Source organism: Panthera uncia, assembly GCF_023721935.1.
Source record: "Panthera uncia isolate 11264 chromosome A1 unlocalized genomic scaffold, Puncia_PCG_1.0 HiC_scaffold_16, whole genome shotgun sequence".
NCBI lineage: Eukaryota > Metazoa > Chordata > Mammalia > Carnivora > Felidae > Panthera > Panthera uncia.
This window is the reverse complement of record NW_026057576.1, coordinates 42085952-42158040: the sequence shown is the minus strand read 5'-3', so window position 1 is coordinate 42158040 and position 72089 is coordinate 42085952.

The window sequence follows — 72089 nt, the reverse complement described above, 5'->3', positions numbered from 1 at the left end:
AAAGCATCTTTTCTTTATTTTTGCTTTTCTGTGGTTTGAAAATGATATGCCTAGGTGCAGGGTTTTTTTGTTTTGTTTTGTTTTTTTCTTTTTGCATTTTTCCTACTTGGTCTTCTCTGAGCTTTCTGGATCTGTGGTTTGGTCTGACATTAATAGTCCTTGGATATCCTATGCTATTTTTTTCAGTGTTTGTTCTCTTTGCTTTCCAGTTTTAGAGGTTTCTATGAATATACCCTCAAGCTCAGAAGTTCTTTTTTCAACTGTATCTGGTCTTCCAATAGGGCCATCAAAAGCACTATTCATTTTGGTTACAGTGGGTTGTTTTGTTTTGTTTTGCTTTTTATTTCTAGCATTTAAAAAAATTCTTTTAGGACGTCCATCTCTTTGCTTATATTGCCCATCTGGCATTGCATCCTGCTTTTTCAATTAAAGTCCTTAGCTTATTAAGCATAGTTGTTTTAAATTCCTGGTTTGATAATTCCAACATCCTGACCATACCAGGTTCTGATGCTTGCTCTATTTCTTCATATTGTGTTTTTTGCCTTTCAGTATGCATTTTAAGTTTTTCTTTATTGGCAGACATGATGTACTGAGCATAAGGAACTGCTGTAAATAGGTCTTTAGTAATGTGGTGGTGAGATGTGGGGAGGAGAGGTGTTCTGTAAACCTATGATTAGTTCTCAGTCTTTTTAGTGAGTGTCTGTTTCTCAGTTTGTTTTTTATCCCCTCTTCCCACTTAGGTGGGACAGAATGACTAGAGTGGGATGGAGTTGAATATTTCCCTTCCCCAGGTTGCTTAGGCTCTGATACTCAAGCAAGTTAGGCCCTTGTTAGCTAGTTTATCCTGAAGGCAGGCCTTGTCAAGAACAGAGTTCTCTGGTGCATTTACAGGTATTTTCCCCCTTCCGCTGCCTGATGCATGAAGGGATCTCTCTCTTACCTTTGCTGTGAGAATCTGGGGGACTCAGGAAGTAAAACTCATTAAAAGTGTAGAGGATTCCCCTATGACTGTGGCTCCCTGGATTTTTAACTCTCCAAGGTGTTCACACTGAGCCTCCAGCAATTTGCCAATTACAAGGATGCAGGTTCTCTGACCCCAGCACTCTTTTCAATGGAGGTTCTACTCATGGGCCTCTGATGAAGTAAGCAGACTCCCTGCATTTGCCTTTCTTCCTAATTTAAGGGACAGGGTTTCCTTTGAGTCTTTACCTCTCTTATCCAAGAAGAGTTTTTGATTTTTCAGTCTGCTTAGCTTTTTATATTTTGTTAGGATGAACTGGTGACTTCCATGCTCCTTACTTACATGCAGAACCAGAAACTGCCCAGCGAATTTTTTGAAGCTTTTATATGTTTTCTGTTATACTTATTTCTCTAGCACAATGAATAACAGCTTAAATGCACATACTCAACCAAGCTTGTATTAAATTGTATTGTGCTTATTATTTATTTTATTTATTGTTTATCTTATTCACCAAAATGTATCTTTAGTCAGTCTAAATTGGCTTTCTATGAAATTCGAGTGTATGATTTTATAGGATATTTACAAAGCAGAAAATTGTAGTTTGGCAGAGATTCAAACCGTATCTAGCTCTGAGGTAACTGTCACAGCCTGAAAACTCTACTTCATGAATCTGTATAAAGAAAAAAAAAAAAAGGAAATGAACTACTATTATGTTGAATAGGGGTGTTCAATTCATACAGAGCACCATAGATTCCAAACAATGTCTTATTCATGAGATTATGATATCATTCACATAGGCTGAAATATATTTAAGCATAGAATTCTGACCCAAAGACAGTCATAAAAATGTTTTATCACTTCTAGCGACAAATTTCATAGCAGAGGATCCTTAAAACCAAAAGTCCCTCAGTCAGTATAAGTGATAGACTGAAAAGATTCAAATTGACTGAGATTGATCCTAAAATGGATGCCAAGTGTAAATTTAACATCAAAGAATCCCATGTGACAAAGGATCATGCCAAGAAATCACAGATAAGGAATAACTTTTCTTCAAAAGACAAGTTAAAAAAATTAACTCAAGGCTACTTCTTGAGTAACTTACATAACTAAAATGAATTCCAGACCTTTTTTATTGGTTCTTCACTTTAAGCACTAAGCTGGAATCTTAAAAAAAAAAATCTATAATTTGTATTTTTGGAGTCTAGATTATCTCTGAAACTTGCTAATCCTCACAGTAAAAATAGATGGCTTTCCTGGTTTTTTTCCCCCGTTAATATATTTTGAGTCAATTTGATGTTTTGCCCTAAGTTTGTTATTCTAAAATTTTCTGAATGACGAAAAATAACTTATACTAATCTGTTGGAATATTTTTGCTTCATTACTTCCTGGAGTTTCCTGAACATCACTTGAGAAAGTATTTACATTCATTTTAAAAACAATATCTGAATAACAGTCTAAGATTCTTGATGGAATTCCTTAGACATAATCAGTCAAGTTGAAATGATGCAGATTAATTCACTAAAATGACAGGGACTGTGATTTACTAGATTTTGTAGATTAGTAAGCAAGCAAATCCATGCACAATAAAAAATTAAGGGTAGCACAGCATAAATTGATTTTTTTCATTTATCTTGACAACTATAGTTTAAATTATTTATGACGTGCTTCACAGTATGCTAATGAATAGCCTCTAGTATCCTACAAAATAGAATTTTGAAGTTTAGACAAGTAACTAAAATCCTGTGCTAATAAATCTTGTCTGAGAGTACACTGAGATGCGAGGGCTTTGTGAGAAATTGGTTTAAAAAAAAGTAAAGAAAAGAAAGAAAAAGAGCAGAAAACTGCTATATAGGTTGGCTTCCTTAAATAGAATTTATTTTAAAGTGTGATGTGTCCCTCTGGCATATCTGATTTCTTTAACATTTCTGTGTCCCAGAAAAGTCTAGTAAGTTCTCTGAACTGCTATTTGATTTTCTTTGCTATATTCCTCTGACAACTTTGCATGATAGAGATATATAGTGTTAGTGTAAAAGTTATCAGAGGTCTTGCAAATCAAAATTAAAGAATTGATATCTCTTTAAAATTCATTTTGTAAAAAGAGACACTTAGAAATTAGTTGTTATTTAAAATCACAATCTTATGATTTCCACATTATTTCAAGCTATTGGTTAGGATCATACTCATGGTGTGACCCTTCATTTACTCATTTTGCAAGAAAATCTGAGATGTCAAAATGTATTCTCAGTTTTTAGTTGTAAACACATATATACTTCAACACATACAGAGTGCAAGGCTTTGATGTCTCACTGAAGTGAAAATTTAATGAACTAATAAACAATCTGACCAATTTTTGAATTAGAGGTGAAAGACATACAAGCTATTACTTATTTACTTCACTTTTTCTTTGTTTATGCCTATTGAATGATTGATTTTTGGCACTTATTCAGTTTTGTACACTGAGAATGATAGGATTTATTAATATTCAAGACAGTATTTTAGGTGTAATGATACACTTATATTTTATTTGGCATTAACATACTTCTTACCCAAAGTCATTTTTCTCCTTCCTCAACACCCAAACATGTACATACTCTAAAACACACATACACACACACATACACACAAATAGAAAAAAAATCTAAAGAATAAAAATATTTTTTCAATAGCTATGTCTGCAATCCCGTTTTAAATATGAATTAAAGCATCAATTTTTTGTTTCTGTGGCCCATAAAACTTAATTAGTCTACCTATCACATTGAGGACTGAAGTAGACTGGGTAAGTTTACTAGTCTTGTAGGCCTGCCATAGCAAAGTACCACGGACTAGGTGGCTTAAACAACAAGAAATTCATTTCTTATAATTCTGGAGGTGAGAAGTCCAAGGTCAGGATGTTAGTAGGCTTGGTTTCTTTGTCTTGCAGCTCACCACCTTCCCACTGTATCCTCACATGGTCCGTCCTCTGTGCGCACAAGTTTCAGATATTTTCCACATTTCCTCTACTTAAAAGGACCTAAGTCATAGTGGATTAGAGTCCACCTTAAAGACTTCATTTTACCTTAATCACTCCTTTAAAGACCTTATCTTGAGTTGAAATGTCATTTCTTCTATTCTGCTGTAGGCTCAAGTGTCTACTAAAGTTCATGGCACCCCAGACGCTGGTTTTGGTCCTGGCCCTGGCGCAATGCTACTCTGGATGCAAAGCAGCCATTGTGAAGAACGTTGATGATGGTACCTCAGATCATCCCTACAGCCATGCTCGCTCTTGTGACTGAAATGGACTGCTATTCCCACAAAGTGACAGCTGCCATGGACAAGAAGAAAATCGTCAAGAGGTCAAAGATCAATGTTTTGTGAAAGTTTATAACTACAATCACCTCATGCCCACAGGGTACTCTGTGGACATCCCCTTAGACAAAACTGTTATCATCAAAGGTATCTTCAGAGGGGCGCCTGGGTGGCTCAGTTGGTTAAGCGGCCGACTTCGGCTCAGGTCATGATCTCGCGGTCCGTGAGTTCGAGCCCCGCGTCGGGCTCTGTGCTGACAGCTCAGAGCCTGGAGCCTGTTTCAGATTCTGTGTCTCCCTCTCTCTGACCCTTCCCCGTTCATGCTCTGTCTCTCTCTGTCTCAAAAATAAATAAACGTTAAAAAAAAAAAAAAAGGTATCTTCAGAGACCCAACTTTATACATGCTACTTGTCAGTGTTTATTCAGGAATCTCTTTGTAGCTATTGTGAAGGATTTGTCCAGCATTAAAACGGAGTAAAGATAAATAAGCATTGCTTTGTAAGTTCATTACAACCTAAATTAAAAATGAATACAATGGGGAGTGCATTGTTAGTTTCTTTTATTATAAAACCTGAGAAGGAAGGGGATAATGTTGTTCACCTGTGTTCCATTTATCTACAGTTCTGTGACCAGGCACTCACAGAGGAAAGAGAAGGCAAATGGCCCCATCTAATATTTTTGTAAGCATGAGAACTGGACTTCAAGGTGAACAGTATTTGCTAGGGGAGAGTATTTATCTTGGGAATGCTGTTAATAGTATATTACTAGTTTATGATCATTTTGTGTGAACACCCCTGCAATCTATGGATTTATGGCTAACTCCACATCAAATGTCAGGTAAATAGTCAAGTCTCTGTGGTAAAAAAAAAAAAAAAATGGAGAGGTTTCATAGCATGAATGCTGCCTGCTGTATGAGGTGATGTAGGACCTCATTTAGGACCTGATGAACCTACCATTCTGTACCAGGGAACAATAAATGAAGTGTAGAACAGAATGGGACATCTAAGATGTGCCAGACATCTCTGCTTTACCTATGCTTACTTACTCTTTAAAAGTTTGAAATTATTAGTAAAATGTAACTTGGGTAAGATTGCTGATTCCTGTGGGTTGGATCTGGCAAATCAGTCTTTATCTAGTTTTAGCTTAACACACGCATACTCACACACACACACACACACACACACACAACTGCAAGCTTCATATCCATTTAACTTAAATGGATATGGAATCTTCAATTTGCCTTTGGATTCGTCTTGTATTTAATAACAAATTTGACTGAAGTTTGATTTGCATATAAAAGATGATGAGATTTTAAATGCACAGTTCGAAAATTTTTCACAAATGTGTACAAATTTAGAGCAAAATATAAAAAGTTCTGTTACCACAGAAAGTCCCCTTCTTCTTTTTTCCAGTCAAACATTATCCTTTCCTCAACCAATGGCAATTACTGTTCTTACGTTAATCACCATGTATCAGTGTTGCCTCTTATATGAAGGAATGCTAGGTTTTATTCTGACAGATAAATTACCAGAGGATTACTGTGATCTTGTGGAGGCCTGGTTTTGGTTCTACAAAAAAAAAAAAAAAAAAAAAAAAAAAGAAAAATGTAGATATCTGTCCTTTGTCCTACAGAAAAACCTTTAGTCCAGAGCTGACTCCTAAGATAGTCCACTTTGTCTATCTGAAACACCAGATTTTTTTGGTAACAAACTACTCTCTTTTGATGAAATTTTAACGTCAAGGGTTTTTTGTTTATTTTTTCTTTTCCCCAGCAGAGGTTGTAGCTTAAAAAAAAATTACCTCTAAACTGCTATTTTTTTCTGAACCTCTTGGATTTTTGTCACCTGATGGACTGTTAGAGTCCAAAATGGATTTGAAGAAAACGTTTGTGTAGATTTTGGGAATCCACTCTTAGTGACTCCCTTATTTCTAGAACTTCCCATCAACTCCTACTATATCTGATAGGTTCAAAAACTTTGACCATTATTCCTGCATCTCAGTAAGATCATCTGTTTCTATTTTCCTTCTTCCTTTTCTATTTGGCCCTACCTGGGAAGTATTCTTAAGAAAAGATAGCTAAGTTCCTTTATTCTTTCTTACTGTATACTACATAGGGTGGTGTACTGGAACTAGCTCCCACTGTCTTGCAAAAACTGATTGTTGAAAGTTCACAAATCATGTAAGTCTGTTGACATCACACTGTTAGCTTGACATCAGTAATGGTGATTGGTTTGATGAGAGGCAAATGCTACAAATTGTTTTGGTTCCTTCCCTAAGAGCTGTTTGTTACTTACTATTATTTACTAGCTCACTGCTAATTATATGTAATTTAAAATATTTTTTCTTTACACACATAGACATAAAATCTACATTTGCATACCTGCATGTAGATATGCATGTGCATATGCATATATATACACATATAAATTATATAATATATATATTTCAAGGAAAATTTCCATAAAAATAAGGATGTTAGTATCAGTTTCCACACATATATGTGTATATTTACACACATATATGTATACATATACATATGTATATATGTATATATGTATATATGTATACATATACATATATGTATATATGTATACATATATGTGTGTGAATATACACATATATGTGTGTAAATATACATATATATATATGAGTTGAAATGTATGCTTGGCTATAGTCAATTTCTAACATACTGCACAATTATTTGCTTTCAAATCTGCATACGTATTTTACTCTATAAATACATAAATAGTATAAAAATTCATGGGCTGCTTATTACTTAAGGTATTCTGTTTTTATATTCTTATTTTAAATGTTAAAGTCATGATTTATTCATTTTTTCTCTTTTATATAATGAGCAGTCACACTCTTTGCTATCTTTGTACAAATAGTCACTGAGATTCATGCAAAAATAGTCTTGTAAAAGAGTAAACTCCCAATTCGCTATTAAGAATTTGTCTTAATTATAAAAAATAACAATATTTTCTACAAATAACATATTTGGTATCCTTAGTTCTAAGAAATAGTTACTAACACTATATACTTTTTGAAAAGTTTATACATAAAATAGCTTGATCTTTTAAGACCAAGTGGTTGAATATGTAAAACTTTTAGTCAATAATTTTGACTGAAATAATTAACAAATTACTATTGGTTAATATTTGAATATTGAGTATTGGTTAATATTTAAAACACTGTAATCACAAAATCTTTTTATCAGCCATCAGAAACTAATTTATCAAAAATGCTTATTTTCCTACTATTTAAATTGTAAATGAAATAGGCGTCCTTTTGTGTCAACAAGTAGGTATTGTGTTTTCATTTTGTTCTTCTAAGTTAGAAATTGCATACAAAGATAAACTCAAAGATATTTTGATTATTCTTGATCCATTGCACTTAATAAAATAAACCAAAAATGAATATGTTATATTTTTTTAATGTGTTTTTTCATGGACAAATTATTTTAGCTAAAAAATAAAATATTTATATATTTTCCAATGTTTAAATAAAAGTCCATGTAGATGGGCTCTTTTACAGCATGGTGAAAGGAGAAGGAAAAAATCTTGCTTGATAAACCATCTGCTCCTAAATTTTACTTCTGTGTGTTTGTATTTTAATTTCCTATGTAAAGAAGAGTGGAAAAAATATGTCTACCTTCTTGTCCATAAGTCCATCTTTGATATGTAAAACTGTACGGAACCATATATAGTTGGCAGAATTTCTGATCCTGGGAAAAGCACATTTCATTTCTCAAACTCTTATCAATTTATAGATGTGAGTTCAATGTCCTCTAATATGTTTACCAACTGGTCCCAAATTCACAGGTGTTCAGTTTCATCTTTAAAATATTTCTCCCTTGCAATTCATTCCAATTTTCATTGCCCCTAATGGTCTCAATTTCACAGATTTTAGAAATTCACTTTAAAGTTCCAGCTTTTAAATGATGTGCTTGTCAGCATTTAATAGCAAAGTCCATCACTTCCCTGACTTTTTAATTGATGCTTTTAGCAGGTAAGGACTCATTTTGCCCAGTTGATTTCCTGTTTAACACAAACTATTAATTTCCACTGGATTCCAAAAAAGCAATAAATGTTACTCACAAGTGTCATAAGGAATTTTATTTTTCTGGAAAAAGAGTGAAAATGGTCTTTACAGGGTGGATTTTTCATTCAGAATGTCTCACTACACATTGTGCTTTAGTCAAGTTTTCCCTTAGAGGATGGAGTCTGATATGGAAAATGAAAAAAAAAATCCTCAATATTTGTATCTCTGTATAACAAGTAGGGTGTTGCTTAGAAGGGATCTGTTTTTACTTAAACATAAAACAAACTACTGTTACAAATTTTACATAAAGATCCATTTCCATAAGAATTCCTTTGGTTTCTAAAGTTGATAAAATTCACCTCCTGTCTATTGCTTTGCTTTCATGAACATCAAAGTGATAGTTAATAGTGCTGCACAGACAGGGCAAAGAACAAAAATCGGAAGGGGCAACTGTGTTTGGGGACTTGTCAAATCTAAAAAACAAACCGTATATATGCTACAAGTAGAGGTTATTAAAGAGAATTTAGCAAATTTATTAAATGCAGACATACATATATTTAGGAAAGCATGGCATAGATACTAAAACCTTCCATTTCACAGAAATATTTTCATTATTAGCAATCTTAGATTCACATGATGAAACAAGCATATTGGATGAATATAGAAGAATAATCATACAACTGCACTGGTTTAATTATTTTAAAAATTACTAAAATGAATGTCTTGTGGATAGACTGATGCCTGAAGGAATTTTATTAATATTCTGATTTCAGAATAGATAAAACCACAATTATATTAGTAGCAATACATACTTTGTGCATGGAAAGATTTAATAAATATTCTTAACTGTTACAAGTTATTTGTGGAAATCATTGTTTTCTGAATATAGCAAATTTGTTTTCCTGAAAGTTAGAGCACGTGCATGTGACAATGGTGTTTGGAATGACTATATAGAGAAAGAATGGTCATTTGGCAAAATATCCCTGCAGAGGAGATATGCCAGCATTTACAGCTGAATCCAAATGTTCAACAGATGGCAGGCTGAATAAGGTGCAGCTGGAGCTAAAATATATTTTTTTAGAGAAAAAAAGTATATGTTGAAGAGAAGGTGATAATGCAAAAGAGGAATATTAACAAGATATGTTGAAACAACAGTGAAATAAGGTCAGTTTAAGTCATATTATTAATATTTCATGCTGAGAAAAAATAATGGGACCCTGCTGGACTAATTTCAGCTTTAATTTATGACATGACCTTTGGGCCAAAGTATGACATTATAATAAAGATATGTCTTTACTCTAAGCTAGATTTAGTTCTGTAGTAACAGTAATTTGTTTCATCATAAATCCGTATGAATATTTTACTTTAATGCATGCATTCTTATAAACCCAAGCCATCAAGACATACATTTCCATTCAATTATTATGTGATCCTGCTTCATGCAAAATTAGATTCCTATTTTTTTAAAAAAACTGATTTGCTACACACTTTAAATACTACAGCAACTTGCAAATATTATCAGAGGTTATGTAAATTATTTGCTGAAGATTAATACTCTGCTCCCATGTTTGTGTTATGACTTTCATTCCTTAGATGGGATTTCTTGAGAATGATTTTACATTCCCATTCTTCCAATGTTCATATTCCAACCTTTTTGTTGTTGACATTTGTCTCTGCTTTTCCAAAGGAGTAAGGCGACATCTTTAATATAACCATTACTGTAGCAAGTCAAACTGGAAGCACAATTATGATGGCCAACATGATTATGAGTGAAATGGTAAATTGTGTGAACCAGTCTCTGAATATTACCAATCTGTTAGGATTTCATTTCCCTACATTTATTCTGAATTGCCCATAAACATATACATACTAATACTAATTTTTATAATTATGCTCTCAAGTTTAGCAAACCGTAATTTAACAATTTATAGTTAATGGACTATATTAAAAGAAGACAACAAGAAAATCGATTTATTCATTTTTAGAACTAATTTTGCTCTTGTTTCACAGATACATGTGTCATGAAATTCAACATCTATGCAGTTGCAATGACCAAAGCAAAAGATTTTAACAATTGCAAGTTAAGTTGCAGTTAAACATATTGTTAAAGTCATATTGTTAAACCATGAGATCATGACCTGAGCCAAACGAAGAGTCAGATGCGAGCCATCCAGGCACCCCAGTAACATGAAATATTTTATGTTTAACATTCCTTACTACAAAAAGTAAAATGCCTACCTCAACCTCTACAATGTGGCATTTCCATGTTTGTTTGTTGTTTCCCATTTTAAGCCCTATTTTACTGCTGACATCGTAATGCAATATACTATGATACCCTGTTACATCGTATTTTGAATTTCTCTCTCTTTTTTGCTTTCTTAGAAGCAGTCAAGGAAGTTACATCAAGGGACATTACAAAGATATGGTTCTGATCAACTTATCAGCTCTTCTGCATCAAGGTGGTCACTGTTCTCCATTTATTTGACAAGACCTAGTGTACCAAGAAAGGAATAAAATTGTTTAAACTGAGTTCTGAAATTGTGTCTGTCAGAGTTTCATCTATGTTTTAAATCTGAGGTCAGCAAATCTCCTCTGTAAAAGTCCAGATAGTAAATATTTAGGGCTTTACAGGACATGTCATATGTCATAACCACTCAACCCTGCCTTGAAGCAAAAAAGAACCACAGGTAATATATAAAAAACATGAGTGTGGCTCTGTACCAATGCAACTTAATTAAGAAAAAAAGGGTAGTGGGTAGTATTTGGTCAGTGGTCTATCGTTTGCTGACTCCTGCTTTAGGTGCTAAAACTTCCATTCATAATTTATTAGATAATTGACCAAAATTCCTGTTGTAAAATGTGTCCCCATGTTTTCCATTTCATTTTGTTTTTGCTTGCATGAATATAGCAAAGTAATACTGGGGAGAACAAAATCTAATCCATTTATTTATTTCTTCAAATTTTTATAGAGAACATACAGTGAACTAGGCATTCCTTTCCATATTAGGAGAAGGAATGACTCTTGATATCAGCTGACTCTTGATTTCAACTTGGGTCATGGGTCTTGCAGTTCCTGGGATCGAGCTCTGGGTTGGGGTTTTATGCTAACTGCACTGACAGCGTGGAGCCTCCTTGGAGCCCTCTCTCTACCTCTCATTCTCTGCCCTTCCCCTGCTTGTGTGCATCCATGTGCACTCTCTCTCAAAATAAATAAATAAACATTAAAAAAATAAAATATTATCCACTTTTAAGTAGCATACATTCTAACTTGCTCATTCCAAAGGTCTTCTGGTGGAAAATAAAGAGGAGCAGGATCATAGACATTAGTCAATTGTTAGAGATAAAAAAAATGTTTAATTATATATATATATATATATTTAATGTTTATTATTTATTTTTGAGAGGGAGACAAGAGTGTAAGTAGTGGAGTGGCAGAGAAAAAGGGAGACACAGAATCTGAAACAGGTTCTAGGCTCTGAGCTGTCAGCACAAAGCCCAACACAAGCTTGGACCCACCAAGTGAGAGATCATGATTTGAACCAAAGTCAGACGCTCACCTGAGTGAGCCACCAGGCACCTCTAATTATATTTTATTTTAGCAGAAAGCAGTATAGTTTGGTTGTTTGGTTGCTGAAAACATATTCCTAAGTCTGACTTCCTGTATTAAAATCTCAGACATTTGCTAGTTCATAACCTTGGGTAAATTACAAAATGTCCTATAATTTCATTTTTTTATTTTTAAAGTCAGAGATTAATAGTACCTACCATATAGTGTTGCTTTATGGATTAAATACAATAATAAATATAAATTTTTTATCTCAGTTTCTGACACTTTGTAAGCACTAAATAACATAGATATGATAGTCTTAGAAATCTATGGTCATTCAATGCTCTATTATTTTCCAAGAAAGGAATATATCTGGTCACAAAATATTTTATTATGTAAATTAAAACTAACTTTAATTTTTAATAACTACACCTTGAAATATTGTTATTGAAATCTGAATAAAATAGCTACCCTTACTTTGAATCAGACATCAAAAGAATTCAGAATAAGATATAGTTCTTTTATAGTTTAAAAAATACAGCAGAAATAAATTTATATACATAATTTGGGTATCTTTTACTAACTCTCATCAAACTTCAAATACAGATTGTTATTTTACCTATTAAATATATAAAATATTTCCATATAATAATATTGCACAGGATTTGTAATTAGATTAAATTTTGTGAAGTTATATATAGGTTTAAAAAAAAAGAATGACCAATCAGCCACCTATAAAATATGCCTGTATTGGAATCCCACATATATTTTACATGCATGTACACAAGCACACAAGAAAAGTATCTGGCAGATGGACAATAAAAGCTTTCTCTCTTCAAAAATAGAAAAACGTGATGCTGTTTTAAGAGACCACTTATTTGAGGAAGCTATTCTGCATTCTGTAAAATATGTTCTTTTCTAATGTTAACCTTAAAACACTAAAAAAACCCTGTTTTGACCTGAATAGTTGTGTCATATTTTCTTTTTTATACTTTATCATGATATCCTATGTTGCATTTACATGAAGTTTTAAAACTCAAAAATATTTTAATTTAACTAAGTGAATCAGCCAGGTAGAGGTCTGGATCAATTGTCAGTACAATAAAAACTTGGATTGTGAGTAACTTGTTCTGCAAGTGTTCCAGAAGACAAGCAAACATGTCTCAAAAAAGCTAACTTGATAAACACGCAATGTCTTGCAATATGAGAAGTACGTGATGTTGAACATCACATGATCACAATTGAGTCAATGATCCTCTCTCTCTCTCTTTCTCTCTCTGTGTCACTGAGAGATTGTGTGTGATTGTTCTCCAATACTCAGATGCTTGTTCTCAGGCCACAGTGTTTAGCAGAAATCAGTGATTTTTCAGAACGTCAGAAGGTACCCACAACTGGAACTAGTTTATTTCTTGTCACTTCAAAGCACCAATGGACAGTCTGTTGCCTTTCCATACAAGAATAAGCTTAGGAATGCTTTACTTCATTCTAGGTTAGACTGCCTGCAGTCTTAAAACAGCATCACTTTTTTTCTATTTTTGAAGAGAGAAAGCTTTTATTGTCCATCTGCCAGATACTTTTCTTGTGTGCTTGTATACATGCATGTATAATATATGTGGGATTCCAATACAGGTATATTTTATAGGTGGCTGATTAGTCATTCCTTTTTTTTAAATCTATATATAACTTCATAAAATTTATAAACCCTTTCCTCTGCTGCCTTATTGTCACATTCAATACAGTATATGACAAGAGTTTATTAATACTGTACTGTAGTCAACATCCGTGCAATCATATACAATGGCCCCCATGCAGAAAAATGTTGAAAAGAAAAGCGTTAAGAAGAAGGAGATGACAACTTCCACAAGGAGTGGAAGTTAATTAGGAAATCATCAAAAAGTATGAACAGGGTATGCGAGTAGCTGAAACTGCAATATTTTTTTTTTTTATTTTTTTTTATTTAAAAAAAAATTTTTTTTTTTTAACGTTTATTTATTTTTGAGACAGAGAGAGACAGAGCATGAACGGGGAGGGGCAGAGAGAGAGGGAGACACAGAACTGGAAGCAGGCTCCAGGCTCTGAGCCATCAGCCCAGAGCCCGATGCGGGGCTCGAACTCACAGACCGCAAGATCGTGACCTGAGCTGAAGTCGGCGCTTAACCGACTGAGCCACCCAGGGGCCCCAACTGCAATATTTTTTAAGAAGTCTACGTCCACATCTTGTCTGCAGAAGAGGAGGAGAAAAAAGAAGAAGGATCCTTCACTTCAAATGAGATTAGGGAAATGTGGGGAAAAAATGTGAGAAACAGTACAAAATTTTATAGAAAAGCACCACCTGAATAACTCTAGTAGTGTGAGCAATGAATCTGTTTAATGACAATCCAATGTCACATTTCCACAAAATCCTCAAAAGGAGGAAAAAGCAAGTGTCATTGGGTAGGTTCCTTGTTAAATTTGCATGAAAAGAAAGACTCCATTAAGCCAATAGATAACAAAGACTCCATTAGTGACAGTGAAAGTAGTCCTACACCATAATCCTCCTCTCTTGTCTCCCTCACAGCAGCCACAAAGGTTTTCAAAGGTAAATTCAGGTTAATTTGTTTATTTTTCTTTATATTTTGCATTTTCTTTATTATTTTGTATTATATTACAGTATTTTAATCATTTTTTATATAAATATTTTTGGTTTGTGAAACAAATCACCTGAGTTTCATTATTTCTTATGGGAAATGTGCTTTGGATTATAAGCATGTTTCTGGAATGAATTATGCTTGCAAACCAAGGTTTTACTGTATTTTTGTTGCATCTGCTGGTAAAATACAAATTGCATAATTCACAAATTTTAATGATTTGGTATTGAACATGCTTTAAACTTAAAGTCTGTAATATATAGGTGAACAGTAAGAGTTTGATTTTTCATTATTTCACTAGTTCTTACTGTAGAATTTGGACCTGTGATAGGGATTAATCTGGGGCAAGAAATACAACAGGGGACATAAAACTCTGAGCTGTGTTAGGAGAGTTGATTGAAGGAAGCTTAGGTGAGACCTTGATATTGGAGGATTAAGCCATACCTACAGAAATACCTACATTTTTGACAGTTGCTCCAAATTTTTTTCTCTTAAAAGCAAGCAACAAAAACATGTGGATTCTCCCTAAAATATAAGATCCGGTTTTGGGTTGAATCGTGTCCTCCCAAACTTCTGTTGAATCCTACCCCCCTAGTACCTGTGAATATGATTTTATTTGGAAATACGTTCTTTGCAAGTATAGTCAAGTTGCAACAAGATTATACTGTGTTAGAATGATCCCTAATACAGCATGACTGGTGTCATTATAATAGGAGAAGAGACACAGCCAAAAGAAAGAATGTCATGTGATGACAGAAATAGAGATTGGAGTTGTGCTGCCATAAGCCAACTAATGCCAAAGACGGCCGTCAACCATCTGAAAGGCATGAAGACTGATTCACCCTCTGAGCTCCCAGGAAAAAGTCAACTCTACTTAATACCTTGATTTCAGATTTCTGTTTCCAGAATTATAACTAAATAAATATCTGTAGTTCTAAGCCACACACTTTGTGGTAGTTTGTTACAGCAGCATTTGGAAACAAACATAGATTTTGGTATCAGGAAATAGGATGCTGCTCCAACAAATACCAAAAACTGTGGGAGTGGCTTTGGAATTGGGTACTGACTAGAGGGTGGAATAATTTTGAGGAACATGATAGAATAATTGATTGCTCCGAAGTGATGGTTGGTAGATAGATGGATGTTAAATGCAATTATGGTGAGAGATCAGAACTAAGTGGAGAAAATGGCAAGGTTTCCATCTTGTTAGAAAGTATATATGATATTGTGAATAAGAGTCTTGTAGAAATAGGAATGTCAAAGCTGCTTTTGGTGAGGTCTCAAATGAAAATAAGAACATGTTACTGGAAATCGGAAGCAGGTGATCCTTGTTATAAAGTGGCACAAGACTATGCTGAATTGTGTTCAACTGTTGGGTGAAAAGCAAAACCTGGAAGCAATGGACATGGATTGTTAGCTGAGGATATTTCTAAGCAGAGAGCCGAAGGTGTGTCCTGGGTTTGCTCTGGAGAGAACACCATGGTGTGGCTGGGTAAACTTTTGATGGAGAGATTAAATATGTGATTCAAAGACCCAATCCAGTATCTTGGTAGGAATATTGCTGGAATGGACTGAAGGGGGTAGAATAGGGACAAAATGATGGAAGGCTGTCAGACTTCTGTGATTCTACAAGTTCAAAATAGCCCAATAGAACTACTCGGTGTATGTACACGTGCTGTCCTTCAGGAAAAGGAGAGAAGGACTTTGAGGATGGTTCAGAGGCCATTAGGGTTGCAACTGTCTACCACAAGCTTAGTAGATAAGCTCACTATTAAGGACTGAGAAGATGGGGCTATTGCCCACTCAGACTAGAGAATGGGACACTGAGACATATAGCTTATTCTCAGGATAAGAATCTCAGCTCAAAATCTCAAGAAATATGTCCTTCTGGATTTCAACTTGCTTTGGACCTGTATCCTCCTTTTCCCATTGAATTCCTCCATTTTGGAATGGAAATGCTTAATGTTCGCCTGCTCCACCATGGTATGTTGGAAGCAGATAACTTGTTTTCTAAGTCTCACAGGTCCACAGATACAGAGGAATTTGTCCTCAGATGGAACATACTCAGAGTCTCAGCCATACCTGATTTAGATGATTTTGAAGATGAGATTTGGGACTTTTTTGAATTGATTACATGTAAAAGAGACTTGGGACTTATCATAGATGCTGTAATGGGTTATGACCTTTGGTTTTACTGGAATGGAGTAAACATATTTTTCATGTGGGAAAGCCATGGACTTTGGAGAGTCAGAGGGCAGATGAGTATGAATTGAATTGTTTCTCCCCAAATACTTTGAAGTTGTACACTCCAGTACCTATGAATGTGATCTTACTTGAAAATAGCGTCTTTTGCAGAATGAAATAATGTTAAGATGAGATCATTCTGGATTAGAGTAGAACCAAATCCAATACACTGGTGTCCTTATGAGAAAAGAAGAAGAGACATCTATAAAGAGGGAGAATTCCATATGACAACAAAGGAAGGATTGGAGGTTATTTGGCCACAAGCCAAAGAACACCAAGGATTGACAGCAATTACCAGAGGCTAAGAAAGAGCTATAGAACAAATTTAGCTTCTGAGACCCTAAGAAGGCTGCCAACATTTGGATTTCGCACTTCTGGACTCCAGAATCATGAGACAATATATTTCTGCTGTTTTAGTCTGTGGTACTTTTTTAAGGTAGCCTTAGGAAATTAACACAAATGCATAGAACCTGTTGGTGAATACAAACTCATGGGGTGATTGCCCATCAAGGGCTCAATTATGATAAACATAAAATCACAATTAGCCCCTGCAATGGAGAATCCCCCAATAGAGCTTTATGTTCTTATATGTTAGACTCCAGATAACTAGCACACACTGACAGGTATAATGTAAGGAGGGAAAAAAACTAAACATTTTCCATCTAATTTCAGCTTCTCTACTTTTTTTTTTTAAACCAGCTGGTCACGTGATGGATGTGACCCAACTGTGAAGATGGCCCCCTTGTATTGTATAGCATCAACTGACGAATGGATAAAGAAATTGTGGTTTATATACACAATGGAATACTACGTGGCAATGAGAAAAAATGAATTATGGCCTTTTGTAGCAACATGGATGGAATGGGAGAGTGTGATGCTAAGTGAAACAAGTCATACAGAGAAGGACAGATTCCATATGTTTTCACTCCTATGTGGATCCTGAGAAACTTAACAGAAGACCATAGGGGAGGGGGAGGGGAAAAAAAAGTTAGAGAGGGAGGGAGCCAAAACATAAGAGACTCCTAAAAACTGAGAACAAACTGAGGGTTTATGGGGGGTGGGAGGAAGGGTGGGTGGGTGATGGGTATTGAGGGCACCTTTTGGGATGAGTACTGGGTGTTGTATGGAAACCAGTTTGACAATAAATTTCATAAAAAAAAGAAATCGACTAATTCTCCTACAGAAATTGACAAAATATTTTACATTTACATGTATAACAGTGATTAATGAAAGAAATATATTGTGAGACTTTTAGACATAATTTTTTGTATTTAAAACTTCTACAGAGGAATATTAGGATCCATAGGATTTTTTCAATCCAAAACATATCCCTGAAAATGAGCAATGGTATCTTTCTCCTCTTTTCAAATGTAATTTTGTCATTTAATACAGAAGTTGTCCAGTCACATCTTGGACTTTTAAGACAAAGCCCATTCAATACCACATACCTAGCAATATGGCTTAAGAAATAGTTAAATGTGAAAAAAAAAATGAAGTGGTGCTATTCCTAAAATAACATTATCCCACAAAAAGGGTTTACTGGAGGGAAACAGTGCAAATATGTTTCAGTTTACACTCCAATATATATAGAAATTTGCAAAGGCCTTTAGTGAAATATAAACTAAGTAACTATGTAGGAGAGCCTGAGTGTATGATGGCTGGCTCAAACCCTGGCTTGATTATTTGCAAATATTACGCCAGGTTTCAAAAACACTCTGTGGCAGTTTTTCCATCTTAAAATGGGAAAATGATAGGCCCTATTTCGTGGGACTGATGTGAACAGTAAATTAGTCATGTATGTAAAACACTTAGGACAAGTACTGATACTTGCACTAATTCCAAATTTATTAAGTCCAAATATTTTTAACTTCCAGTATTATTAAAAATCACCATTTTAGCAAGGATATTAAATATTATTAAAATTGTAAATAAAAAACAAGATATAAATTACTACTTAAATAATAAAATTATCAGCTGTGATTTTCTTTCTCAAACATTTTAATTTATTTTTGATTTGGTTAATGATAGCAGATTAAAACTAAGTGTTTTTTAACATTCAAAAAGTGCAAAAGATGATGTATTTAGTTTTAAAACTATATATTTGAATTTAAAAATTTATAGTAATATTATTAGCAATGTAGTTAAATCCATTCTTAGTTTTTATAAATTAAGAATAATAGATTCTCTTTTTTTTTTTTTTTCATTTTTACACTGGTCTTCTTTTGAGGACAGTCTAGTAACCTCTTAATTGTTCTCCATTATCCCATTTTCTATTCATACTGTATAAGCCAGACTTCTCCAGAGAAACAAAACCCCAAGGCAATAGGATATATACCTGCTCCTGTTCCCTTTAAAATGGAAGTTAGGAACAAAGGGCTGATGTTTTTCAAATTCCACATGATAATCCTTCTTAAAATTGATTTGTCTTTCTTCCCCAGGAAGTCATTGCCTTTACAGAATAAGAGAAGATTATGAATAAAAGCTTAGCAACATAAAGTAGCGTGCCTGAGGTGCCTGTGTAAGGTGTGCCAAGGAGTTCAGTGTGACGGAATTTATATTGTCCTTTGTTCTGAGGGGAGTGGGGAGAGGTAAGGAGCCAAGAGATAAGACCTCTTATTACTTAGGAGAAATTAACAAATACAATCTCTAAACTTAGTGATTTAGCACCATACCTGTTCTTTGTGCACCCCTAGTTTTAATTCTGTCTCTATGCTTCTGTCACAGATTTCTGTTGCCGATGAAAATGTAAAAATATGAGATGGGAGAATATAAGGTGCTAAAGTTGGCAGTATAAGTGAGGATGGAAGAATAAACAATATTCACGTGTCGTGACTTTGTTAAATTAACATTTGTTAAGTAGAGCCCTGAGATGTCCAATGTGAGCCATTGTTAACTGCAGTGTAGAGTGAAATAGAGAAGGTTAGGACTCACAGGTCCTGGAGGTGGTGAAAGACAAGCCTCCAGGAGCCTCGAAGAGAGATCAAAGCAGGATCCTGACAGGGTGCTTTGGGGTTCCTGGGCTAAGGCTGGATTGGTCCATTCAAACCCAAAATAGGAGGGTTTTGCTAAGCTCTGCCTGGCTCTTACCTAAGGAGCACACATAGGGAAGGCCCTAGGAGGCGCTGAAGAGCGTTTATTGCTGGGCTCTTGGCATCCTGTTGGGAACTTAGAATTACTTGTGACTGCCATCCAGAGCATGTGCTGGCAGAAGGCCAAGTGGCAGTTCCAGTCCCTTGCAGGCTGTTTAGTCACACAAAGTGGATGCTGAGACAGCAATATTATGGAGTAGTTTTGCTAAGCTCTCAACAAGTCACTTAAGATTTAGATTTAGCTAAAGTTTCTCAAGAGATGTAGAAGAGGATAGAGGAAAGACTCAAAGGTGATGTTATACAGTGAAGGCTGAGGTGGTTGACATAGGAAAGATCAGGAAAGAATTAGTCCATCAGTATAGGATTTGATAAAAATTGATTTGGATTTACTTGTGCCTATGCTGAAATACCATACACACACAATTAAGTGGATGTGAATGTGTCCTCTTTAATTTATTATGAGCTCCTATAATTCAGAGACTATGATTTTTGTGTGGTAATTACCCTAGTAGATAAACACAGGGTCTGATTTTCAGTGAGGAAAGAATTAATAAAGAAATTGAACTTGTATAACATCATAGGGTACTCAAAAGTGGTGCAAAAAAGAAAGGAGTGTCTGTGCAGCCATGTTGTATACTTTAGTTGATAAGGGTACAGTCTGCAATACAAAAGATCCAGCTTGAATACTATCTCTAGCATTTATTTCCCATGAATTTATTAAAGTTCCCAAGGCATAACACAGTTCTTCACTCAAAAAATGGGTATCATGATAAAAGCTGCTCTCACCATTATCTCTAGGACTGAATTATATAAGATAATGTATAAAGGCACTCAGTGGCAAAACATAAATACTCAGTAAACTGATCCTAAGTTCTTATACTGGCCATCCTTTTCACTTGAACTTTATGAGACTTTAATCAATTAAACTACATTTTATAATTCTTACTTTATATGATAAATGATTTTAATATATCTTATTATGCTTGTTTCAAAGAACTTAATCCATCAACACTACAAGGAATAACTAACTATGGCATATTCAGTAAATATCAAACCATATGACACTTAGACGAGGGATTAAAACTACAAGCAAACAAGCATATATATTTAATTTCACAAACATTGTGTACAGCGAAAGAACCTAGACATAAATGAGTATATACTGAAAAATCCCATTAATATAAATATAAACTATTTTAATATAATATAAAGATCAAAACCAATACAAAATTAATCTATTAGAAGTTAGAATAATAGTTGCTATTGTGAAAATTAAAGGGCTCTTAGAGTTCTGCTTTTTTTTGTTTCTAGATATGAATGCTATTCACACAGGTCTGTTCATTTTTGTGAAAACTAATTGAACTGCATACTTAAGATTTGTACATATGGCTATAAGTATGTTATACGTTAATAAAATGTTGACATGAAACACGAACTCTAAATCATAGTATTGTTAGAAAATAAACAGTTGAGTAAAGAAAATAAAGATTCTATAAGAAGATGAGTTAAGTACATTTCAATTAGTATTAATTGCAACCTTTCAAAAACAGGTTGATCATATTGTATTCAATGTGCCTAAGTATAAATGAGCCCACACATTTTAGAATGACCATCTCTTTATCAGTATATTAACTTAAGTAATGATATATTTGTTCAGAAAAGTGAGTCTACTCAAACTATCACAAACTCATTAGTGAGGATAATAATATGATTAGAACCTATTCTATTGTTTTTGGAGGGAAATGGCATTTTTTTGCACCGTCCTCGTGTGACTATTGCATGAGAACATTTTATAATTTTTTAAAAGATTCACTATTGAATTTTTATGTGTATCACTTATTATTTAAGATGTCACTCTTATTTAAAACTGTTTTTTAACATGGAAATTATTGTACAGAACATAGGATACTGGGGCGCCTGGGTGGGTCAGTTAGGCGGCCGACTTCGGCTCAGGTCATGATCTCATGGTTCATGAGTTGGAGCCCCGCGTCGGGCTCTGTGCTGACAGCTCAGAGCCTGGAGCCTGCTTCGGAATCTGTGACTCTCCCTCTCTCTCTGCCCCCTTCCCAGCTCATGCTCTGTTTCTGTCTCCCAAAAAATAAATAAATGTTAAAAAAAATTAAAAAAAAAAAAAAGAACATAGGATACTGAATAAGGCTGTCCATGCCCATGTTGAAGTTTCTTGATTGCATTACTAGCTCTTGAATGTAGACACTTCCCCAAAAGAAAGTGTTTGCCTCCAGGCAAACAAGTTTGAGGATTACTGAAAAAGACTCCATAACAAATGTTATTAATAAAGCATTAAGTGAATAATAATAATAATGGTGATAATAAATCATAATAACAATGACCTCAGAGATATGCTAAAGGATGGCAGGAAAATCATAGGGTACCAGGGCAGTCTTAGCCTTCAAGTATTTCAATAGTTTTTAATAAAATATATCAAGAGAAACATGCCAAAATTTGAGTCATGTAAAGAGATCCAAAGTGAGCATAGTAGGACCCTGGAATTACCAACTAGGAACATGAATTAAAATGCCAGTGAGGAAGTAATCTGGAGGAGATGAATTTCACACAACACTACAAATGTGGCTTAATAGATAAGTCACTTATTTGTTTGTTTATTAATTACATGTTGAATAACCATAGAGGAGAGAACCGTTAAGGGATAAAATTAGGACAACTTCCTTATTTTAATCATATTCTCTATATAACAACCTCTTTACAAAAAGGCCAGCAACCATCTTAATGGCAAAGGAACCACAAGGAAACCTTGAACCAGCTTCAGTAGTATAAGTAGCAACACTGTGTTATTATTTAAATTAGTATATGGGTATTGCAGGATTATATATAAACACTATTATGGTAGTTATCTTGGAAACCAAAGTTTTCAACAACAAAAAACCAAGATGTATATCAAGAATTTAAGTTACAAAATTTTATTACCTTAACATTGAATCAAAAACTCTTTTTCCCTTGTTTTGACTGGTAAAAAAAGGACAACAATAACAGAAAACTAGAAATAAATAAACGTAGCACCCAGACTCTGATCTCCAAATATCACTTCCCAATAACTGGTACAGGTCTGATCCAGAGTAAGCCTGGAATACTGTTTTGATACAGAGAAAAAGAAAATAATTGAAGACTTCTGATTTGATATCAAAAGTTGACTGAAAGTCAGGGGTTCTTACTATTGAATGATGAGACAGTGGTGAGTGCAAATGAGAATGAGTTCAGCTGATTGAAACACAAATATATATATATATATATATATATATATATATATATTTATGTGATATTTAAATATATTCAATATTTAAATTATATTCAAAATATAATATAAATATATTATAATTATATAACATCATTAACATTATTAATTTTGCCATTATTGCATAAACATATTTGTGATTAACTGAATAGTTTGAGGGAAAGTTCTTGATGACACTTTCTTTTTTTTTTTTTAATTTTTTTTTTTTCAACGTTTTTTTTTTTTATTTATTTTTGGGACAGAGAGAGACAGAGCATGAACGGGGGAGGGGCAGAGAGAGAGGGAGACACAGAATCGGAAACAGGCTCCAGGCTCCGAGCCATCAGCCCAGAGCCCGACGCGGGGCTCGAACTCACGGACCGCGAGATCGTGACCTGGCTGAAGTCGGACGCTTAACCGACTGCGCCACCCAGGCGCCCCTTGATGACACTTTCTGATGGAATGATAGAATTAGAAAATAAACATCATAAACACTCTGAGTGAAGTAATTTAAGCAATAATCAGCAACAGATAATAAAACTACTACTCAGCCATTTGTAATAGACAGATCAATCTGTTAATAACTGAACACAATGATGAATTATAGCATCCTTAATGGTGGGATTACCATATGTCTGTGCCTTTGGTTGTGGTACCCAAAACAGGCTTGCAGAGTGATCCTAGATCTTTTTGAACTTCTGTATTTCCTATTTTTAAGATACAGTGAAAAAAGTAGGAATAACTAGCCATAACCAGAATGTGGAATTTTCTAAGGAGACAAATCCACATTTTTTTCAGCAACAACATTGCCTGGAAAAAAAAGTTGTGTGTGTAGTGCTGGGGATGATTATAAGTTAGACTAAAATGTATGAACAAACTATGACTCTTGTTTAGATTCTGATAGAACCAAGCACACTGTAAAATGACAGCTTCAAGATACTTAGGGCAATCTGATTATGAGCACAGATGATGTTATAGAATTACTGCTATACTTATTAGAAGTTTCATGACATTTCAGTTATACAAAAAAATCATTTTTAAAATTTTATAACATTACTTACTTACTGAGGTATTTATGGGCAAATGAAACAATAAGTTGGATTTGCTCTAAATTACTTGAGCAAAGTAATGAAGAACTAAATAAATACACAGAAACATACCCACCTACCAACATGCATACTACATACTTATCTGTATAGGTGAAATGAGATTGGATTATAGATACAGTATGTACTTTCTACTTTTGTATTTTTGTGTTATTTGGGAAATTCCATAAATAATTGCATTTACTTGAGTTTTTAGCAAGGTACTTCTATATTAGCAGGGATCCATCTAAATCTCTGAACACACATCCTACCACTCCTCTAATCACTCTGCTCTGTTCATAGTGAGCATCTTGGGGTTCCTCAAACCCAGGTACACTTGCCTTTATATTTAGCATTTTCTCTAGTTGTAATGCATTACACCCCGATATTCACATGAACACTTTCAAGTCTTTGTTCTAAAATCTCATTTGTGGTGAGTCTTTCTTCTACCACCCTCGTACAAATTGAACCCTTCACTAACATTTTTTCCTATTTTACTTTCCTGTTTTAATTTTTGTATTAGGTATCACCATCTACATTACTATATTTCCTTTAAATTATTTTATTATATGAACCCTCCAATAGTATATGAATAACATCAAGATAGCAATTTTCGTCTCTTTTGTTCAATTGTGAATAATCCAATACCTAGAAAAGTGACTGGCACATGATCGTTACTTAACAAATATCTTTGACTGGCTATGTCATGTAATAGAAGGAGTACAGGCTTGTAGTTAGACAAAACTTAGTTTGAGATTCAGCATCACCAGGTACCATCTAATCTTGAAAAGTAGTTCCTCACTTATGAGACTAGTTTTCTTTACATATCAAGAGCAACAGTAATAGCAATTCTTAACTGTAAGCGCTGCTAGGAAATTTAAATGAAATAATGCTTAGTAATGCTTATATACTTGGTATATAAGTTTGTAATTCCTCCTTTTATTTTCATTATCACTAGCGACATGATTATCTTCCAAATGTTATAGTGTTATTATAAGGAGTAAACCATTTCGGTGTGACAATTAATAACCAATGAAATATATATATAAGTATATATATATATATATATATATATATACTTATATATATATTCTTTCAATTTAGTTATAATTCACTGTATGACTTGCTAAGACATTTCTTGGGAGAATGATTCAACAACTTAAAGTTAAGTAATTCTTTTTTTAAATGTTTTTTAATGCTTACTTAGTTTTGAGATAGAGACAGAGACAAAGACAGAGACAGAGTGCAAGTGGGGAAAAGCAGAGAGAGAGACAGAATCTGAAGCAGGCTCCAGGCTTTGAGATGTCAGCACACAGCCCAATGTAGGGCTCGGACTCACGAACCACGAGATCATGACCTGAGCCAAAGTTGGACACTTAACCGACTGAGCCACCCAGGTGCCCTGAAGATAAGTAATTCCTACCACGCTTACTTCATGAAAAATAAACACAAACATAACACACATATTTACCAGAATTATATTTATGTTTGGAAATTTTCTAAGTGGAAACAGTTGCTATAAGGCTTAATTTAATCAGATAAATGACTTTTAGGTATTCTGGTGGCATTTTAAGCCAACGTGCAAGAAAAACTGTTCTAAGTCTCCCAGACAGAACATTATAATTTTGGCTTATCTGGAATATTTTTGAAAAATATAGAAGACTCTAGGAAATCAAGAGTGAAAGTAATAATAGGCCAGAAGATGGAAAGAGTCCACACTGGGTCTAGGTTTAAGATAAATTCTTCTAGAAATTTCAAAAGGACAAAACAAATGGAATTTGATATTTTAAGGATGAAAATGATTGATCCATATACCGTTAAAAATGAATTTCAATACAAATTGTTGTGAAGTGTTCATAAAATGTACTTTTAAGCAATGCAAGGCACATGACCTACTATTTCTGTTTAAGTATAAAACACAAAGGACATGAAATTCTGTCATCGTGTGGTAGTTTGAGTTTCTGCATACCACTACTAGAAAGATGCAATACCACTATTTTATTTGTTAGGGTTACTACAACAAAGTACCACAGACTTCCTGGATTAAACATCAGACATTTATTTCTTTACAGTTCTGGAGGCTTCAAGTCCAGGATGATAATGCCATCAAGACACGTTTCTTTTGAGGCCTTTCTCCATGACTTATAGAGAGCTGTCTTCTCCCTGCGCCTTTACAGTCTTTCCTCTATATCTGTGTCCTAATCTCTCTTATAAGGACATTTGTTTTACAGAATTAGGGGCCACCTTAACTACCTCATTTAAGCTTAATCATCATTTTAAGGCCCTGTCTCCAAATGTCACATTTTGAGGCATTGAGAGGGCTTCAAAATATGAATTGTAAAGGGACACCATGTAGCCCATGACAATCACTATGCTTTTACCACTGTATCTTTCACCTTTGGTCTTTATGATTCACCTTTATTGTGAAAACACTTAAATATGGTGACATTGTGGTTCATTATTTTGGAGAAGTGTGCCATATATAATAGTATCTGCACTAATAAACTCACTTCATTTTTTTTTTAATTTTTAAATGTTTATTTATTTTAACAAAGAGTCAGAGTGTGAGCGGGGGTGGGTTGTGGGAGGGGGGCAGGAGAGAGGAAGACACAGAATCTGAATCAGGCTCCTGGCTCTGAGCTCTCGTGGTCTGAGCCACGAGATCATGATGGGAGCCAAAGTCAGACCCTTAAATGACTAAGCCACTCAGGTGCCCCTAAACTCACTTTAATAAAAGCAGTTAGTTGATATATTTGGATATTAGTTTCAAAAAATCATCAGAACGCCATAATTTCCATACTCTCATGATCTTTGTGAATAATTTTAGGGGGATTATTTATTAATGAACATATTTCGTGTTAAAAAATTATTTCTGATTTAACATTCTCATCTTTCTTCTGTTTTCTCCCTATATTTCATTAAAAGTAAATTAAATACATTTTCAAATAGTATGCATAATATAACCTTGTTTACTATTATCTACATGTATTCAAATGTTTATTGAAAATTTAAATCAATGATCAAACTTTTCACTCTTTAAATGATGGTTTTGGTTTATTTTGATTTATCGTGTTTATTTTTGTATGATTTTTTTTGGAACATGTCTTTTATAAAATGAAATCTATAAGCCCATAAGTTCTAAAATGAAAAGATATAGGTAAGAATTCTAAGCATTTAATAAATTACCAATCATGGAAAATTATAATTATTGTGCCATTGACTCCCACTTAAAAAGAAAGTCAAGTGACTTTCTTGAGAATAGTGATATATATTTTTTAACATATTGTACTTCCCAAGATTCCAGGAATTATCCTTTATAAAGTACAATATGATCTCTTGTAACACATTTCTAGCACCATTACAAATATACCCACATTTTTTCCAGAGTATAGGAGACCACAAATATAGGTTGAATCACAATACTTGTAGAAAAATAAGTATTTTGATAATTTCACCGCTTCTCAGACTGCATGAGCTCCACCTTTCTTAAAATTTCCTAAACAACTTGGGGCACCTGGGTGGCTCAGTCGGCTAGACATCCAACTTTGGCTCAGGTAATGATCTCATGGTTCGTGGGTTTGAGCCCTGTATCGGGCTCTGTGCTGACAGCTCAGAGCCTGGAGCCTGCTTCCAATTCTGTGTCTCCCTCTCTCTCTCTGCCCCTCTACCATTAGCGCTCTATATCTCTCTGTCTTTCAAAAATCAATAAAACCATTAAAAATTTTTTAAAAATTTCCTAAACAACTTTTGGTGTCCCCAGGAATTGCTCTTGTGTGCCTGTGAACTTACCTTCTTAGCTCATTTAAGGAGATCCTCAATTTTATTCTTTTTCTGCTGCAGTCTGTTGAAATGACTCATGTTAATCAACAATTCTGTGCTGAAATATACAGTCTTGTCTAAATATGCTAAAGCACTCATTAGCTGCTACTGGGATGTTGCCATAAAACCACCAAAGCAAGATGCCCTTCAATGCTTTCTTTTTTTCTGCTTCAGTTGTAGGCCGATTTACTCTATGCTCATAAAATGCATAATGTTCCTAATGCAAGGTCCTCTCTCCCAGAGCAGTTCTAAAAGGAAAGATACCTTTCTTCATTACTTGCTTCTATTGCACATCTTAAAAATAAGTGTTTATTGTGTCCACAGTATTCTATGGAGACTTAAAAAGCAACCCCTTGGTATCACTTGCTTTTCATTGTAATTCCTATTTTCTGAAGTCACATGAAATCATGAGCAGGGCAGGTTCTTCTAAGTGAAAGTCCCCATTGTATCAATCACTCCAGGCTAGAACCACTGGTCATATTATTATTGGATAAAACATGTGCTTAACACTTTTTTTCCTTTTTAATGTGTTCTCTGTTACCTTTTGGGTCATACCACTTACAAAAGCAATTTTTCTTTTAAATGTTGACAAATAGAATTAATTGTTATCTCAGAGTACGGATTTTCTTTCCTTTTTATCTCCCTCCATCTTTAATTTTTTTGGGCATCTTTATTATCTATTCTCATGTGTGGTAGGTTAGAAATGTATCCTTTTATATAGTGTTCTGGGCCAAAGTATTAATCACATCATTACATAATCAATATATAAGCAACTTGCTTAATGTGTCTATCTCCCATAAATGGAAGATAAATTGGTACTGGATTCATTATAGTAAGTGTGGTTATAATTTCGATAGTACTAGCAAATTTCTTAATGATTAGTATGATAAATAATAAAAATTAGGTAGTCTTAGTTTCTTATTTGGTTATTCAATTTGGATTCCCTTCTATCGATAATTTAACTCCTGCTTTAACTCCTCAATAACTATTACCTCTATCCTTGGCTTTATTGTGCTTTTCAAATCAGAAGACGCTTACTAGACATGATCTCAAGGTTGGCGAGATCAAGCGCACCCTGAGTGGGGCTCTGTGCAGACAGGGCTGGCCTGCAAGGGATTCTCTCTCTCCCTCTCCCTGCCCTTCCCCCACTTGAGTACAGGTGCACATGTGCTCTTTCTCTTTCTCTCTCAAAATAAATAAACTTAAAAAAAACAAAAACAAAAACAAAAACAAAAACAAAAACAGAAGCAGATTAGACATGTATCCTGCAATTATTGAAAATCAAACCATCTACAGGAGTTGAGTTTAAGTCTCAGCTGCTGCCAGAGTGGTATTTGATATAAATTTTTTTGGATATACAGTTAAATCAGTTGAGTAAAGTGACAAGAAATCTCCCTTTCTAGATCCTTCATTCACCTTCTTTGCATGTCTTCCCATGGCATCATGGGAATATCACAGGTTGGCAGTCTTTCCTGAGTCTCTGCTTTTATATTAATTCTTAAATGTTTTTTCTTCCTAAGGAAGTTCTAGATTATTAACTGAATATTCTTTGCCAGTGCATTGTTCTTAAAACTACTGTTCAAGTCACATAAAGTAAGAGGAGAAAAGGTTTGAAAATTAAACAAAACAAAACAAAACAAAACACACATTTCTTTCATTAGAAAGAAAAATATATGCAACAATGCCAGGACAAAAGAGTTTCTCTAATTTTACATGAAGATCTTTTCTATAGTAAAATAATAAGACTATAAGCCCTAAAACCTTTAATTTCAGGTTCTGGGTATGTATATTACATGTTTGTATTTTATTTTCTTTATGGTTCAATTATCCATCCAGATGGCTTATTTATGTCAATACTAATATATGACAAATTTGTGTATTATCACCATTAAGTTTTCACCCTTAGAGACTTTAGATAAAAACTAGAGAGCTTCCAACTTACAATTCTTTGCCAAAGAATATATTTACTTTCTTGAGGTTTATGCCTTATCCTTATTACTCAGAATATATTTCATCTGTACACTGAAGAGAAGCAGATTGGGTTTACATCATTTTATCCATGATCTCATTTGACTAAATATCTATATGCATTTTCCAATATTTTTAAAATATATTAAACAGGCTGAAGTCAAAAATGAGAAACAACAACTGTTGGTAAGAATGCGGAGAAAAAGGAGCCCTCTTGCACTGTTGGTGGGAATGCAAACTGGTGCAGCCACTCTTGAAAACAGTTTGGACATTTCATAAAAAATTAAAAATAGAGCCACTCCAAGATTCAGTAATTCCACTACTGGGTATTTACCTCAAAAAGACAAACACATGTATTCAAAGGAATACATGTTTATTGCTGCATTGTTTTATAATAGCCAAGCTATGGAAGCAGCCCAAATGTCTACTGATAGATGAATGGACAAAGAAGATGTGCTATGTGCACATTATATATACACATATAAAAGAATGGAATCCTGCCACTTGGAACAATGTGGATAGAGCTAGAGTGTATAATATTGAGGAAAATAAATCAGTCAGAGAAAAACAAATACCATACGATTCATTCATATGTGGAGTTCAAGAAACAAAACAAATGAGCAAAGGGGAACTAAAGAAAGAGAAGCAAAAAGGAAACAGACTCTTACTCTAGGGAACAAACTGATGGTTTCCAGAGGGGAGATTGGTGGGGTTTGGGGAAAATAGGAGATGGGGATTAAAGAGTGCCCTTACCATGATGAAAAACAACAACAACAACAACAAATGGCCAGGCAAAATAACACAAAATACATTAAATATATTATCCATATGTCAAGTATTATTTAACCCTTAATTTTAAAATAAAATTCCTTCCCTGAATTTTTCAAAATATATACATTTTTAAATTTCTTAATAGTATTGGGTTTACAGAAAAGTTGCAAGGATGGTACAGAGTTATGTACACCTTACTCCCAGTTTTTCCTAATTCTAACATCTTATGTACCATGGTACATTTCAAACATTAAGAAATTAATAATGGTATATTATTATTAACTAAGTTCCAGGATTAATTCAGATTTCACCAGTTTTTCTACTAACGTCCTTCCCAACCCTGTTTTCTATTTCAGGATCCAATCCCAGTAACACAATCCAGTAGCCAACTTTTTCAAAGAAACTATTTTTCCTCATTTCCCTTCTTAGGATCTTATAGAGTAAACTTTATAAAAATGTAATAACATGACAATATTAAGTAACTTAATGCCAAATGTAAATCAGGTATAAAGAACATTCTTTTAGTTCATGCAAATGTTTCAGCAAAGTAAATAACACAGAGGACAATCCTGCACTGTTAAAACAAAATGTTTAGTGATTCAGTTTCATAGAGTCCTTTTTTTATATTGCCTAGATAGTTGCAATAACTACAAACATTTTATGATACTGATTCCAAAAACATGAAAATAATGCTCCCCAGTGGAAATAATATCCAGATCATGGTATCTATGCTAGATTAGTACAAAATGCCAGGAGACATGTTACTATAAAATGGGGAAAAGGCTGCTGCCAAACTATGTCACTAAGACATAAATGACCAAACAATTTTGCAAGCCTACTGAAATAATAGCTTTTTTTCTGCAATAATAACATTTAATTGTTTTATATCTTCATATTTAATTGCATGGACTTCATTGGAAATAGGTACATTTAAATTCACATACCTTACTTTGATTCACAATACTGTTTATCTTAATTTATCATTGCTGTTTACTGATATGCTTCAGTTATAAGAGAAGGTCAAACAGTCCTCCTCAGGGCATTTCAATCTCTGGCAACAATTTTTATTTGCTGATCATAAATGTACTTTAGATTTCTGCATTGTTATTCTATGTAATAATGTCAAGGACAAACATTCTGAAGCATGTCTAATAACATTGAGATCCATTTTCTTTCCACTACAATTCAGCACCCCATTAAATTTAAAAATAACTGAACAATTCTTTAGCTTGGTAGGGGGTATTAGATTTTCTTCAAAAGATTTTGTTTTTGTTTCCTAATTGTTCTCATTCCTCTTGGTTTGGAGAATGTCTGTGCCTAGAATAATATGAAGTATAAGAGAAAAGTCTGGTGGAAGAAGAAGATTCTACTATATTTTCTATGCTATCCTTGTTCTTGATCCTAATGAAGCAGTAAGAAAGCATAATGATTCTGGGTATAAACGATGCATTAATTAAATTTAAAAAATGTAATAATTTAGAATAGGAAATCTGTTAAAAACAAGACAACAGACCCAAAATGGAGTCGCTTGTGCTAAACTCCATGTCACCAAAGTGAGACTTAACTACAGTTTTGACTCTCCCAAAAATGGAATCTTACACTAGTCAATCAGGAATCACCCAGTTAACATCAGTTAGGTAATCTACCTGATATACCCTGCCATCCCCTAAAGAAAAATAACCTTGCAATAACCAAACTACTTTTTTGCCTACTAAACTTCCTTCTGCCTATAAATATGTTTCCTTTTGTGCAGCTCCTCAGAGCTCCTTCTTATCTGCTAAAATAGATGCTGCCCATTTCATAAATTTTTGAATAAAGCCAATAAGATCTTTAAAATTTACACACTTGAGGGGCTCCTGGGTGACTCAGTTGGTTAAGGGTCTGACGATTTCAGCTCAGGTTCATGAGTTAGAGCCCCGCATCGGGCTCTGCAGTATGGAGCCTGCTTGAGATTCTCTCTCTCTCTCTCTCTCTCTCTCTCTCTCTCCCTTTGTCCCTCCTGTGTGTGCTCTCTCTCTCTCTCAAAATAAATAAACTTAATTTTTTTTTTAATTTACACAATTGAATTTTGTTTTTTTAAATAAAATTATATTCTATATTCTTGTTAAAAACATTTCCTTACGGAGTACACCACTTTTAAAAAGTCAGTTAGAAAATGTACAAGAATAAATCCCTAAGAGCTATCCATTTAAACTTAAGTCAAATGTGTTCACTGCTGTGTTTTTTTGGAACAGATCAGCAGACTATAAAATCTCTGATAATAAAACTTGTGCATTTACTTGCCCATCATTGCATCCACATAGGAGTCCTTCAAAAGGTATTTTTTGAACAAATGAATGCTCCAGTATGGAATCCTTTGGGGAAATGTTTCAGTTTTTCATATGCATTTTATTCTATTTTGAAATATTTTTAAAAATATAGGGTGAATATTAACCATTTTCTCTCATTTATGTTGCAAATACTTTTTTCCTTCCTAATACTATGTTATTGTTTTTTTATGGTATTTACTTTTACAAATAAATTTGCTAAATTTTAACACATTGAGACATTTTAGAATCTTATCTTATGGATTTGCATTTCCCTACAGTCAACTTATAAAATTAACTATTTTAATGCATTTTCAAGTATTATTGTTTATGTAGAGTGTGAGGCCACTCATGTCAGATTCCCCCTCTTACTACTTACTAGTCATGTGATCATCTATTCCTCAATGTCCTTTTCTTTTCATATTTATATTTTTACTATTTGAATATTTTTGTATTGTTTAAGAGCTCTAAAATTATGTTTACACTTTAAAAGACTTCCAATTCCCTTAACCTATTTGTTTGAATTATCCATCCTTCTACCAAAGACTTAAAAGTTCTCTTTTACCAAAACTGAAATCTCATCTATAAATTGGCCTATTTCTGCATTATTTATTTTATTCCATTGATCTGTTTGTTGATATGTCATTTATGTACCCTTTTAATTACTTTACACTAAGAATCTTGATGCCTAGATGTTCAAGTCATTCATCATTCCCAAATATCTTCTTTCCCTTCCCCCCCTCTTTCCATTACTAAAATTAGATTAGTTTATTAACAGTCATGTTCTCGATAAAATAAAGATAACATCAAAAAAACCTGAAATTTCAATGGAAAATGATGGGGTTCATAGGCAAATTTAAAAAGAAATGTCAACTCTACTGTATTGACTCACTCAGAACACAAATATGTCATGAATTTATTGATTCATATTTTTTGTATGTTCTCGTAAAAATGTCATTGCTTTCTTAATGTATAATTTGGTTCATTTAAAAAATAAATAAAAAATAAATTTATACTTCTGATTGCTATTTTAATGGGATATATGAAGATACTAAATGAATTCCAATAAACTGATCCTGAAAATAAAGAAAACTTAATGTCTCCATTGTCAATTACATTGACAAAATTCATGCCACTTTCATAGACTGAACACTATTTTCATTGCAGTACACACATACTCTACACTTAGTATTTTTCAAATGTATGTGGGTACTATAAAGCAACTATTGTCTACAACTTACTTTTTCACTGAACTGTCTGACACATTTATTAGTGTTTGTCTACTGTGGATGAGCTGCTCCTTATTTAACTAATTATTAAGAAAATTGATCATGTTCGGGGTAAATATGCCTAAAATTTCTCTTGGCAACTTTCTTCAAATCAAACTTGATGTGTTTTAAATCCAGTTATCTGCACCTATTGGAACCAGTGATGTGCAATGAGACCAATACTGAGATCACAGAGAGAAGCATTTGTCCTTTCCCTACTGTAGTTCAATCTAAGCAGCAGCAGGTAGGAGCTGTTAGCTGTCCTCTTCCTACCGATCACTTGAGATTTGGTAACACATGGCATAGAGAAGAAAGGCCTGAGAAATGGATACAGACAAAAGCTGTATGTTGTACTTTTAAAATTTTAGGCTTATGAGAAGAAAAGAAAATCCTATTTGTTTACAACAGTTTAACCAAAGTGTATAAACATAGGAGGACACTGGTGCAAGCATGACCAAAATAAACAACAATATTCTCTGGTATGTATTTATGTATGTATGTATTTTTATCTACTTTTTTATTTGAGAGAGAAAAAGAGAAAGCACACACTAGTGGGGGAGAGGGGCCCAGGGAGAGAGAGAGAGTGGCAATCTTAAGCAGGCTCCATGCTGCACATCCCTGGGATCATGAACTGAGCAGAAATCAAGAGTCAGATGCCCTTGTGCCTAGACGGCTCAGTTGGTTAAGTGTCCAACTCTCACTTTCCATCCAGGTCATGATCTCAGGGTTAGTGAGTTCAAGCCCCACATTGGGCTCTACACTGATGGTGTGGAGTCGGCTTGTGATTCTGTCTCTTTATCCATCTCTTTCTGCCCCTTCAGCACTCTCTCTCTCTCTCTCAATAAAAAAATAAACTTAAAAGAAACAAGAATCAGACTCTCAACTAACTGAGCCACACAGGGGCCTTCTCTGGTTTTTCATACGCATTTTGAGATATCTATTCTTTAGGAATCTAAAGGAGAGAAGAAACATCATGCTATTGCTAATAAAAGCAAAGTCCCAGCCCTAATTATATTAAGGAGGAAGATAGAATGAAAGAAAAGCAGAAACGACTGAATTTGGCATCCAAATACCTTAGTAGATTGTTTTTTAACCTGTGTTTTCTTGCACCTATTTTTTTCTTTAAGCCATATAATCCCACACATTTGATAAGTGAAATCACTTCTAGACTCTATCTCTAAAATAAATGTAAAATTTCCCCAAATTTCTGAGATTTATTAATTAGATGTATTGACACTTAAAAACTATTGTCAAGGCTAAGACATAATCTTAGGTTGGTAATTCTTACTCTAGCATGATGAAAATACAATTGGATTATAGATTAAAACTCAATTCTTAAAACACTATTTTATTATGGTTATTGTTATTATTAACCATAATTCAGGTAATGTGTAAATGATTTTACTGGAACACAAAGTAATGAAAGACCACAAGAAGTAATACGTGCACTACTGAAAAAGGTTTTGTTCTTTTCTACTTTTTTAATGCAAAACTAACAGCAAATACATATATATGTGTGTGTGTGTGTGTATATATATACAGTATATATATGTGTATATATATGTATGCATATATATTTAAGTTAACTGAAATGAAAATGAAAATATGAAAACAATGTTAAAAGAAAAATTGCACTGGAAAAGTTTAAATTAGCAAAAAAAATTATTCAAGGTTTTTGTTTTTGAAACAAAGCACTGAAAACTTATTAAGAGTTGATGTAGGGGATTGTAGGACATTTCCATTTGGCAATTGGTTTTGCACAAAGAAAAAGTAAGATTCCTCATATCTCTATGACAGGAGGTAGTTTTAAAATTGGAGCAAGGCACCTGCTAAGTTTAGCCTTCTGCCCTCCTACAAAAACTGGGAGATAGGGACATCATGTTCCTTGATGATTACATTTCAAAGGGCGTGGTTCCCTGGTCCCAGAGAAAGACGGTCCAGGTTGTAAACTGGCAACACCTTTCACTCTGGACAAAATTTCTTCTGTTTCTAAGGATACCACAGTTTAAAGAGACTTGCAGGAGAACATGATTAACTTTTATTGGAGAAGGTTTTATAAATGTATCAGCAAGTACACTAGGCAACTATTACTGTTCAGAGTTCTAACTAATCCTGTTTTGAATTTTAATTGTCACCCGTTGTTATTCAAATTCTGGCTGTTTCTCACATCACCAGAAACAAAAGTGATTTCTCTACATGTATCTGGTGAAAATAAGCATGTCTTCAGTTTCTCACAACTGAAAGTCAAACTAGTGTGCTTCTAAATGTGACACTTGTCTCAGATTGGTTGGCTTCTTCGAAAAGACAGATGCCAACAGACTTTTTTCCCAGAACTTAAAAAGTCCACATGTACAATAAAATGAATTTTTTGCTAAGGTCTCTGGTCTATGTTTTGGTGCCCATCTGGATAAAAAAAAATGTTCCTGCTCATAAGAAGCTCACAGTCTATTGGAGTGATTCATGACCATCGGTACATATTACAATAACCTGAAAAGTAATTCCCACATCAGAAATGATCCAATCAGAATCCTATAAGAAAATGTATAGCATCAGCATATTTTGTATTGTTAAAAATATCCTGAGAATATTTTATTTATTGAGGCTGGGGCTAAGATGGATGATTTCAGAGACCACAGTTTAAAAAAAAGGAGGGTCTGGTGCATTTTTACTAAAAAAAAAAAAAAAAAACATTATTCAATATATCAGGACAAGCCAAGTAAATATTTGCTAAACTAGAATTTCTCTTAATAAAATGTACCTAGTAAAAGAAAGAAACCAATTAACTAACACTTAGCATTTAAAAAGTGTTCCCAAATTCACTTGTGATTATGAGGAATGATACTTTAGAACATTCTATTTCAGATTTAGACATGCTATATACATTTTGAGAATTGGGATAGGAAGTAAATCTGCCCTGTCCTAGCTATTTGATAAAATGTCAAAAAAGGCATACAATGATTTCTTCACTAATTGAGGCTTTAGCGATCTTTGAGTTGCCTATCCATGGACCATTTAAGAATTTTTCTTCAGGGACACCTGGGTGGCAGTCAGTTAAGGGTGAGACTCTTGATTTCAACTCAGGTCATCATCTCACTGTTGTGGGCTGAGCATGGAGTCTGCTTGGGAATCTCCCTCTGTCTCTGACCCTCCTCCACTTACACTCTCTCTTTCTCAAAATAAATAAATAAAAACATCAAAAAATATTTAAAAAAAAATTAAAAAAGAATTGTTCTTCACATTCTTTCACTTAATTTTTTTTACCCAATTTGCTTAGATTTACCCTTAGTTATAACAAATTCACAGCTACTGATAACAAAATCTGGAATCATTAATTGAAAGAATTACTGGTCCATCACAAACAGAAAAAAAGGTAATAAGTATCTATTGATTGTTTTAATTTGGTATGAGACATCATCGTCATCATAAATTGCCAGCATTTTCAAAATGAATGATTCATTGTGTTTGTACTCCAGATATTTCAGGGAGATTGATATCTTAACTAAATTTATTTGATTACTAAAACTGTAATGAATACTTGATATCTTATTCTTAAAACACCTATATTACTAAACATTTCAAAACCGAGACTTATAGAAGAAGTCAATATATTCTATGGGTTAAATCTAATTTAATTATGTCCATTATACAAATATTCTTAAAGGATAATGTTTTTAAGGTTATATCTTTGATTTCACTGAAGTTACTTAGCAAAGTCAGAGGCCATTATGCTGTAAGTTCTTTGTGTCTGTCTGAATAATAATACTGTATAACCAAATAAAGTCAGTGAAGTGTATACAATCATATTATCTAATGCTGTTTGTGATGCTTTAACACATGCTTCCTGGGAACTAAAGAAAAATGTGTCCTCATCGTAGGAGTAATAAACACAGGCAATTATGCATAATTATGGAGATTAAGTTCCAATTAAGGCTCAATTTCAATAATATCCCTATCCACAAATCTTCTCAAGTTTTAAGTGACATGAAACAAGATCAAGGTAACTCAAGATACTAATCTCTATTATGGTTAAAGATAAAATAAGTTTGATTAGGGAGTTCTGCATGTATTCCAGTATTTTAGCAGCATGGCATGTTCAAGAGCCTATCTCCATTTGCATCTATGTTTGCACAGTTATCTCTAGCAGTATTGTAGAGCCAGGAAAGAGTTTTTACATCCCCAAACTCCATTTAACGTTTGAAAACATGCAGAAGATTCAGTTGTCTGCTGGCTAGCTCAGTCGGTTAAACATCTGAGTCTTGATTTAGGCTCAGGTCATGATCTCACCGTTTATTAGATCGAGCCCCAAGTTGGGCTCTGCACTGACAGCACAGAGTCTGCTTGAGATTCTCTCTCCCTCTCTGTCCCTCCTCCACTCATTCTCTCTCTCTTTCTCAAAATAAATACGTAAATAAATAATCTTAAAAAAATCGGTTGTCCATCTTGTTTTACTTATAAAAATATGTTTTAAATGTCAGTTACAATGTAACCCAATGGGCCTTAGAACATTTTCAGTTTAAACCGGATATTATCTTTTCAGAACACAATGAAAGTCTTTGTATTTTATATTGGTAATAAGAATAACACGATGATACAAAACAACATAAGAAAATGTATGGTATATCATTCCATTAAGAAGAAAGGAAAATAAAGTTATTTTCTTGTTTGCTTACAAAAAGCCCAGAAACCTAAATATGATTGCTATTTTCATGTAAATTCATTGTTGGAAATATCAAAACTATACAATGATTTATACGTTCTAAACTATTCTATAAGTATTAATTATTTATTGTACTACCCCTTATTTATATAAACAATATTATGGTCATCACACACATTATTTTTGAAATAAATCACTTTTGAATTACTGTGTTTTAGGCACTGATAAAAATCGTTCTGCATCTGTCCCTACTAAGTAAGTACCACGATTATCACTTTATACAGATAAGGAAACTATGGGTTATGGAGTTTAAACAATTTGACCACTACAACATAGCTAGTGAGTTATGGTATAACTGGGTTTTAAACTCATGTAATGGTCTTGTATGCTTAACAAATTTCCTTATTCAGAGTAAGCAACTATATTGCTTTAAATGTAAACATCTATTTAACTTGTTTTTACAGTATTCTTTAAGCAGAGAGCAGACTAGAAAGGGCTATACCATGTGCTCCATAGACATGTCCAAACTTCATGACGTATTTAGGACTTGTCTAAGGAGTGAATAAATTAATTATAATGGATTGTCTAACTGGAATTCTATGATCAAAAGTTTTTTAGTCTTGCACCTTTACAGCAAAAGATATTCATTGGTCTTCTCCTAACACCCTTTCCACTCCACTTTCTTATTGTTTCCTTATACAGATTACTCTCTGCCTATCACATGTGCATACACATATCCACATAACATATTATCAACATAAACATAGTTGAAAGTGCAGGATAAAGACAAAAGAAAAGGGAAATATTTAAATGAGGGAGTTGGAAGGAATCAGAGTTCTATTTTCATATACTCACATTAAGAAAAATATTATCTTCCATAGTCTGACATTCATCTAATAAGAAAATGTAATTTCATTATTCCATTTATTCATTTTTTATCTTTTTAATGTTTATTTTTGAGAGACAGAGAGAGAGAGAGAGAGAGAGGGAGAGAAAGTGGGGGAGGGGCAGAGAGAGAGGGAGAACCAGAATCTGAAGCAGGCTCCAGGCTCCGAGCTGTCAGCACAGAGCCTGACTCGGGGCTCGAACTTACAAACTGTGAGATCATGACCTGAGCCAAAGTCAGATGCATAACCAACTGAGCAACCCAGGTGCCCCTATTTTTCTTAGTTTTTAAGTGTCTATTTATTTATTTTGAGAGAGAGAAAGAGAGAGAGAGAGAGAAATGGAGAGAGAGAGAGCATGCATGAGCAGGGGGCAGAGGCAGAGAGGGAGATTGAGAGAGAGAGAGAGAGAGAGAGAGAGAGAGAATCACGAGGAGGCTCCATGCTGTCATGGCAAAGCCTGATGCGGGGCTACATCCACAAACATGAGATCATGACCTGAGCCGAAATCAGCGATTGGATGCTTAACTGACTGAGCTACTCAGGCACCCCTGCTCCATTTATTAAAACAGTTATGCGTTTTCCTTAATGGGAGCATACTGGATAATAGCAAAAGAAATAAAAATCATACCTCCTTTATTTTTAGTGATGAATTTTTAAACTGTGAAGACATGTAGGTGTATACCACTCACAACATATAGCAGCCAAGAAAATTCAATGTTTACACAGTAAAAAATAAATTAATGAACAAATGTTTAACAGGGAGGCTGACAGTTCCTAAACAACATAAAGCCAATTATTCTGAAATAGCAGGCATTTTGAAGTGCTTTTTAGGAATAAATAAATAAAGTCTAGAACACAGTAAGATATCAAACAGAATCAATTATCTAGTAGCAACTGAAGTTAACAGATATGTGGGATAGATAGGGTTAATGCTTGAAGGTCTTCATTTTGTTCCAGTGCATTTTCTAATAACTCAATGAAAATAAAGGAGGGGTGTGCTATGGACTTAATGCTTATATCCCCCTCCAATTCATATGTTGATGCACAGCCCCCAATATGAAGATATTCACAGATGGGACCTTTAGGAGATAATTAACATCTATTAGGTTATGAAGGTGAGACTCTCATAATGAAATTAGTGGCCTTATAAAAAGAGACCAGATGATAGGCCATGTGAGAATGCAGCAAGGAGGCGGCCATCTACAATGCAGGGAACTCTCACCAGACACTGACCCTATTCACACTGATCTTGAAATTCTAAGACCTGTGAGATCTTCCAGAACTTCAAGAAATAAATTTCCGTTGTTTTTAGCCAACCAGTCTTATGGTATTTTGTTATGGCAAACTGAGCAAACCAAGGCAAGACAGTAAAGTTCAAGACTTTATGAAAGTGTATTTATCTTCCCCTCACATTGAACTGATAGTAAGGCTGGGTGTAAAATTTTATGTGGGAAAATTTTCACTTCAGCATTTTGTGGTTCAGTGTCTCATAGCTGCCACTGTCACTGGCAAGATCAATGACTTCCTGAGTTTTTATTCTTCATGGGAAAATATTTGTTACGATTATATTTTTCTTATCAGAGGATTGCAGAAATTTCTTTGATTTCATTCTTTTGACACCCAGTGATGTATTTTCTTATAAGTCTATTTTAAATAATTGTGCTATTACTCAGTGATGCTTTCTTTCAATTTGGAAAATGTACATATTTTATTGAACTTTACTTAATTGTCTGTTAGATTACTTATTTTCCCTGTTTGCTCCATTCTCTCACAATGGGATGATTCTTTTCAAGATCTTGTTATTCCTGAACTGTTTCTATAACTTTATACCTAACTTTAACAGATAGATATTAACAAAAATTTTGATATGATCATAATAAATTAATGCAACATTTTTTCAGAGTATATTTTACAAAATGTGAGGACTCCAAGTTTGTTAATGGGAATTATAAGAAGCAAATGATTCAGAGTCCATATTAGCTTGGGAAATGCATGGCTGAACAAAGTAATCAAATCTCTTAACTGTAGGTATTATCAGACTATTTAGGATACCATGTATTTTTGGGGAAGATTTTCAGAAAGAAAACATGCTATAGAACATATATCTATGACAAATGTTTATTTTAGAGGATTATTCACAAAACTAGTTGTTAATAGTAAAACGTGAATCTAAAGAAACCACTTTTACTTTCTTATATGTCTTCAGAAAGCTTTCAATATAAAACGTCAATTTAAAGTTAGCTTTAAGTAGGGGTGCCTGAGTAGCTCTGTGGGTTGGGCGTCTGACTTCGGCTGGGGTCATGATCTCACGGCTGGTGAGTTTGAGCCACGTGTCGGGTAGGGCTCTGGGCTGACAGCATGGAGCCTGGTTGGGATTGTCTCTCTTCCTCTCTCTTCCTTCCCCCCGCCGCCTCCATTCATACTCATGCTCGCTCTCTCTCTCTCAAAATAAATAAACATTAAAAACAAAAACAAAAGGAAAACAATGAACTGTACTGAAATAGTACCAGGAGAGACGAACAACTCCTGTATTTAATAAACATTTAGTGAAAACCAATGGGCTAAGCTATCAGATTCTAGAGAGCAAAGATAGTCTACCACCTAAAGGAGTTCATAGTGTGCTATCAGGCATAACCCCAGTGATCGTCCTAACTTCTACATGCCATTTGTGGCACATACATTTTTCTGCTCACAGAGTCAGACACTAAGACTGGTTAAGAGGCTCTGATTAATAATAATCTTGGGGCGCCTGATGGCTCAGTTGGTTAAGCATCCAACTTTGGCTGGGGTCGTGATCTTGCAGTCCCTGAGTTTGAGCCCTCCATTGGGCTCTGCACTGAGAACCTGGAGCCTGCTTCAGATTCTGTGTCTCCCTTTCTTTCTGCCCCTCCCGAGCTCTCTCTCTCTCTCTCTCTCAAAAATAAAAATAAAGACATTTAAAAAATTAAAAAAAATAGTCTTGCTGAGCAGATGATATCTAAATTTTGAACTGTGATTTGGCCTTTGTGTGTGAACGAAGCAAAGTTGGGAATGGGGTATGTAAACCACTCACTCAAAATGAGAATTCTTTAGCACAGCAACTTCGGAGATTTAGCTAAGATTTACTGTTCTTTTTTCTAGTTGACTTCTGTAACAAATAACCTCATCACTAGGGAGAAGAGTTTTTGTTTTGTTTTGTTTTGTTTTTTGTTTGCTTGCTTTGCTGTGTTTTGCTTTTTTCCCCCTCATGTAAGCAGTACTCAACATCCTGAAGTAGAACTGAGTTAAATGCTGATATTCAAGTACCTTACTGATTCAGAGACAAATTTATCGCAATTTATGGTGCTATTGAAGTCATTTAGAGCAAGTGTGGCTAATTGCTTTCATTTTGTATTTGTGGTAATATATTCACTAAGTAAGGTGAAAGATTAACAGTTTATTTCCCTATATATTGGCAAAAAATAACTAGTACTGTTTTGTTTTAAAAATAGAATATTCTTCAAAAAGTCCAAATTAAAAGACTTATTAACTCTCTGTTGAAAGATGGTATAAAAATAAAAGATATTATAAAAAGATATTTACAATATCCCCCCTATTCACTTATGGAAGCCTTAGAATATAACATTTTCAACTCAAGATCTTCATCAAAGGGTACAGTTCTGTCCTAACCTCTGAAAATGTTTCACTTCAAATATGTATCAGGTATAGTCTCTCTGCCTGACCACATTACACTTAGCAGCTGGTTCTGTCTGGGTATAGTGAATTATAAAATTTCCATTTTGTAATCCCCTATCCCTGTTCATTCACTAAAGATCAGGGAACATTGGTTTGGTAGTACCAACTGATCACATCAGACATCCTTATTCAATAATTTTGTCTTTTCCATCCATGATTTGCTGTTGCTATTTAAATATCCCCCCTGGTAATCACTGTCATGAATTCCAGACAAACTTTGTTTGTAAGAATATGTGAAACATAATAGTTTTATAAAAATTAGGAGAAATGACTTTTATGATGTAAACTGTAGTATTTCTTGGAGGGAGGAGATTTGGAGGCATGCTATTGATTTATTGAGGTCATTAGAGTAATGAAATAACCATTGAAGAATCCATTATCTTTGTATGTCTGCAGTTATGGGGGTACACAGATTAGCTTTATGACTTGAAAAATGCTTCATAATGCGGCACCAAGAAAATAGACTTATTTAAGACATTATAATACGTCTTTGATATATCCCTTGCTATTTAAACCAAGCAACATTTTATTGAGTATGTGAATTATATTTGTCAAGTAAAAAGACCAAATTAAATCTTCATTGGATTAAGATTACTTATTCAGGAAATTACATTTCTCAAGGCATGAGGCATAGCAGGGAGAAAGGTTTTATTTGTTGTAGACTTTCATTACTAGTATCAGAATATCTAATGCTGTAAAATATATTCAGTAAATTCAAATTCATTTACATACTCTTTATTCTTAAATATTCCAAAGACAGTCATGTGTCTAGACTAAAGAAGATCTAGTAAATGCCTCATATAATAATCCTTGGGTCTTTTTGCTTTTTCTTATTACTATTTACTCCTCATCCTGAGGCTTATTTGAAGCCAGAAGGGCAGAGCAGCATGGTTTCCCATGCCTGTAGTTACTGCTTCTCATTCTGACAAATCAATATAAAATGTGAGCCTTAAACCTGATATTATCAACCACATTTTCTCAGTTTCACAGCAGGAAATAAAGTCATTTCAGAATCCAGGGCATCAAATGCATAAGTGTTTATCATAACATATTTTTGCCAGGCAAAATACTGAACTATTATTTTCTTATAACACTGTGGCTTAAAATAGTTGATTTGATATTTTTTTAAGAATATGCTGTAAAGTATATATCCCTTTTTATATATACTTGTTGATAATATCTATTATTTGAATGTAGGTCAGTCTAGTGCAAATCGTAAAAGAAGTAAAAATATGTTTTCAATAGTTTACCTTTAATGGTTTTATTGTTTATTCTATTTTTTATGCACGTCTTTTCTGTCCCTTAGCATCCATTGATACTGTAGTCTCTAGTGTATTTGGCATTTAGTAAAACTGAGCTAAGAAATAATTTGTATGAATTTTAAATAAAATGACCACAATTTTGGTACAATTTTAATCAAATCAAGGAGATATTTGACGTTGAGTGGTTTCCCTTTATCCACAGTATCACGCTACAAAGATCATTATTTATAATGTGTGTCCTAATTTGTAAAGCTCAATGTATGATTGTTAAGGATTAAGAATTCTAATATTTTGAATGGTAGGTATAATGGTTATGGCATGTATCGTAAGACAAAGAATCATCTCTGTAAATCTCTGCCTCTGTGACATTCTGAAAGGAAGGTGGGTGAATAACATCTTGCTGCTCAAATATTACACTGGATTTCAATGTCTTTCCCAGAAACAGTGTACTGGCATTTTTCAATATTGTGTGAAGTTTTTGGAGTAACCTGGAATCAACTTTGTTTGTGAATTGCAAGATCTCTATGACTGTACTGAGCCAGAATTGAGAGTCATGAAAACAGTAAGATGTTATCAAAATAGTGGGGAAAATGCATTTTAAAAATGCTAAATATTTCTTCCAATTCATATTGTCTAGATGGACTGGGACAGAATGAATCTAGATTTTGGGGTTTGAGAGAAGGCTTGTTTGTTTTGTGAGAGGGCTATTATCACATCATGTACAGATGAATGCACAATTTTAAATATTACATCCTGTAACAAGTCCCATTTTCTTTTTCCAAAACAGTCCCTAGGAATTTTAAGATACACAAGTTTTAGAACTGGTTTGAATGTTATGAATGGTTTAATGTTAAAAGAACTTCAGTGTCTGTAACTTTGGATTATTGATCACTCATTACTTATTTGTATTTATATTGCAATAGCAGGCAAGATCTATAATTTCCCCCAGCTATTCTGAGGAATTGCTTCAATTTATTAATTGGTTTATGTTCATGATATTTTCTTCTATTAAATGTGAAAAAATTTTCTCCTTTAATTGTATGGGGAAAACAGTGCCAAATATATACAAAAGGAATAAATCAATTTGTGATGACACTAGGTACTTTATCACGTAGTAAAGTCCAGATGTTTCAAGTGCTGTTTGTCCTTTCTATACAGTGAATAAAAATATATTCAATAAAGAGGAAGGAGGTTTAGTGAAGAGGAAGGAGAAACTTGAAATAGCATAATAGGCCCCAAATAGCGCAAGATTATTTCTTAGAAATTGAACCAAAGTTCATCATTCAAATAGCTCTCAACAGTTTAACTATTCAGAAGGATGTTTATGTTGTGTGTCAAATATGAATACATTGGAATAACTCCTTAGACAAGCCAGATTTTAGCTCAGTAGGCATTGGAGTTGATCCAGGTAGCTGGCACAAGGCCCCAAATAAATACATGTTGAAGAATAGTACACTGAAACAGCAATGCTAAATTAAACTTGACATTCTTAACAAAAAGATTCATTATTTGTATACTTTTGGGAAATCTGATTTGTTCCTGTAGTTCCCTTCCCTTAGTATTCTGAGCAGCTGGTATAAAATAAAATCTGTTTCTGCCACCTTAATCTATTACTCATAATTAATACTTATGAAAATACAAATATTTACAAATCACCATAATTTACTAGTTAAATTAGTTAGATCATAATTGGAAGTATAATTTGAAATCACATTATTATGCAGTTATTAGCCATTTGAAAAAATCCATTAACTTGTATTATATTACATTGCTTTTCCCTAGACCATACCCATCTTTATGTAATAATGATGTCAAAATAGCACTAAAATATTTATTAAATTCACCTCTAGGGGCCAAGCTTACACTTCAGCCTCTTCAAATTATTTCTGGATTATGTTTGAGGACCTCTAGGGCGTTATTCATGGATGCACATAGCATTCCTTTTTGATGTTCTGTGGTAAATGTCAATTTCCTCATCTAGCATACTAGGGTGACAAAGACTACAGATATCAACAACAAACAGCCAGGTATGTGGATGATGATTTAATTCCAAGGTGTCTGCCTTAGACCATCCAGACAAAGACCTCTCTCAAGAGGAGATGTTTTCGCCCTAGTAAGCCGCACTGCTTCCCATTGCTTTTTTCTTAATTCAAATTGTTCTACAGTAATAGGAAAAGGAAGTGCCTTTTTTCCCTACCGGTGGAATTCTCCATTATTTCATACCTACTGCTTACAAGTACACGTCATATATACCTGTATCTACAAAGTATATGTGAGTGTATATCTCTGTCTTAGGCTAATCTATCTATATCATTATCTAAATATCTATATAAAATGTATGCCAACTTATTTCTCAACTTGGTTTTGGGAATTTATTTAATAGAAACATAACATGAATAAACAATTTTTATCTTCAATTATTTAGGAATATTTAATTTTCATATATATATACATATATATGTATATATATACATATACATACATATAAATTATATATATATAATCACAAAAGGGACTGGAAAAATATGTACATTTTATAATAAATAATTTTGCTTGTTATTCAACAAACAGGGGTGCCTGGGTGGTTCAGTCAGTTAAGTGTCTGACTTCAGCTCCAGTCATGATCTCGCGGTTCGTGGATTTGAGCCCTGCGTGGGGCTCTGTGCTGGCATCTTAGAACCTGGATCCTGCTTAGGATTCTGTGTCTCCCTCTCTCTGCCCCTCCCCCACTTGTGCTATGTCTCTCTCTCTCTCTCTCTTTCGAAAATAAATAAACATTAAATTTTTTTTTAAAAAAAGAAAACATTCCTTCACATTGTTTTTAATGAGTCAGTGTATTTTAAAGAAGTTAGACTAAAATATGACGTCCGTTAATTCAGTTGTACAAGTATTCAGTCTTGATAATATGGAAAATTGAAGAATGAAGATAATTAAGGAGTATAAATTAGAAATCTATCAAAAGCCTCATAATAGTATTTTATAGTAGAAAATGACTCAATAAGTTGCTTCGATTTTAAGAGATCAATAGCAATATTTGAAAGAGACAGCTTCACTTATCTCACAAGATAATCAACTTGCATAAAGGTACAAAGGAAGACATTATTAACAATCAATAAAATTATAATGTTTACTTTTAAAAAGAAAGAAAAGAGTATAATGAAAAGAAATTTTCATAATTTCACACTTGTCATGGAATAATACGAATTTGCTGTTGTATGGGAAATAAGGTTCAATCCTCTCATTTTGAAGATAATATAATATGACCTCAATATATTAAGTGATTTATCTAGGTTCAAATACTTAACTAATACTAGATAATTGCTGGTTTTCTGGGCCATGTTTCAAATATCTTGACTTTTAACACCAGGACATTTTTATCTATTTTGTTTTACATTAAAATAAACTATGATTTCTAATAAGTTTTGCTGGCAATATTAAGTTACAGATGGACAAAGTGTAACTAAGCTCACAGTTGAGTGCACACGTTATATTCTACTGCAACAAAAGACAAATAATTATACAAGGAGAATGTTTGATTCTAGACCAAATAGTCACAAAAGGAAAAGTTATCCATGATAAAGGCACAGTACCAAAATATAAATGAGTGATGAATAATTAAATATAAGTGTCTGAGTTAAGCCACATATTTATGTATACACATCAGTCCACATAGCTTCTCATATAGATAAAAAAGGCATTTTTTATAAACATGAGAAGTTTAAAACTGATAAAGCCATTACCAGGAATTCGATAGAAGAACTTACATGACTTTACATTTTTACTATTAATTAAAATGTTTTATAAGTAGTGCAAATAAGTTTTAGAATTAAAGGGATGCCAACTTTGTGAAAGTTGTTTTTTAAATGGAAACATCTGCTTGCATTCACTTGAGATCACCTTTTTTTTCCCAAGCTGTAGAAAGGAAATTGATTTAGAATTGAATTTAGAGAAAATGTCCAAGTAAAACAGTTGTGATACATTTAGGAAAGTCTTTTCAGTCAATAAAATACTGCCTAAAGATATCAAGCACTTGGTCAAATCGAATTAACACTTTCATGACTTTAGGGAACTAAGAATTAATTAATACTTTATTTAGTAACTGACTTAGAGATTTTTTAAAACTCACTTTCATAATATATTTGATTTTAGCAAACAATAAACATCAACCAACATAAGAAAAAAAAGGAAAATTAAAATATGATATTAATACAGTCTTTATTTATTTATTTATTTATTTAGAGAGAGTGTGTGCAGCAGAGGGGCAGAGAGACTGGGACAGAGAATATTAAGCAGGCTCCACGCCCAGCTCAGTGCCATTGCAGGGCTCCATCTCATGACCAAGGGATCATAACCTGAGTCAAACCCAAGAATAGGATGCTAATCAACTGAGCCACCCAGGCATACCCATCTTTGTAGTTTTATAGGGTTTGCCTCACATAGTCTGACACTGTGTTGTTAGGTCCATGCCCATTAAGGACTGTTATGCTTTCTTAGAGAATTTGCACTTTTATCATTATATAATGCCCATCTTTATTCCTGGTAATTAATGTTCCTTTGTTAGAAGGCTGTTCTGTCTGAAAATAATACAGCTATGCCTGCTTTCTTTGATTAGTGTTAGCATGGTATATTTTTCTCCATCTATTTACTTTTAATCAATGTGTCCCCATATTTAAAGTGGGTTTCTTGTAGACAAATATAGTTGGGTCTTCTTTTTGATCCACTCTGACAATCTCTTTAATTGGTGCATTTAGACCACTGAAATTCAAAGTGATTATAAGATATAGTTGCATTATGTCTAACATTGTTGTTACTCTTTTCTGTTGTCATTTTTTGTTCATATTTTTGTCTTACACTCTTATTATGCCTTTTGTGATTTTAATCAAGCATTTTATATGATTCCCTTTTCTCTTCTTTCTTAGCATATCAGTTATATCTTCCCCCCTGCCCAAACTTCTTTGGTGGTTGCCCTAGAGTTTGCAATTAAACATTTACAGCTCATTCAAGCCCACTTTCAAATAATACTCTACCACCTCATGGGTTGTGTAAGTACTTTATGGTAACAACAACAACAAAAAAAACCCTATTTACTCACTCTTCTCGTTTGTATCAATGACATCCATTGTGTATTTGCTTATGTATGTGTGTATATATATGTGTATATATATATATATGTATATATGTATATATATAATATGTATAAGATATATTCTACACACACTATATATAATGCTTATGTATGTATGTGTATATATACATGGTGCCTATATATATATATGTGTGTGTGTGTGTATATATATATATATATATTCTACATACACTACATATAATATATACATACATTAAGCAAATATATTACTTAAGTATATATAACTAAATATATTGTTGCTATTATTATCTTCAACTGTTATCTGTAGATCAATTAAGAGTATGATCAATTAGAGTTTTTATTTTACCATAATGTATTCTTTCTTCTATTCTCTTTTCCTTTTGTAGATTTGAGTTTCTGACTATATTGTTTTTCCTCTCTAAGTGTATCTTTTTAAAATATTTCTATATGGCAGGTTTATTATCAATAAGGTCCCTTAATTTTTGTTTGCCTGAGAAAGTTTTCACTCCCCCTTCATTTTTGAAGGATGGTTTCACAGGATACAAAATTCTAGGTTGTTTATTGTCTCAACACTTTAAATATTTTATTTCACTCTCTTCTTGTTTGTATGGTTTCTGAGAAGTCAGAGGTATTTCTTGTCTTTGTTCCTTTATAAGAGAAATTTGTTTGTTTTTTCTGACTTCTTTTAGGATTCTTTCCTTACCTTCAATCGTCTGTAGTTTGAAAATGATGTACCTATCTTTAGTTTTTCGCAGTTATTCTCTTTGGTATTCTCTGAACTTCCTAGATTTGTGGCTTGGTATTGGACATATTTGGGAAAATTCTCAGTCATTATTATTTCAAATATTGCTTCCATTTATTTCTTCTTTTGATATTCCCATTACATGTATATTATACCCCTCGTATTTGTCTCACTGTTCTTGGATATTTTATTCTGTTTTTTGTTTTGAATATTTGTTCCCTGCTCTTCAGTTTTAGAAATTTATATTGAGATATTCTTAAGTTCAGAGACTCTGCTCAACCATTCAGTCTACTAATAAACTTATCAAAGAAATTCACCATATCTATTTCTGTGTTTTTATTTATTTATTTATTTATTTTACATTTTATTTATTTTTGAGAAACAGAGTGAGACAAAGCGTGAGCGGGGGAGGGGCAGAGAGAGAAGGAGACAGAATCTGAAGCAGGCTCCAGGCTCTGAGCAAGCAGTCAGCACAGAGCCCGATGCGGGGCTTGAACCCACAAACTGTGAGATCATGACCTGAGCCGAAGTCGGATGCTCAACCGACTGAGCCTCCCAGGCGCCCCTCTATTTCTGTGTTTTTAATCTCTAACATTTTCTCTTTCTTAGGAATTTTATCTTTCTGCTTACATTGCTTATCTGTTCTTGCATGCTGTATATTTTATCCATGAGATAATATTAATCATAGCTGTTTTCATTTCTAATTCTGATATTCCAACATCCCTTACATGTTGGTTCTGATGTGTGCTCTCTTTGAATTTATTTATTTATTTATTTATTTATTGTATACCTTAAAAGTTTTTTCTTGACAGCCAGATGTGATGTGCTGGGCAAAAGGAATCACTGCAAACAGACCCTCAGCAATGTGGTTGTAAGGTGTGCAGGGAGGGGAAGCAATCTGCAGTCTTGTAACTAGCTCTAAGTCTTTGGGTGAGCCTATGTTTCTGGACTATTAACTTCACAAGTGTTTTTCAGGGTTTTTTCTCTCCCTTTAGATGGGAGATAATGGCTAGAGTAGGTTGGAGTCGGGCATTTCCCTTCCTCCAGGTAAGTTATGCTCTGATAATACGGCAGCAGGTTATGATCTAGTCATCTAGTTTCTCTCAAGGGCAAGCCTTGTTAAGAAGAATTGAATACTCCAGCATATTCAAAAACGGTTCCTTTAACCTTCTCCTTGGTGAAAGCAAGAGGAAATTTTTCTCTGATATTTACCGTGAGCATCTACTGGAACTCCTGGAAGTAAATTTCACAAAATTGTTTATAAATTCCTATGACTGGGACCTCCTGGAATTTTGAAAGCTCAGAGCTGTTCACACCGAGGCTCCAACATTTCCTCAATTACAGTTCAGGTTTTCCTATGGGTGATTCTAGGGTGTATCATTCAAGAGTCTCTGCTCAAGTAAGGCATGACTCCCTATATTGGACTGTGTCTCCAATCTTCAGTTTACCCTGTGACCTCATGTTTCTTATGGATACTAGAAGAGTTGTTGATTTTTTTAGTTTGGACTTTTTCCTGTTGTTAGAATAAACTGGCAACTTCCAAGTTCTTTATATGCTGAGCTGGAAACCAGAACTTTATCCTTGCATTTTGTTACCTTCTTGTTAGACCCTGTGCTACATTACAATATTGAAATGATTAGAGTGGACATCTTAGCCTAATTAACAGTTTAGGATGTAAGCATTTAGTTTTCACCATTAAATATGAAGTTATCTCTAGATTTTTTTCAGAGATGCTCTTCATGTGCCAGGTTTGGTATCAGTTATTATAATGAATGAATGTTAAATTGTACCAAAAACTATTATGGCATATATTAAAAATATCATACGTTTTTCTTTATTTTGTGTTTCTTTTTTAGTCTGATAATATGTCCAAATGTTAAATAAACTTGCATTCCCGTGATAAACCCCAATAGAACATGTTATGTCATTAACACAAAAAAATCAATTGAATAAAACTATAAATCTGAAAGAAAAACAAAAAAAATATTTACAACTAAGCTCAAACATACAGATAAAAATGAATGAAAATAAATATATCTATTTAAGAAATACATCAATAATAAAGCAAAATGTATTTTGATGGTTTCTAGAAAGGAACCACATAAAATGGAGTTTTTCATAAAGACTGAAATACACATATGGAAATATATAAAGGCAAATGCAAATTGAAAGTTTGGAATATAATTTTAATATCAGATAAGGTAGATTTTGGACTAAAAATTATTACATGGGACAAAGAATACTTTACGATGCAAAAGACTAATTACCTGTAAAGTTACAACAGTTATTAATATATCTCTGCATCTGTAATATAGTAAAAATTTCTATAAATTGGATAACTCAGGAAAAGAAAAGCGAAATATATAAGCATATACCTGGGATAGAATACATTCACACATTTATCTGAAATCTGGAAACACATGCCTATTTTCAGGTGTTGAGGAAAATATTTGGAATCTGTTGAAATGTTAGCATCATCTACAGGTGAACTGCTATACTAGTTTTTTATGCCCTCAGTGTAAACTATATGTAAAAGACAGTGAGGAATAAAATCCTCCCACAGTATAAGACTTGAGATATATATATATATATATATATATATATATATATATACATATATATATATATATGTATATAGACATATAGACATATAGACATATAGATATATAGATATATAGATATATAGATATCTGGTGTGCAATTTGCTTAAAGGGGAAATGGTCAAATATGTGTATATATCCTGCTTGATCTGAAGTGGTAATAACTTGGCTAAATGAGGAGAGAACAAGATCAGAGGATTGCACAACTATAAGACTTGAAAAATATATGTGACTGGATCTGTCAGAAAGGGTTCAGTACATAAAAATATGTGTGTTCCATTTGAATGCTTACTCAATACTGATGAGGTCCTTAATACTCAGGTGGGAAAGAGGACTTATTTTATGAAAGTCAATCAGCCTTTTTCTCAGCTATCCTACTTATGCTCAATAAGCTCATGAGTAAAGTAACTATGGTGGGAAGTATGGAGGTATTTGCCTAGGTTCAACTAGATGACTTTTTTTCTCTCCAAGGCTAAACTGACCCCAATATCCAAAAGCAGAGATCAATTGAGAGTCCAAAATGATACCATTACCCAGGGAAGCAGTAGATGGCTTTCATTCTCACTGAAAGAGATACTTTAATTGGATTTAAATGTATATCCTTTGCCAAAATGCTCTGATAGCCATTCCATCTGTTGATTTAGTGAAAGCTTTATTTATATAGCGACCATAAGAGAGAGGCATGGAACAGATTCTCCCTCACTGCGCCCAGAAGGAATGAACAGCCCTGATGAACCTTGATCTTGGACTTCTGGAGTCCAGAACATGAGACAATAAATTTCTGTTGTATAAGCCATACAGTTTGTGGTGCTTTGTTACAGGAGTCCTAGAAAACTAGTACAATAAGCAAAAGCATGATGTTGTATACTTTTTCTTTTAGGTTTCGTTATGAATAGAAGTGTATTTAGGAATGATGACTAATAGGTTACTGCCTGTTGACAGTAATCACAATTCCTGCCTTGATAACTTTTTGTCCATACTAGAGCTGATGGAGATCTCTCTTGCCTGAAAGTTTCCACTTAAAATTTTGTCATTAAAAGACACTTGTGCAAAGACCTGGAAAGTGAAATAGAAGCCAGGTTTTTCCTGCAGCAGTGGTAACTGAGCACATTGGCTTTGGCAGGCGATAGATGTGAGGTTTTGCTGGTAGGTTGTGGGCATACTCTTCAAATCCCTCGGTTGAATGCTGCGGGCAGCTCGTCTTATCTACAGAGACTCCTAGCGATATCTGCTTGTCCTGATTTCTTAAACAGGATTTATGGATTCTTTGACCTTCTCACCTCAACATTTCTCATATTATTTTAAGACTATAATTCCCTATATTACATCCCTGGCAGTTTGAAATACCTGAAGCAGTCTGTTTTCCTAACCATATGCACATTCCCTCAAACTTAATAAAAAAATAAAATTTAGAAATAGAAATCCTCAGATAATCCAAAAATAATGAAAAACTTTATAGAATATTACCTTAAAAGCAAAACTGTATGACCTTTAGAAGGAAAGACCTATTTTATTTTCCAAAGACAAATGCTAATTGATGTTCTGCTTATTCTAGCTTCACATTGTACTATAAAATTTTCTGAAATAATACATATCATAAGGCATTAATGTGACTGTCATGTCAACTATGGATTGATAGTTCAGAGAACCCCATGGATTAAGCTCACTGGCAGGTCTCTATGTCTTCAAAGTGATGTTGACTTTAAATGAGAAAAGCTAAAAGCGGCACCTTACTTGGTTAGAAAATATTTTACATGTTATATTATTTCATGTGAAACAAACTGAGACTGCTGTCAAACTGATTTTATCGCCTAGAAAATTATGCTACACTTTCTATCACAATACAGACATTTATTATAGAAGCAAAGTGAATCTAGTGCATAGTTGTCATAAGATAATAACTACTCTTGGGAATTACAGATACTTGGTTAAGTTTAGTATCTCTTACCGCCTTAGGCATGTGGTTATATTATGACAAACAGCCCTCATCATTTCTTTTTTAAATATATTATTAGTATAGTATTTTAATACTATTAAATTTTAAGTTTTAAATTCCCACAATGGAGAATTCTAGCTATTAAAACAGTTTTGAATGCTTCCTAAACTCTTTAGTCTTGCGATAACTGCTATGCATTTCACAGACCGAGCAGTACAGAGGCATTCTGTTAGTCTAAATTCTCAGTCAGTCCTGGCTGCTATGTTTTCCACGAACTGCATGCTGATAAGGTTCAAATTTGTTTGGGGAGTTATGTTCAAGCTAGGTCCTTAAATGGTACATATCTTCAGGATTAGAAATAGCTGCTATTAAAAACTCATTTTCCAAATAATTCCAAATTGATGATGCTAGGACATACCTGAGTGAATGAGGATGCTGTGTTTTTCAGACCTCCATTAAGTCCATATTCTTTCACAAGCAAGTACTCAATTGTCTTTAGGGCTTTGTATTAGGTAGGATAAGTCTACGGGTTTGCATATTTATAATTAAGGCTGATTTGTTTTAATCCCTGCCACAGAAAGTCCCATATCAGACGAGTATGCTTAGTGAGGTTGTAAAAATAAAAGTAGGCAGGTTCCTACCTTAGGAACATTGAAAGTCAAGCAAGCACAGTACACTCTTTCTCTCCTAATGATTTTGGCTATAAAACCTAAACAGAGCACATAGGGGAACTAGGTGAGAACTCCAAAAAGTAAATAGCAGCAGACATATTCAGAAGATCAGAATTTCAAATATCATTGAATTATCATTTTTCTCTGTTTTTTTTCCCTCAATCTGGTCTCAAGGCAATTCAGAAACTAGACTTGGACATAAACACAATCAGAAAGAATTCCAGAAGAAGCCTCTCTGTTCAGCTTTAATGTGTAGGAAGAGATTCTTCTGGCAAGGACAGTAGTGATAGCCAAGACTCATAAGACCTAAGACTCTGTATGAGGGGAAAATTCCTCTTCAATTCAAAAAACAATCTTAGCAGATTTTAGGAAAGTCCCATTGATGTTTTTCTCCCCCTGTCTTTATGCCACTTTTTCCAGAATGAAGGTACAGTCAAGAAATTGCACACTGGTGGTGTTAGGGGGTAAATGGAGTCCCCGTTGTCTAGCCAAAGGACCCAAAAGCTGGTACCAGGAAGATGACAGCAAGAGAGGACCTAGAGAAACTAAACTCTTGGTTCATCCTTAATGAAGCATGAGTGAATCTAAATACTAAACAGAGATAAATCACTACTCTTTTCCTCAAAGTGGCTACTGACTGGTGCACATACGGGGCCGGTCAGAATATCACTGCAAAATCTTTGAAAATTGAAGTAACATTAAAACCAAAACCCATAGGAGCCTAAAAAGAATGTGTCAGCCAAATTCAGCCATGTTGATTGCCAGCTTAAAAAAAAAAAAAAAAAAAGGTTCAATCTTAAGAATACAAAAAAACAAGAAGAAAAAGAAGATAGGAAAGGAAGACATCAATAAAGATGATAGATGTAGGAATTATGAATAAATGAAATTGAAAACTGTAAGTAGTAGCAAAAATTCAGTGAAACCAAATTTGATTCTTTTATACACTTACAAATTTTGAACTTCTCGCAAGACAGAATGAAAAAATAAAGACATAAATAACCAATATCAAGAATGATGGTGACAATATCACTACCACAACTGAAAGCAGTATAAGGAAAACTATGAACATTTTCATGCATATGTATTTGAAAACTTAGATAAAATCAACCAATTCCTCTCATTGCTTCAATTCAATATCACACTGAAATCAAAACTAGTGCAAGAAGGCAAGAAAAAGAAACAAAACTACACCAGTTGGAGAGCAACAAATAAAATTTTCCCTATTTGTATCCAACAATGTTATCTACAAATAAAATATTGGAAATACACAAAGAAACTTTCAGAACTAATAAGTGAGTTTATTAGGTTTACTTGAAACAAATTAAACACTCGAACATCAATCATATTTCAATATACAAGCAATGGATGGCTGGAATCCAACTCAAAAATAGCATTTGAACTAGATCAAAAAGTCTTAAAATTCTAAAGTTAAAAATGATTAAGTAATGAAAATGATAAAATAAAAGAAGGACTAAATTAACACAGAGGCATTATGAGTCTATTGGTTCAAAGATTCAACATAATAAACAGCTCAATTCTCCCAAATTGATCTATAGATTTTATACAATGTCCATCAAAATCCCAGCATAATTATTTTGTAGGTATAGCCAAGCTGGTTCTAAAATGCAAAAGGAGGGCAGGGTGCCTGGGTGGCTCAGTCAGTTAAGCAGCCAGCTTCGGCTCAGGTCATGATCTCATGGTTCCTGTGTTTGAACCTCTCCTTGGGCTCTGTGCTGACAGCTCAGAGCCTGGAGTCTGCTTCAGATTCTGTACTCATTCTCTCTCTGCCCCTACCCCACTCGTGCTCTGTCTGTCTGTCTCTCTCTCTCAAAAATAAACATTAAAAAATAAATAAATAAATAAATAAATCGTAAATGAAAAGCAGAAATACAGAATATTAAAACAGTTTTAAAAAAGAATAGAGTTGGAAGTCCCACACTGCTTGAATTGATAACAATATAAACTTACAATAAAAAAGACAGTGTAGTATTAGTGAAGTGAGAGACACATAGATCAATACAACAGAATAACAGAGATTCTTGAAATTTTTCTACATGAAAATGATCAGTTGAGTTTTGACCAAGGTGTAAAGGCAAAAAACTATTGATATTGGAACAAGTGGACATCAGTACATATAAATATGAATCTTAACAAAATTCTAGTATTTTTACAAAAACCAACCAATAATAGATGTGAATGTAAACTTCAAATTATAAAAATTTTAAAAGAAATCAAAAGAAATTTTCATGATCTAGAGTTAGGCAAAGAGTTTATAAACCTCATACTGAGGGTACAAACCATTAAAAAATTACAAATGGAAGTTCATCAAATATTAAAATCTGTTTTTTCTTCTGAAAGACTCATCCAGAAAATGAAAAGACAAGCTAAATATAGACTGGGAGAAATTATTTGCATCCAGACTTAATAAAGAACACTCAAAATCCATAGTGAAAAATAAGCAATCCAATGGGAAAAGGGGAGAGGAGACAAAAATGACTTAGACTCTTAAGCAAATAAGACACATATATATGTGGAAGACAAATAAACACAAAGAGAGTGTGTGAATATATAGAGGGCAAGTAAGTGTATTTTCTAAATAAAGAAGTAAACAAATTTCATTCATTCATTCATTCATTATTAGATTCTAGTACATAATTATTAGACTGGTTTAAGAAATAAGAATTATGACAATATCAAGTCCTAGGGGGATGCAGAGCATACAGAACTCATACACATCATCCACTGAAACAAAAAAAATATTCAGCCAATCTGGAAACAGTTTAGCAATGTTTTTTTAATAAAATTGCCCATACACACACCATATGACTCAGCAATCCTACTTATCAGAATTTAGCCTAGAGTAGTGAAAGTTATACTAGCCTAAAACAAGAACACAAATGTTGATAGAAATTCTATTTACAAAATAAAAACCTGGAGGGCGCCTGGGTGGCTCAGTCAGTTGAGTGTCCAGCTTCGGCTCAGGTCATGATCTCACAGTTCCTGAGTTCGAGCCCGCGTCAGGCTCTGTGCTGACAGCTCAGAGCCTGGAGCCTGCTTCAGATTCTGTGTCTCCCTCTCTCTCCACCCCACCCCTGCTTGTGCTCTGTTTCTCTCTGTCTTTCAAAAATGAATAAACATTAAAAAAATTAAAAAAACAAACAAACCTGGAAACGACCTAAATGTACTTCAAATTATGAATGGAATGGATAAACAAAATGCAGTACCTCCATGCAATGGAATAATACTGAGTAATCAAATGGGATATTTACATTTCTATACACCAAATCACTTGGCTCCTGACAGAAGGTTTTATTGATGCACACAACTTGTATGAATTTTAAAGAGTAATTGAAAGAAGCCATCTGAAAAGTCACTTACTTTGTGATTCCAGCTACATGACTTTCTCACAAAGGGAAAAACCTAATGACAGATAACAGATCAATGCCTGCCAAGGATTAACAATGGGGCAAGTGATTGACTACAGAGGGATAACAAGAGGGAGCTTTTGGAGGTGATGGGACTGCTCTGTATCTTGATTATGGTGGTATTTATGTGAATATACACACATGTCTAAAAATTCATAAAACTCTACTCAATAATAAACTCAATTTTTCTGCATGTTAATTTAAAGAGTAATGTGATATTAATTCTATGTGAAGTGATGTTATCATTTTATTATATGAGTAATCTAAAGACTGTCAATTTCCAATTAATATTTTAGCTAGGATCTCTTCTAAGTTTCACTCTTGAATAGCCAATTATCTGTCTGACATCTCTAGGGGTCATGGGACTGGGGTATTCCACATTTATTTAAACAAAATATTTAAACTCTGAATTAACAAACTATATTCTCCATTTATAAATTTTCTCCATTCTTCTCCAATTCTGAAAAGAGCAATATCACTACCCCAAATTATATTACAGAAATAGTAAATTCATCTCGGCATCTAGCTCTCTCATCTCACATTGAATCAAACATCATATCTCCCTGATGCCACCTTCATTATAGGCACACACAGACACAAAGTCACACACACAAACATTTAATTATCTTCCATCACTAACATTTATTTTAGTCCTAATGACCTATAGTTCTTGCCTAGAGCCTTCTAAGAGGCTTTTGTATCTTTTTGCTTCATCTCTCATTCTCTTTAAATCTATTTTTTAAACAACAGGCTAAGGAATATATCGATGGTTTCTCAGACATTAGCATGCTAGAGTTTAAAGTCTTTCCATAAATTTGTACTTGGATTTATAATAAAATACACACACACAAATAAAAGGATCCATGAGCTCTTATATGATCTGGCTCATGCCAGTTTTTCAGGTATCCTTTGGTACAACTCTCTTGATTACTACTTACTAGGCTCTCTAATTTCCTTTTTTTGCATTTTCCTTATGAAAGGAGTTCTTGCTCTCTCTCTCTCTTTTTTTCCCCCTCTTTCTTTGTTTATATCAAAGCCCTCATCATGTCGGTCACTTTGCCTATAGGACATGTATCACCTTCTACACCTCAGCTAACTGTTATTCATCACAAATATGTCTGCCTAAATAGTATTTCTGGAAAGACCCTTGACTCCTGCCTTTCAGAGAAGCAACTAATTATGTTCTTTCATGCTTACCAGTTGTTCCTTTAGAGCATTGTCATTATATGGTTATATACAATGTTGTGGATTTTTAAAATAACTGAAGTATTAGTTGCCAGTAAGTTCCAATAAGACAAGAATCACAAAGTCCTGTTTCAGCATAGCTCTAGCCACAGTGTCCCAAATCATCTGCTTTTAGTAGGTCTTTAATATTATAGTTAATTAATAGATGGATTTTAAACATTTGATTACTTTTGTTACAAATTATTGTGTTTCTTTGGAAAATACAATAGTGTAGTATATAGTATATTTTGTCATTTATCTGATGTAATTTTATTAAATATGAGTTGATAATATAAATAAATTAATGCATAGGTTGAAATCTGCTAAAGCCCTTGCCAGTAGTGGAACTGCTGAGTGTCCATGCCAGTTTTCAATGAGTAAATGCTTCTGTGCTTAACAGTTTTCTTTAAATAAAATAATCTACACTTTACAATTTAAAAATACTCATAAAAGTGAGCAATCTAGGGATAGATACCTCTTGTCTTTAATTCTATATATCCATGTTCTTTTTATTACGTATATAGCATGTCATAATGACATGGCATAAAAATGGTCTACATTTTTTAAAATTCCAACTGGAGAATTAGCTTCATCATGCCTCAGTCAAGAAGGGCAGTATATTAGTAAGGATTTTATGTTTTAAGTAACATAAAACCTAACTCAAAGTACATTAAACAAGTAGAGCATTTAATGCACATGTTTCTAAAACATTGAGAATTAAGAGTTTCAACTGGAAAGCTTAAAAACTTTCCAGGCTTCTGGATTGTGCTGCATGGTTCAATGCTTTCACCTCCCAGCTGTTTCTTTCTGCACTTTGCCGATTTTAGCTTTAGCAAATAACTGGCCCTTATTTTCTACAAGGTATTAACCAATACTGTGGTATTACCTCTTTGCTCACCCAAGAAGAGAGAGGGCAAGATAGGAAAAGGGGAGAGGAAGGAAGGAGGAAGAGAGAGGTACAGGGAGAGAAAATGATTCTCTCTAGTCAATATACTATTGCTACTGCTATCCCTGTGATTCACTGAGATGGGACCAAATTAAGACAGGCATCCTTACCTAATCCAATCATATGTTAAAGGAAGAACCTTGGGCTGACTGGGTGACAAGTGTTATGGATTAATATTTAATACCCATAGGCTAATGGGGCCTCACTTCGAAAATTTCATTGGGAAAATTTCATTCAAACTATATGACTGTGATACAAAATGGGTGTTACTTTAGAGAAAGAAAATCTGAGAGATGCAGTAGGGAAGAAATAAATATATAAATGTTAAAATGCCGGTCTGGGTAAATGAGGCTGCCTGTAACAAATCACAGGCAATTATTTAAATATTTGATTAACTAGCTAATGAAATACTACCCGAAAGATCCTTAATTATATTTAATAAAGATGCAGGCCATCTATTTTTTTTTAATCGAGCTTTCATTAGGATAGTAACTATTTATTCAAATGCATTTGATTTCAAAAGTCCATAAGTTTTAACCCACAAGATGATTGCTTATTACTTGTAAAAGTTGCATTTATAGGGGCTTCTAGGTGGCTTAGTCGGTTAAGTGCCAGACTCTTGGTTTCAGCTTGGGTCATTATCTTATGGTTCGTGGGTTCAAGCCCCACCCCAGGCTCTGTGCTGACAGCATGTAGCCTGCTTGGTATTCTCTTTCTCTCCCTCTCTCTCTGCCCTTCTCCAGATGGTGCTCTTGCGCTCTCTCTCCAAATAAATAAATAAACTTAAAAAAATTGTATCTATACAAAAATCATATTTGAAATTAAACATATTGTATTAGGTAAAAATGATAATAATATTAATTTCTCCATCTCCATAAACATATTTCCCTTGTATCACTATTATGGACTATTATGTGCCATTCTACTTCACATAAAATGAATTGTATCACAGACATTTTTGCCTCGATGTATACACAGAAAATGGTAAAAAGCAAAAGACACCCATTTAATAAAAGGCGTAATTTCAATTGTTCTAATTTTGCTAGAGTAAGCTTTTTATAAAGGATCATTGCTTACATAAATAATCCTATCTTCTAAATCTAATTAACTCTGAAAGAAGGTTTTATTGTACTCTTTTATGTAGAAGACTATCCCTAGAAATGATTTGCATTATCCCTATAAACAAAGATGATGTTTCTAAGATTCCCTCCAAACAATGAGAGATCTGTTCAATACACATTAAATGGGGGACGTTTTGTACAAATAATCATTCAACACTTTGTTTGGATGGATATTCTTTCATGCTGAAGACTGGGAGTACCCTGTAGCAGCTCTTTGCCTTAAAAGTTTGTAGATGTTGGTCTCACATGCAATTCAGTTTTGTTGCTATAGCAATCACTACAGGAAAAGAAAAATAAAAGAAAATTAATCTGCCTTACAGTTTAGGTTCCTAGAGTGCACCCACTATGTGGTGAGTGCAATAATTAAATCTTGTTTACTGTTTTCTCTAAAACCTTTGATGTACCTGATGATATCATCACTGCCTGATTGATTTTCAGGTAAAGGAAACAACCAAAATTAATTGCCCTAATCTTCACTCAAGGGCAACACAGACATTTTGAGCAGAAACAAATTGTAGGGGTGTGTGTGTGTGTGTGTGTGTGTGTGTGTGTGTGTGTGTGTTATTTCAGTTTTAAAAGGATGGAGACTTTGAATTTTCTTTTTCATTTCATTTTCTGTATAAGAAAACACATTCTCAGGGAGGGAAAAATTGTTGTAATGCAGAGGTTGAGATTTTGGATGTGAAGCTTGAAATGGACAGAACAAAAGGGTTTGCTCTTAAATTAATACAATTTCCCTCCTGATAGAAAATTACAGCAGGAAAGGGAAATTCTTTTCATATCAAAAAGGAAGATATAGTTTAAGGTGGACCTGATATATTAAATTCTAAAAGCAAATAATTATTAAAACTGTTTTAAATTTTTTCCTCAGATTTTTATGTAAGATTTAATACATATATTAATGATCTATAAAGTACTATATAGGACTATTCCAGAACAGCAAAAAGAAAAAAACTTAAAATGTATTACTTATGTTATTATGACTTTATCACTGTTGTCAGTTTAACATGGAGATGAAAATTTTCACGTCACATCACAGACATGAGTTTCTATTGATTAATCAAAGAAAAAAGTCTGTCTTTAAGAAAATAATCAACTTTCAGTAGTCAGTCCCAATGCATGTCAACATTTACTGTGATTACCTAAAACCAACATAAGATGTTCTTTCAATCCTTCAGTTAAGTGTTTCACTCATTCTTAACTGCCAATTTTCTTTTATACCCTTGAATAGTTATTCCTTGTTTTTGCCACTATCCTGTTAAATTTATATCCCTTTCATAAAATGAGATCCTAGTTTCTCACTTTCTAAACAAAATGGAGAATATTACTTATGTAGTTTCCTAATGTTTTCTATATTGCAATTATACAATTTATATATCCATGCTCATTTTATGTCTCCTTTTCTCCATGACACTGGAAATTCATTCTTCTGCTTCAAGGCAGTCTTTGCACCTATATTCTTAACTCTCCCCGCAAACCCTCCCCCACCAGAGGTCATAGATCAGTGCAAATCTCTTCTAGTACCCATTCTCAATTTTAATCCCGTCTCAGCAACCTATATCCTTTGCTTTATCAAGCATATTTCTCATAATGTTTGCTTCTAAGTCCCTGAAGAAAAGTGCATGCCCCAGATTTTTGTGTTTTCCCTAACAATATTAAATATACTCCTTGTTAATAGAGACTAATTTCTGGTCATGCCTTAAGCATTATTTGAAAATATCTGCAACCATTTATGTACCTCCCTCAGTCTGGCTAGTTATCCAGGTTAGTTTAAAGCTTACATAAAATAAATACTTTTTTTTCTCCTGAATTCATCTTTAACTAGAGGTGATTTATATTGATTATTTTTATTTAACTCTTGACTTTCCTTCACATTCTCCTTTGTATCCTCCTTCAGTATAAACCCCTCAAGTAAGGATAAAGTTTTTATAATCTTATATTGACAAAGATCAATATCAATACATTAATATACAAAATGGAATCCGATCTCTGAAAACAACTACAATAGTATATAGCATAGTTTCTGAGGCTAATTTCTATTTTTTTTTCTTATTAAGAAACTGATGATAACAATTTGAACTTATCTTTCAAAACAGCACACTTTTGAGAGTGACAAATACTCTTTTAATAATAATGTCAAAGCAACAAATTAACATCAGCAAGTAGGGTTGTCCTATAATTCTGGGCATTATATTAATTTCTCTCTAGGCCTAGATGTTCTCTCATACATTTTTCTTGGTCACTGAGATTTGTATTGGGATTCCCAGTGTGAACTCACTTTACTTATAACAATTGTTTTTCTTACATTCTTTTTTAAAGTTTAGCTTCTAAAATATTTTGCATCCATATGTAAAAACAAATTCAAAAAAAAAAAAAAAAAAACAAAGGCATATATATCATGGTGTTTACTATACAACTTCAACAACCTTGTTTGGAGTATATCATGGAGAAACTGTGTCTCACAGGGTTAATGAGGTTGAGACTAACAGAAACTTTAGAGCTTGTTTTTCAGGGAACTATTTCTTCCTAATCAGCTATTGTGTCTTTTCAGACCCCCTAACAAATCCATTACCCAAGAGAAGGGGCCCAAGAACCCATCTAGTTTATACCAGCTCTGGAGGCATGCTCCCAGCCCCTTCTCCTTGTCCTAAGAGAACTTCCTGACCTCAGGGGCTGAATTTTGCCTTGTTCTGATGCTAAGTCTCTACTCCAAAGTGAGCATGGGATACATGTTAGGTATATATTTGCTCAATGTGCTTGCTACATTTTTCCTTATGAATAGTTATATTTCCCCACCCTTTTCATCAATATGTATATAATCTCCATCCTGATGATTATAAACTTGTTCTCTCCCCCTTTGGGGAGGTGGATTTGAGGCTTGCTCTCTCCTCTCCTCCTGGTTTGGCTGCCTCTCGAATAAACCCTTTTCTAGAGGCATACCTAATGTCTCAGTGATAGGTCTTGCTGTGCATAAAGGCAGCTGGGAGTCACTGTGTATAAAAGTTATTAAAATAAATAAAGGAGGAGACCATTGGACTGAAGTGTCTCTAATGTCTTCAAAGCCTAAGAAAGGAAAATGAAACCTTAACCAGAATAAATGCCACAAAATACCTTAAAATTATGAAACCTCACCCTAAGAATAACCAGTCACAAACAGCCAATTCAGCTTTCGCAAATAGGGCAGTCTCTTAAACTATAGTCAATCAGATGGTTGCCTTGCTTTGCTTCTGCTCCTGGCACTGGAGTGGTCCTAACCATTTGTGGTTTGGTGCCACCTCATTTGAAATCTATGTTTGCTCAAAGGAACTCTTGAGAATTTCAATGTGCCTCTGTTAATACAACATACCTCATAGATGAGATAATATAAGATGGCATGTGATGGCTACTTATAAAAGTCTGCAATACTCTAAATGGAAGTGAGAAAAGAGTACCATTCCAATGATTTTGTTTTAATTATTATTATATTTTGGGTGTGCTTGCCAATGAACTTTTTCCTTTCTTCAAAGGTTTTCAAGGTTTCAGATCAGAAAAAAAAAAGGCTTTCAATATTTATGTATTATTTTTATAAGTCTTCTGATTATTTTCACAGATACAGTTATAGCTAGCTACACATTTGCAAGCAACACACACACACATATAAGCATATAAGGAGAGATTTTCTTATATATCTATTCATTTGTCTATTTAAATATTATTTTTTAAAGTTTTTATTTATTTATTTTGAGAGAGAGAGAAGGAGAGAGGATGCAGGAGGGTCAGAGAGAGAGGGAAAGAGAAAGAGAGAAAGAGAGAGAGAGAGAGAGAGAGAGAGAGAGAGAGAGAGAATCCCAAGTAGACTCCGCACCATCGGCACAAAGCCTGACATGGGGCTCCAACTCACAAACCATGAGATCATGACCTGAGCCAAAACCGAGTTTGAGGTTTAACTGACTGAGCCACCCAGGTACCCCTTATATATCTATTTATGTAAGTGTAAACTTATATAAAACAGATTGGTGTATTTACATCTCTGAATTTATATGGCATGATTCAATTTTTATTTGTACAGATTTTGCTAAAATAATTTTACAAAAATAATTAAATTAAGTATGCTTGCCCTGTTACCTAACAATTAGGGGCTAGTTAGTTTTCTTTTCTTTTTTTTTAAGTTTATTTATTTATTTTGAGAGACAGAGAGAGAGAAAGAGAGAGAGAGCGAGCGCACGCACTTTTGTGTGTGTGCGAGGGGAAGGGAAGGTACAGAAAGAGAGAGAGAGAGAGAGTGAAAGAGAGAGAGAGAAAGAATCCCAAGCAGACTCTCTGAAGTCAGTTTGGAGCCCAAGAGACTTGATCTCACAAACCATTAGATTGTGACCTGAACTGAAATCAAAGAGATGGATGCTTTACCATCTGAGCCACTCAGGTAACCCTAGGCATTAGTTTTTGTTTGTCAAACATACTAATCGCTTTCATGACAAGTTCAAATCTTATACACAGATTTTATTTTTGTGTTTTATTTTTTAACTGGAAAAGAAATAGTGTAATGAAATAAAATGTAATAAATTTACCCTTAAATCCATATAGATGGTCTTTCATGATTTAAAACTTTTTAAGATTAATGTAACAATATTATATTTTAATATTGAGAATTCATAAAAATATACAGTACAAATAGTAGTAAATTTGCCTTTTTTCCAAATTTTTATTAGATTAATATTTATTTATCAATAGAGCTACTTCTAAGTGTTTAGAGATTTTATTAAACATAAACATTTTTTATATCTCAATTATAAAACAAAGTAGCATGATATTCTGTTTGAGAAGAACCAATTAAGGGGCCCCTGGGTGGCTCAGTAGGTAAGGAGTCCAACTCTTGATTTTGAGTCGGTCATGATCTCACAGTTCATGAGCTCAAACCCCACAAAGGATTCTGATAGTGTGGAACCTGCTTGGGATTCTGTCTCCTTCCCTACCCCGTGCTGTCTGTCTGTCTCTCTCTCTCTCTCTCTCTCTCTCTCTCAAAAATAAACAAAATTTTTAAGAAGAACCAATTTATAAAAAAAATAGAAAATTACCTTCATGTTGAAGAAATACAGTTAATTGAAGCCACACATTTAAATGCATGGTAGGTTAATGTTTGTGCTTACTATGTTAGTCATAAAATGCAATTCTGAAAAATATACTGGAGTCTAATATATCTTGAATCAAATAATAAAAATATTGCCATCAGAAGAAATACATGAACTCTGATGGTCAATCACGTATTCATTCAATATCTAAAGTATGCTACCTATTGTGTTTAATTTGAAACCAAAGTAATTTGATAAAAAATTCACTGTGTTTTAAAGAAACAATGAAAACAAATACCAGAATTGTGCCTACATGAGGGCAATTGTGGATTGTGCAGGTTGGATGTATCCATGCTGTGGTTAGAATAATATTAACTAATTCCCTCACAAATATGTATTCATCAGCATCATGAAAGCACTTATTAATTCCCCACACACCTTACATTAATTCTTAATTAGTAACTAAAAATGTCAAAGCCAAATGGGAAATGCTGTACAAATTAAAAATAAATGAATTATTAGCATTAGTCACCAAAAGAAAACCAGAATTGTTCCTTATTACATGTATAGGGTACTGCTAACATTCATAATGACTTTAATTATGTTTGGATTAGTAAATTTATGATAATTTTTCCAATGGTGGATTGTAATTATGTATGAGTTGGTGATAAAAATAAAGAAGATGATTTGTTATATGAAAATATATCAAACTGAATATCTACATATCCATGTTAATTTTCTAATAAAAACCTTGGAGATTAAGTAAACTTTTACATGCAGAACATCATTTTGAAAAAGAAATAAATGAAAGAAGCATCTAAGGAAAAAATAAGTTTACATATTTGAATTCAAGTGTCTAAATATTATAAATCTACAATATAAGATGTATTATATTTGTCCACCTGAATAAATGTAATAATTTGACTATTTTAAATTATCTTATTTGAAGACACATAGAGGAGAATTGGCTAAAAGCCAATCAGTAAATTACACTAGAAATGAAAAATGGGAAAAAAAACAAACAAGGCAAGAAAACTAATAGCAAAGCAATAAATCTGGAACATCTTAATATATCTGTAGATTCTAAAAACAGTAAATATTAAATGTGATTATTACAAGGATATTAATACCAGAGGAAAAGAAGTATGATGCATACACTTTCAATCTTGGGCTAGGAAGGGAAGTACCTGACATACAAAACAGAGTTTTTAAAGTCAAACACTGATAAAATGAAATGCAAATGAACACTGAAAATGTATGCAGGTAAAAAAAATGTATTTAAAAAGGCAATAATCATTCTGGGAGAAAATGTTGCAACGAATTACCAACAAGAGTTTACATCATTAACATATATTTAAGTCATAGAAAAACATTTATATATTTGTTCATATACAAATATACTTCAATAGAAATATGTATCTACATACACCACATATATGTGCCCCATAGAAAAAATAGACAAAATCAGTAGTGCACACAATTAATAAAAAATACAAAAGCCCAATAAACAAGTAAAAAGATGACATATTTTCATATATGCATTATTTATGTGTATTACATGGATCTTAATTTTTAACATTTAAATGACTACATCAAATTAACAGAAAAATCAAGCTCTGGAACACTATACATACATATTGATAACATTTACCAAATTCATTATTGTATAAGTGTGTGCAACATCAGGTTTTGCAAACCATTGACAGGGAGCATTCTGTATTTATTAACATCTCTTCAAATATCTTTGTAATTTTCATTGTGCAGGTCTTGCACTTCTCTGATTAAACTTATTGCTAAGTACTTTATTATATTTGATATTGTCATAATGGCTTTACTTTTGAAATTTTCATTTAATTGTTACTGGTATATAAAAATATGCCTAATTTTTGTATGTCAATCTTGTATGCTGAGACCTTGCCGAAACAAGGGACTTGTTAGTTCTGGTAGTATTTTATGGCAACTTTACAATTTGAGATATTCAGGGTCATGTTATTTGTGAATAAAACAGCTCTATTTCTTTTTGAATGATTTTTAATTTGTTTCTTAACTTTTTTTTTCTTTTTGCCTTGTTGCACTGGGTAGAGCCCCAGTTGATCAGAAGTGACAGGAATCAAATCTTTGCCTCATTCCCAGTTTCAGAGAAGAAAATAATTCTTTCACCATCAATGGTAATGATAACGGTAGGTTTTTCAATACTGCTTTTTATCAGGAACAGTAAGTTTCCTTCTATTACTAGTTTGTTGCAAATTTTTATTATGAATGGATTTTGCAAAATGATTTTTGTGCACCTGTTGAGATGATCATGCCTTTTGTCATTTGTATTATAAATATAATATATTACATCACTTGATTTCTTTGAACATTAAAGGTATCTTCATTCCTGGAATAACATCACTCGGTCATTTATATACATGGTCACATCTATTAAAAATGTGTGTAATGCTTTTTATATATTGCTAGATAAGGCTTGATAATATTTTCTTGTATTTTTCATCTATATTAATGAGGGAAAGTGATCTTCGGCTTTATTTTCTAAATTTCTTTACCCGGTATCAGGGTAATATTGGCTTCGTAGAACAAGCTGAAATGCATTCTCTCCTCCTCTATTTATTGAAATAGTATATGAAGGATTTGTATTCTTCCTTTTTTACAAAAATGTTTGATAGAATTCTCCGGTGAAAACTGCTTTCTTCTTTGTACCAAGTTTTTGTTTTTTTTTGTCTTAATAATGCAAACTATTATCATAGGTCTATTCGCATTTTCTATATTTTGCCAGTTTTGGTATTTTTGTCTCCTGTAGGAATTTGTAAATTTCATACAAGTTGTATAATTTTTTTACAAAAATTAAAGTGTTCCTTTATAGTTCTTTTTATTTTTTGTAAGATATTTAATTATATCTCCACCTATATTCCTCATTTTGATCATTTCTATATTCTTTCTTTTTTTTTTTTTTTAATATATGAAATTTACTGTCAAATTGGTTTCCATACAACACCCAGTGCTCATCCCAAAAGGTGCCCTCCTCAATACCCATCACCCACCCTGCCCTCCCTCCCACCCCCCATCAACCCTCAATTTGTTCTCAGTTTTTAACAGTCTCTTATGCTTTGGCTCTCTCCCACTCTAACCTCTTTTTTTTTTTTTTCCTTCCCCTCCCCCATGGGTTTCTGTTATGTTTCTCAGGATCCACAGAAGAGTGAAACCATATGGTATCTGTCTTTCTCTGTATGGCTTATTTCACTTAGCATCACACTCTCCAGTTCCATCCATGTTGCTACAAAAGGCCATATTTCATTTTTTCTCATTGCCACGTAGTATTCCATTGTGTATATAAACCACAATTTCTTTATCCATTCATCAGTTGATGGACATTTAGGCTCTTTCCATAATTTGGCTATTGTTGAGAGTGCCGCTATAAACATTGGGGTACAGGTGCCCCTATGCATCAGTACTCCTGTATCCCTTGGATAAATTCCTAGCAGTGCTATTGCTGGGTCATAGGGTAGGTCTATTTTTAATTTTCTGAGGAACCTCCACACTGCTTTCCAGAGTGGCTGCACCAATTTGCATTCCCACCAACAGTGCAAGAGGGTTCCTGTTTCTCCACATCCTCTCCAGCATCTATAGTCTCCTGATTTCTTCATTTTGGCCACTCTGACTGGCGTGAGGTGATATCTGAGTGTGGTTTTGATTTGTATTTCCCTGATAAGGAGCGACGTTGAACATCTTTTCATGTGCCTGTTGGCCATCCGGATGTCTTCTTTAGAGAAGTGTCTATTCATGTTTTCTGCCCATTTCTTCACTGGGTTATTTGTTTTTCAGGTGTGGAGTTTGATGAGCTCTTTATAGATTTTGGATACTAGCCCTTTGTCCGATGTGTCATTTGCAAATATCTTTTCCCATTCCGTTGGTTGCCTTTTAGTTTTGTTGGTTGTTTCCTTTGCTGTGCAGAAGCTTTTTATCTTCATAAGGTCCCAGTAATTCACTTTTGCTTTTAATTCCCTTGCCTTTGGGGATGTGCCGAGTAAGAGATTGCTACGGCTGAGGTCAGAGAGGTCTTTTCCTGCTTTCTCCTCTAAGGTTTTGATGGTTTCCTGTCTCACATTCAGGTCCTTTATCCATTTTGAGTTTATTTTTGTGAATGGTGTGAGAAAGTGGTCTAGTTTCAACCTTCTGCATGTTGCTGTCCAGTTCTCCCAGCACCATTTGTTAAAGAGACTGTCTTTTTTCCATTGGATGTTCTTTCCTGCTTTGTCAAAGATGAGTTGGCCATACGTTTGTGGGTCTAGTTCTGGGGTTTCTATTCTATTCCATTGGTCTATGTGTCTGTTTTTATGCCAATACCATGCTGACTTGATGATGACAGCTTTGTAGTAGAGGCTAAAGTCTTGGATTGTGATGCCTCCTGCTTTGGTCTTCTTCTTCAAAATTACTTTGGCTATTCGGGGCCTTTTGTGGTTCCATATGAATTTTAGGATTGCTTGTTCT